We start from the raw sequence: 72089 nt of genomic DNA, 5'->3' as shown, positions 1-72089 counted from the left end.
GGTTCACTTATTTTAGCTTTCTAGGTTTTCTTGCTATGTATTTTCTTTGATCTACCTGTTGACCCTGTATATGTACTCGAGGAGTTTTATCAAGTTTTTGGTCTACTACACTTATTTTCCATTGCGTTGGTTTCTCTGTCGTGGTTTTGTGTTTTCCGTTGTGTAGTGGAGTAAGTTGTTTTCACATATAAACTGCGTGGTTGTGTCAGCCAGAGGCTGAGATTATATAAATTGCGTGGTTGTTTAGTTATTTTATTGTTATTATTCTGGTCGTGTTGGCTGAGGTATATGTGGCCTTGAGGGCAATGTAGAAATAGTTTCAGATTGTCACCCGTACAGGGGAGATGCTGTCGAAATTTCTTCGGGCAGGGACTACCTGGGGCGTGACAATATTTTTGGTATTAAAGCCAAGTTTGCGAGTCAAACTGGCCATTTTCGGATTTGTACGGATTTTAGTTATGTACGTGTTATGGAATTTCGTTTTGGATTTGTGTGGATTTCTGTTGATTTTTCTCATACGGAATTCCGAGGTTATAAAATGGGGACTGGATAGCGACGGAACATCTCCAGACGGCAAATAGGTATAAAGATAATTTTATAATTTTTATACTTGTAGTAATATCTGAGTTATAACTTAACAAATATGAGGAGATCTACACGAGTAGCTATGAGACGTGGTGCAGGACGACCACGCAAGAGGACGTTGGAGTCCCTGGCAGCAGAGTCGCCAGAGACGTCTGCTAGGGTCGAGCCTGCCGGTCAGGGATAGAATTCGCATGGTACTGCGGGCGCGTCGGGTTCTCAGACTCTTATGGTTTCAGAGGTACCTACCCCGATTGTACCCACTCCTACGGTATTCACAGTGCCACCAGCGGTGCCCCCTGCGGCATACCAGGCACCACCACCACCGTTCCCTACTGCACACCTGGCACCTGCACCAGCAGCAGCAGTTGCTCCACCTCCGGTACCACCACCCACCGTACCTCCAGCCGCGCCCACCTATGTTGTCCGTACAGTGACACCAGCGGCACCTGCCCCAGCCTATGCAGCAGCACCGGGGATACCTTCCCCGGCCTATCCAGTGGTACCACTTGTAGTACCAGCTCCAGTGGTTCCGCAAGTTCCCGCAGCAGTTCCTACTCACCTGATTGATATAGTTGTGGCACGAGCTCGATCCCAGCTTTGGCAGAGTCGATGAAAAGTCGATTCACCCTCTTTCGCGAAGAGACCGATCCGAGTGTGGCCCAGTCCTGGATAGAGACCATGGAGCGGACCTTCTTCTACATGGCTTGCTCCGAGTGGGAGAAAGCAGAGCTGGTTGCTTTCCATTTATGGGACGAGGCTGATATCTGGTAGGATATGCAACGCTCCATCCTAGGCGAGCAGAACATCACCTGGGCGAGATTCAGAGAGGCTTTTGAGAGCCGGTACTTGTCTCAGGCATATCAGACGACTCGCCGGCAGGATTTTTTGAGTTTGCGGCAGAACAACCACACGGTGATAGAGTATAATGCTGAGTTTAATCGGTTGGACAGGTTTTATCCAGAATTAGTTGCTGAGGACAAATCTCGCATTCTTCGATTTATGCAGGAACTGGATGGACATCTGCAAGTAAAGCTTGCCAGGTTTGGGAGTTCATCCTATTTAGAGACGTTGGACAGAGCCCTCATGATTGAGTCAGCTCAGCAGAGAGCGTTTCTGGATAGGAAAAGGAAGCAGATGGGTCAGACATCAGGACAGATCCAACAGGCACAGGCGACTGGACAGTAGCAGAGTGGTCGAAGTCGCCCAGGTCAGGGTACTTCTGGGGCTTCTGGGCATCCTCAGAAGTCAGGGTGATCATCATCAAGACGTTCCCGGTTTTCTCAGTAGAACCGGAAACAGTCCACCAGCGACACTCACTGCACTAGATGTGGGTCCAGAGACCACCTCACCACAGCCTGCTCCCTGGGACAGTCGGTTTGCTATTATTACAAACTGCTCGGGTACCTGAGCCGAGATTGTTCGCTGAAGGCTCAGCATATGGCTTCCGGAGTGTCTGGTCATGGAGGACAACCCAGTCAGACAGGGACTTATCGAGGAGGGCTGAGAGCCCAATCTTCGCATAGCCAGCAGAGGACAGCTCCCCCGGCAGTAGCTGCATATGGCATGCATGGACAGGAGCACTCCAGTGCCCTTATGGTACCACAGGGTTCTGATGTGGGACCTCAGTATCAGCTGGAGCCCCAGCCACTAGTTCAGTACCAGTCACAACCTCAGTCTCTAGTCTAGTATCAGTCGCAACCTACATATCCGTCTCTGGCTTAGTACCCGGCACCTCATAGTGGCAGGCTCAGACTCAGGCGCAGCAGCCTTTAGCAGCACTACCACCTCCACCACCATCAGAGACTGGACGTATTCATGCGGTTACCAGAGAGGATGCACAGCGGGCCGACGGATCCATTTCCCGCAGTATAGTTTTACTTTATGCATTATTCACTGATATGCTGATAGATACTGGTAGCTCGTATTCTTTTATTTCTCGTGCTTTCATGAGGGACATAGGTAGACTACCTACTCATAGACTGCAGCGATTGGTCGTCTCCCTACCGTTCGGTGATACATTGGACGTCACTCAGGAGGTCAGAGGTTGCCCGTTAAATTTTGGCAACATGATACTCATGGTTGATTTATTAGTGCTGAAAATGATCGAGTTCGATATTATCCTTGGCATGGATTGGTTGTTTGCATATCATGCTACGGTCGATTGCCAGATGAGGGTGGTCACATTCCAACCTCTGAACCAACCCTCGTGGGATTTCACTGGCATCAGGGATGATGGCATATCGATCTTTCAGCGATTCAGGCTCAGAAGTTGTTGTCACATGGCTGTCAAGGATTTCTTCTGTCCTTTATTAATACTGACGACAGCAGTAGTTTCCAGCTCTCAGACGTTCCAGTGGTCCGAGAGTATCCGGATGTATTTCCAGATGAGCTACCAGGCTTGCCTCCCCGAAGGCTAGTGGAGTTTGCTATTGAGCTGATTCTGGGAACCGCGCCAGTATCGAAAGCTCCTTACCGTATGACACCGAAAGAGTTGGACGAACTAAAGGTCCAACTCCAGGAGTTATTGGACAAGGGATTTATTCGCCCTAGTGTTTCTCCGTGGGATTCTCCGGTATTGTTCGTCAAGAAAAAGGATGGTACTCTGAGGTTGTGCATAGATTATAGACAGCTGAATGTAGTGACCGTCAGAAATAAGTACCCCTTACCACGGATTGAGGATTTGTTTGATCAGCTAAGAAGTACCTCAGTATATTCTAAGATTGATCTGCGATCTGGATATCATCAACTGAGAGTAAAGGAATCTGATATTTAGAAGACAACATTCTGTACCAGATACGGACATTATGAATTCTTGGTAATGTCATTTGGGCTTACCAATGCTCCAGCGGTATTTATGAATTTGATGAACCACATCTTTATGGAGTATTTGGATCAATTTGTTGTCGTTTTCATCGATGACATTTTGATCTACTCGCATTCCAAGGAGCATGCACAGCATCTTCGTATAGTCTTGGAGACTCTTCGACGACATCGGCTATATGCGAAGTTCAGCAAGTGTGTGTTTTAGCTACCCTCAGTTGGTTTTCTGGGGCACGTGGTGTCTAGCCGTGGTATTTCAGTAGACCCTTAGAAGATCGAGGTTGTCACCAGTTGGGAGCAGCCGAAATTAGTTCAGGAGATCCGCAGTTTTCAGGGACTGGCTGGATATTATAGACGGTTCATCGAGGGTTTCTCCCGGATTGCTATGCCGCTGACACGCCTGACCAGGAAAGGCATGAAGTTCACTTGGACAGAAGCATGCGAGACCAGCTTTCAGGAGCTGAAGCGGAGATTAGTGTCGGCACCAGTTTTTGTTTTGCCTTCTAGAGAGGACAGATTCGTACTCTATACCGACGCATCTCTTCAGGGTTTGGGTGCTGTTATGATGTAGCACGGCAGGGTAGTCTCCTATGCTTTTCGACAGTTGAAGGAGCATGAGAAGAACTACCCAGTTCATGATCTGGAGTTGACAGCCATTATATTTGCTTTGAAGATTTGGCGGCATCATCTGTATGGCATTACCTTTGAGAATCTTACTGATCATAAGAGTCTCAAATATCTGTTCACTCAGAAGGAGCTTAATCTCCGACAGAGGAGATGGATGGAGTTCCTAAAGGATTACGATTTTACCATTAGCTACTACCCGGGGAAAGCTAATGTGGTTGTTGATGCACTTAGTAGGAAGTCCAGATGGACTTTGGCTTGCCACCGGGCTTCAATCACGGACTTGATTCAGGGTTTTTCCGAGTTGGGACTTCAGGAGAAGGGACGGACAGAACAGGGTATGTTGGTTACCATGGTTGCTCAGTCGTCGATCAGGACGAGGATCCGAGAGGCCCAGGCTGGTGATCAACACTTATAGTCCATTGGCAACCAGATAGCTTCCGGGCAGCAGACCGAGTTCACACGAGATGAGGAGGGTATTATATATTTCTGAGGTAGATTATGCGTACCTCAGTCTCATCCAGTCTTGCAGGAGCTACTTCAGGAGGCTCATCGCTCTCGATTTACGATCCACCTAGGCGGGACCCGCATGTATCGAGATCTAAGGCGTTCTTATTGGTGGAATGGCAAGAAGAAAGATATCGCAGAATTTGTAGCTAGATGTCTAGTCTGTCAGCAGGTGAAGGCTGAGCACCAGAGACCTGCCGGATTACTTCAGCGGATTCCTATTCCTGAGTGGAAATGGGGGCATATTACCATGGATTTTGTGGTGGGTTTGCCTTGGACACGACGAGGCCATGACGCGATTTAGGTAATCGTTGATCAATTAACCAAATCGGCCCACTTATTAGCGATCCGGACGACTGATTCCCTGGATCGATTGGCAGATCTGTATTGCCGAGAGATCATCAGATTGCATGGTGTTCCATTGAGTATTATTTCGGATAAAGACCCTCAGTTCACATCCCGATTCTGGCAGAGTCTGCAGCATGCCTTGGGCACTAAGCTCCGTTTCAGTACAGCTTTCCATCCGCAGACAGATGGACAGTCAAAGTGAACCATTCAAACTCTAGAGGACTTACTGAGGTCTTGTGTTTTGGATTTCAGAGGCAGTTGGGAGGACCATTTGCCATTGATAGAGTTCGCCTACAATAACAACTTTCATTCAGCTATCCAGATGGCACCGTTTGAAGTGTTGTACAGGTAGACCTTGTCGGACACCCACCCTCTGGGAGGAGATTGGGGAGGCCCAGTTGCTAGGGCCTCATAGAGCTCAGCAGGAGGCAGAGTTGGTTCGTACTATCAGACGGAGAATGTCAGAGGCGCAGGACCGCCAGAAGAGTTATGTTGATCGGAGACTCAGACCCCTAGAGTTCTCTACTAGCGACCATGTTTTTCTACGTGTTTCACCCATGAAAGGGGTGAAGAGATTTGGCCTCAAAGGTAAACTAGCTCCGTGATACATTGGACCTTTCCAAATCTTGGAGAGGATTGGAGCGGTAGCTTATCATCTGGCACTACCACCATCCTTGGCAGGCGTTCACGACGTATTCCATGTGTCTATGTTGAGGAGATATACATCCGACCCGGCACATGTGCTGACAGATATCTCAGTTCCTATTCAGCCTGACGTTACCTACGAGGAGGTTCCGGTACGGATTCTGGACCAGAAAGAGCGTCAACTACGGAACAAGACTATCCAGCTGGTTAAAATCGGATGGCAACATCATTTTGACGAGGAGGCTACCTGGGAGCTCGAGGATACGATCTGAGCTCGATACCCCCATCTTTTTACTTGAGGTATGTGGGTTAATTTACCGTTCAACATTTATACTATCTGTATGTTGCTAGTACTTGCTGATAGTAGATAACAAAATTTGGGGACCAAATTTTTTATTAGTGGGGGAGAATGTAAAAGATCGGAAAAGGGCGAATAACCATAAGGGAATTTTTCAGAATTTTTAGAAATTTTCAGGGAATTTTTCGGAACTCGTATGACAAGTTTAAGGAGATCAAATATTGGGTCCCAAGAAAGCCTGTTTAGGCTACCCCATTTTATCGAAGAAATTTTTTATTTTTCTTATTATTCTTTTTCTATTTATGTTTCTTTCCTCTCCCCCACCGCGTGGCCTAAGCTCTCCCGACGTCATCTCCTTGTCGCAACGACGGCCGTTTTCGATTTCCCCAAAACCGTCGCCGCGACGCTTCCTCTTCCCCTCTAGTACAAAAGGGGTGGCCAAAGGAAGCCCTAGCCATCTCCTCCATTGCCGCTTCCTCTCTTCTGCTGATACCACCCAACCCAGTCGCCATCACCGGTTGACGTTCAACGTCGTCTTGTCGCCACCTCGGTCGGAGGTGACTAGCCCGCGGCCAAGCACAACCATTCTGCGGCCACCGTAGCCCGCCCTTGTGCGTTGCCTTGTTGATTGTCGCCGACTCCCTATTCTCGCTGCAACTGTGTCGACGCGATGAGGTCGAGCTCGCCGACGTCGCTCACTCCACACCAGCTGAGCCTACCTCTTCCCTCTCAACTCTGTGCCGCCCTGTTCCTTTCCTGCTCAGCATCAATGGTCACCAAATTTTGCTCGGGCAGCCAACTAGTGTTGGCCACTGTGAACCATCGTCTAGTTCACCGCCGGCAACCCCTCCCTATTCTGATCATCCATGGTGAGATTTCACAGCTTCGCCTATATTCCCTGTTACAAGTTCTTTTATTTCCATTGAAACTGAAGTGAGGCGTCCATAGCAGCTTGTTGCCGGAAATCTCGATGTGAGCAGATAGTCGACCTCTCCTGCTCACTATTGTCGTTGTTGTATACCGCTACTAGGGATCTATCGTGGAGAGGCAATGGCTGAATAGGGTAAGCTTTGACCTTGATTACCTGGATTGTAAAAACCTTATTGTTTCTATAAGAGGAGTAGGATCTGGATTAATCTTCAGATGTGATTGGATGTGGTAGAGGAGGGTAGATCCATTTTTATGTTAGTCAAAGATTGAGAATTTAGAAAGGAATTGTGGTCTTGTTATCGGACCGATTAAGGGTTGCTAAATTGGGGTTCTTTTAATCGGATTAAGATTTAGCTTTTCATTGTCTTATCTACGATCGATTAGAGTTTTCCCTAATTAGATTTGGGTATTTTATTTAGCTATTTAAATTCATAGGAACTTAGCTAAATAAAATACTTTGATGCAGGACTCTAATTGAGATGGCGTCACGACGTCGGATTTCTGGTCACGATCTTCTATTTGCGGTGGGTACCTTGATTTATCTTTTAGATAATGTCATGTTGATATGCTTAGTAGATTTTTAACAAGTAGTAATAATTATGTTTATATCTGCATCGGTATGTCCCTATTTGTTTCCGAGCATATTTTGTTTGTTACCTGTTTAGCATTCATACCCCTGTTATTTATTTATGTTATAGAGGTAGTGACATACCATGCCATGTGATATACCAAACTAGTCATTTACCATATCTGACCTGTGCACCTAGATAGGTTTATTTGATCCATTTATTTTTGGTACACATTTTATGGAGGTAGATATGGTCAGGATTTGTATGCTTAATGTCATGCACCATCTTGCATGATTGCATGTTGTGCGATAGTCGGCTCCATTATTGTTGAGCGCATCGCCAGTTACATGGATCTGCACACACAACCACTCATGCATTAGTGGTTTTATTCAGGCAGGGTGTGTTGCAGCAGGTTGCTTTGTTTGGCTCCATTGGTCCGCTCATGAGTAGTGTGACGTGGCATGGTAGTCGGCAGGGATCCCTCCTCTGGATTGTCTCAGGGAGATGAGAGCATTGCGCTCCCCCACTTATGATTTGGGGTAGGAGGATAGGTGTACTCCGACAGCATCCCATCCACTCGGTCACTCACCAGGAGCAGTGACGACAGAGTGCATGGTTGTCACAACCCTACCCACTCAGTCTCACCATCATGTGTGAGATGGCTGACTGACGTCGGGGGTGACCAGGACATATCATTGGCCTCATATGCATGATGCATTTATTGCTTGTGTTTGCTGCACTTTGTTTGCTACATATTGGATGAATGCATTTGATTGACATGCATACAGGATTAAAATACTCCTCGGTCTGACGACCTTGCTTTTCCTTATATTCAGGTCCTGGTTAGTACAAATACTCCTTTATCTTACAATTTTTCATTTTTCATATGATATTTATTCAGGAGACTGTACGCATATTTATTACTGCTGGTTATTATTTACTATGCATGTCAACTAGGTATCCGCTGAGTATTAGACTCACCCCCGTTAATATATTTCAGGCTGATGCTGTCAGGAGGTTCCAGTTGCTAGTCCCCACCACTTGTCGCGACGGATTCACTTATTTTGGCTTTCTGGGTTTTCTTGCTATGTATTTTCTTTGATCTACCTGTTGAACCTGTATATGTACTCGAGGAGTTTTATCGAGTTTTTGGTCTGCTACACTTATTTTCCGTTGCGTTGGTTTCTCTGTCGTGGTTTTGTGTTTTCCGTTGTGTAGTGGAGTAGGTTGTTTTCAAATATAAACTGCGTGGTTGTGTCAGCCAGAGGCTGAGATTATATAAACTGCGTGGTTGTTTAGTTATTTTATTGTTATTGTTCCGGTCGTATTGGCCAAGGTATATGTGGCCCTGAGGGCAATGTAGAAATAGTTACAGATTGTCACCCATACAGGGGAGATGCTGCCGAAATTTCTTTGGGCAGGGACTACCTAGGGCGTGACAATTATAATTGGTATATTATCATATCTCACTAATTGCACTCACCTAGATATTGCATTTTTCGGTTAACCTTCTAACGAGATATAGTTCTTCTCCAACCCAAAGGCATTTTAATAGTGTAAAACACATATTTTGTTACTTTCGTAGTACAACCGACATGGGGTTATTTTATTTGATAAGCTCAAATGCATCTTTCGTAAGATATGCAAATGCAGGTTATCTTTCAGATCCACATAAAGCTATATTCCAAACAAGTTATGTGTTTACACGAGGAGGCACTACTATAACATTGAAGTCAGCAAAATAAACTTTAACAGTGACATCATCAAATCGCTCTAAAATTATTGCAATACATGAAGCAAGTCGACAATATATTTGGTTGAAATCTATAACACTACATATTTAAGAATCATGCAAACTAACAACAACTAAAGATATCCCGATGACTATATTTGAAGATAACACTACCTACATTGCACAACTAATGGGAGCAGGGGCACATCCAGAAATTATAGTTGAAGGGAACTTGAACTTACTTATTGTTTGTTGGACTTAGGATGCACATCCAGAAATTATAGTTGAAGGGAACTTGAACTTACTTGTTGTTTGTTGGACTTAGGATGAAGAATAGAAAGGCTAGACAAAATAAAATTTGGGACTTCTTATTATAGATTGCAAAATTACTATGGTGATTTATTTTTCCTACTATTGGCATTTGGCCGAAGACGAGAAATAAGGTAAACTAAAAGATCATTAGATAAACCAAACAAAACTATGAGAACTACTATTGGTTTGCTTGAACGGGTAAGGGAATAAATAAATAAATAACAAAATAACTAAAAGGTAAAGAGAAGTAGAGAACGGAAGTCTTATCCTGGCTAGCTCCGATGATAAAAAAAGGAATAAAAAGGGGCTGCTCTCGTTGAAGAGGAATAAGAACTAAGGTCTAGGATCACTGTGGGTCGACTGAAAAACAATAAAAGGAATGGAAGAAGTGTTACTGCTCTTGAGAAAAGAAAGAAAAAAAGAGAGTTATTGTTGGAGAAAGAGAAGAGAAAAATAATTAAGTTATTATTGGAAAGAAAAATATAAACAAAAAGGAGAATATAAAAAGAAGAAGAAGTCACGCAAGGCAGTGGGAGTGAGGCTATGTGGAAAAAAAGAGAGAATATTATTTTTTTCAAAAATTTCTTAATTCGTTTAAAATCAATTGAACCGATTTAATCAAAATAAATTTGGTTTGGTAATAATTTGGCCAAATGAAATCTAAATCAATCTCAATTTCGACCAACATATTTCTTATCTCTGTGTCTACTCAATTGATTTTGTTCGATCTCAATTTAATTTTAATTTAGCACTTTCACTTCATATTTGATTATTCGATTTTGTTTATTTATTTATTTATTTTATTAAAAATAAATATTTAATAAAACTTTTATATATATATATATAACAAAACATAGGAGTTGCATGTACTTGATCAATTTTTCTAGCTTGTTCCCATAAACACCGCAAATGTTACCAAGGGATCCAATGTAGCTATGTTTGGATTTGGTGATGTGGGCCTCATGGTGAGAAGTTGGCAAACTCGCCATTTGCATTCCGTTGTCCTATTTTGTATCTAACAAAAATTTAATATTTAACCAAACTTAAAAAATTAGGGTGGGCTATAGTCTAGGATAGCTTAACTTGGCTCGTCCCTCAAAGAAAGGTTATATTAAAGGAGATAGAATAAAATATATTTTATTAAAAAAAAAAATTTACACGCATGAACTTCAAAAGAAAGATGATATTGATATCCAACAAATTCATTTTAGTTATAGTGTAACATCGACGTCAACATTTAAGAAATTCATGGTGGCAAAAGACGAATACGCTCGCCCCCAGCGCCCCCGCCAACACGTCCCAGGGCTAGTAAATCACGGGCGGCTACTAGCCTTGGAATAGTAACTAGCACATAAGGGAGACATTTACCAATATTCAAGAAATTCATGCACAAGATAGAGGTGTATCAATTAAAAGATTTTCGGTGATTGAAATCAAAGGGAGTATTTATAGTTGTACCCTTTTCCTTCATTCAAGTTTTTCCACTAGATTTTATTGACAAGGTTTTAATGAGACGCTGTTGGATTTAGAGTCGGCTTTAGGTATAGGTCATTAAGGTCTATGCCTAGAATCCCAATTTTTATTGGGGCACATTATTTTTAATATATTAAATATATTTTTATGTATTTTTTTTAAGAAAATGGAAAAGAATAGGCTCACATGATAAAAGATTTGCATGATCTCATTCTCTAATCAAAGTTTTGGATTTTACAAAGATTTCATTATGGCTCTAATGGATAGAGTCATAAAAGGGCTCTATTTTTAATATTTTAAATTTATTTTTAATTACATATTTTATTTTATAAGATCTAATATATTTTCCCTTCCATATCTCTCAACTCTAATCTTTTCTCGTTACATTTTTCCTTCATTGCTGATGCTTGCTCCTCTGATAGGAAAGAACGTGAATTAGAAAATTTTTTATTCATATAATGAAAAATAAAAATATCAATTTTTCTTAGTTCCCCCTCTTCCCCTTTTCCAATTCCCCCTCTGTGCTTCTCTCGCTCATTGAGATGGGGAAAGAGAAACCACATCTAACATTGTCACACTGTTTCAGTTGATGCTATTATGTTCCTTACTTGATTAAGTTCAAATGATAATGCATTCGTCTGTATTGTGTCTGATCAAAATGGAGGATTTTATTAATTTTAAGCAATAACAAGTTAGATATCTCTATCATTTCGTTTCCTTGATAGACAATAAATTTAGCTTTTATTTAGATGTACTTACCGTGATAAATTTTTTTATTTTCCCTTTGTCTCTATTATATCATTTACAATTGTTATAGTTTAGGTGATAAAAAATATGATTTGTTTTTTCTCTTGTTCGGTGCCTAAAAAGACTTATTAATTTTTGATGAATGACGATGGCTAGTTTGGTCTCGTTGTGATCTTTATTCTTTAAATATTGTATTAAATTTTGTCATTTTTTATATGTGTTTTTTATTTATTTACTTTTTATTTATATTTACTTTTTATATGAGTTAGGACAACAATGTGATTCTTTCTTTTCTTGTCTCATTTCATTATTATTATTTTCTCAATTTTATTTCTTTTTATAAGAGTTGTTCTATTCAGTTTTCATTTGAGTAATGAGACATATTTCTATTTTTCTTATTTTTAAATAATTTTGAATACATTGATTTTTGGCTAAGTCTGTTATCGATCCTAAGTCTAAATGAAAAAAAAAAATGATGACATTTTTTTTAAACAATATATTTAATTTTTTTCGCCTAAAGCCTCTAATAGGCTCAAGTCGATCCTAGTTGGACTCTCTATTAATCATCTAAGGAGAGTGTGATAATATATGATTAATTTAATTTTATTATTAATTAATAAATCATTATATTCTTTAATTTTTACATCACTCCACTTATCTTATAAATAAAAGTATTTGATAGGAATAATATGCAAGACAATTCTCTCTCCAAATGTCTCTTCCTCTATTTTTTTTCAAATTTATTTAATTGATACTAGGTATTTAACTTACAGCAACTAATCACAACTTCATCCATTAATTTCTCTATTAAATTATAACAAGAGGCATGGTGATCTATCTATGCCCATTTAATTTTTTTTTTAAATTAGTTGTTTTATCCAGAATGATTTGGCTAGAGTGGTGATTGGTGCAATTTTTTTTGGACCATTTAAAAAGTAATACGGGCGAAATAAAATTTTAAAGGGTACCATCTGATACTAAAAAATAGTTGGGATAAACTATAAAGTGTTGTAAAGGGAAGAATGCAAATTATGAAATAATAAGAGATAATTTATAACGTCACCATGAGGCATCCCGGTAGAAATATAAAATATAAAAGCTTAAAGAAGAATTTATACGCTCAGAAAAATAGTCCCTTGACAAAGAGATACGTGAAACAGAGAAGAGCTTACCCAAAGACAGGCAGTTTTAATTCCCTTTCCTGCATTTTGATTATCAAAAGCAATATACATCAATCATCATTTGTCCTAGCGCACACACTACTTGAAAAATTGTCCCTTCTTGACAAAGATCTATTTGAAGGTATTAAGTAGGGAGTGCTCCCCCTTACTAGACACAACAGAGTGAAGTGAATGCCCTTTCTTCTCGAATACACCGTGCACAATGCCAAAAAGAATATACATAAATCATGTGTCCTATCGCACTAGAAAAATATTCCCTTCTTCCTCCCTCTCCTCTTCTCACCAGCCTGCAGTGTGAGGATGAATCTCAATTATATTACCAGTATTGTTTTTAATGGGTTACAAGATACTTGAAATCTTATTAATCAGTTTTCTCTGGATGTATATAGTGTCAATAGGAATAAGATATATTTAACAAAACCCACATTGTTGGAAAAGACATAGCTAATGTAAACTAATCGAACGCATTGATGGTGAGACTGAGCTGCATTATGGTCCGTCTGTGAGATGTGTTTCGTCTGTACTGATTAATGTAAGCTAGTCAAATGCATAGTTACGACAATATACTTCCACACAAGGAAAAAATGTAGCCGAACCGAATAATGAACGGCTTATACACTCATGATCTTTCCTAATATGATGTGCCTACTCGTGCAATTCCAATGTCCAAGTTATTCTAGTTTTCTTGAATTAGCGCCCAAGTAAAAATGAAACATCTGGATTATCATGATGACAAAAACCCAAATGATGGTATATACCTATAGTGTATAGGTTGCCTAACATAAAGAAACATGGATAAGAAAGGGGCTAAAGAATAAAGGAATGTACCATCACTTTTTGGAATAATCTCAATGTAAGAACAATGGTGTCTCTCAACCTGAAAATTCAGCAATAAACGACATCATTAGAGTGGATATCATAATTTAATGAAGATTTGTTTTTTTCACAATATCAGATGGTGCTACCTATTGCTAAAAAATCATTTGTATAGCATAAAGCAATCATTAAATGGTGTATATTTAAACTTACACGCTGCTCTGTGTCCTTAATAGATACTCGTTGGCGTTGGCATCCTGAATAAAAAATTCTGTAGGGTGTCCATATGGAATGGAGACCTGGAGGAAGCAAAATGTTAGTAGCTGAACTCTTATTCAACAAGCTGACCACTAAGGCAAAGCAGTTGGTTCAGAAGAAAAAAAGGTAAAGAATAGAAACATTTAAAACCTCCTATATCTGAAAATCGATTATTGATTATTGATATTTGATATTATTATGAGAATGGATTTGAAATACAAAAAACACAAAATCGCCAAAAATGGTGTAGAGAGGAGTAGGAGATTGGTAGAGGGAAGGATATACTTGAAAATGGAGAGCATAAACAATTAAGAATCATACAGTAGTATTTGACTGAAACTTCTCTGCTAGAACAACACCGCCATTACATTTTATGCTGTAGCTTCCTCTCTTTATGGCCAAAATAGCAGTTTCCCATATATCAAGAAACCTAGTCTGGCATTGAGGAACATTTAAAGCAGTTAAATCTAAAGAACCGTTGCTAGTGTGCTTAAAAATATATCTAAAGAAAAATATAGATAGAAGTGGCTGTACTGATAATGACACTTCATATGATGCATTCCCACTAGAAAAAGTCCTTTCAATTTGATCTTGCATTTCAGGATCTGTTCTCACATAACAAGCACAAGTTTAAACTCAGCATTATCATAAAGATCTAAAATGAATCACTTAAGTTAGCAATACAAATTACAGGGCAGAATGGAAGTAACAGATCATAGAAGGTAGTGACACAGTGCTCAAAGTTATAGATGGAAGTAATATGCAAGTGGCATGACAGGATGGCCAGAGGAAAGAGGTAAGGATAAACATAAATTTACATGAAAGGTAATGAGCACAGTGTTTCACAAAGAAATTAGTATTTGATACATGTCCTATAGTGTCTGGAGAACTTGTGCTTCTATAAATATAAGTTGTCACTTCTACAAGCTAAATATTCTGCATAGCAAATTCCTCATGAGCTAGCCAGGTTATGCAATCTCAAAGAAACTCAACACAAAATATAACAGATGTGTACTTCAAACATATGTGAGGAAGCCAATATTATTAAACAGAACAAAAATAAAACTCTCTACTACATGTTACTCACCACAAGTTATCTTTCTTTGCTCGTTGGCAAAAACCTTTACAAGTTCACCCTAGAGTAAGAAACAAAATAAGGGTTCCGTCAGATTACAGAAATACTACTCAATTCAGAAAAGTGTAGTCTTACTAATGACAGTTATTCAGGAAATCCAGAAATAAGCAACCGGTATTCATTTAAAACTCTATCTCTGCTGAAAGATATCAGAAAAATTATTGCTCTTTTTGTACTTATATTGGCAATGAGAAGAACCTTTCTGAATCCATTTCATCCATAAAAACTTTCCTATTAAATGCTTAAACCGTGAAATGCAAGGAGAAAATTTTTCTTAGCCCATGTTACTAGAAATCATTAAAATGTTGCATGAACCACATGGATGTGACAATTCAAATGATAGTTCATACAAGGAAACCAAGGTTCAAAATCTCGAGCTATGTCGAAGTTTTGGTTGTTGACTAGAACGACACTGTTTTGGTATCGTGTCAATGTTTCGATGAATAGTGCCGCTAATGAATTAAAGCTGAAGGAAGGAGATGAAGCATAGGATGGAGTTTGCGCCGAGCATGGTTTTAAATCTTGTGTCATGACAAGCAAAACGGTTGAAATATATCATTCTGTTAAATTATCAAAACTCGATACTACTTGACAAAAGACAATGTCTCCTTTGATTTATCTCCTTCCTCCTTCAACCTCCAATCTGTCACTACCATCCTGCATCGGAGCGTTGGTACTATTTGACAATATTTGATAAAATGGCTTCGTGTCTCTTTCTTTGACGATATGTTCTTTAAATAAGAATTACAGTACAACCTATTTTAGACAAGAAATTATTTACAACAATTACATTAATTACTGTTAATCTACTTTAGGTAAGAATATATATAGTCATTAATGCTAATCTATTTTAGGTTAGAATATATACTGCTCATACACAAATTATGATAAATTAGATCTTGAAATATCAGCTATAATTTCTGCCATGAAATATCAGCCATAATCTTAGCCATTGATATCCATAATTTCTGCCATAATATTATCCATTGATATCCCCCCTCAAATTGATGTTGGATGATCAGAAAGCATCAATTTGGTAACTAGAAAATGATGTCATTGTCGTGAGAGAGTCTTAGTAAATATATCAGCAATCTGTTGAACAGTGGTGATATGAGGTAGAAAAATGACATGGGCATCATATGTTTCACGAATAGAGTGACAATCTACTTCTATGTGCTTGGTGCGCTCGTAAAACACTGAGATGTAATTTGGATAGCACTAGTATTATCCGCATGAAGCGGAGTAGGTTTCATTTGAGGAAATCCAAGCTCACCCAACAGCCCTCGAAACCAAACAATCTCAGAACATGCAGAGGACATAGCACGATATTCAGACTCAGTGGAGGATTTCGACACCGGATCTTGTTTCTTGCTTTTCCAAGAGACAAGAGAGTTCCCAATAAACATGCACCAGCCAGTAATGGAACGTCGAGTATTAGAACAACAAACCGAGTCAGCATCACTATATGCAACCAAGTGAATAGGAGAATCCATAAGAAAGAAAAGAGCTATGGTAGAAGTGCCTTGCAAATAGCGAATAATGCAACGAAAAGTAGCCAAGTGAAGATGTCGAGGGGCCTGCCTAACTTGTTGGATAGCAAAAAAAATGTCAGGCTGAGTAATAGTTAGATAATTCAAGCTCCCCACTAAACGTCTATATAAGGAGGGATCAGGAAGAAAATCACCCTCATCACAACGATATTTAGCATTCACTTCTAAGGGAGTATCAACAGATCGACCATCTCGAAGACCTGCCAATGTAATTATCTCCTGAATGTATTTATGCTGATTTAAGAAAATACCAGCTGTTGTAGAGTTTACTTCAAGGCCTAAAAAATAGCGTAAAGGATCCAGGTCCTTCATATGAAAAGAGCTTTGAAGGCGCTGTTGAAGCTGAGAAATCAAATCAGAATCAGTCCCTGTAATAATAATATCATCAACATATACTAGGAGCAAAATAATTCCTTTGGCAGTCTTGCAAAGAAACAAAGATGAATCATATTGACTCTGGACAAAAGAGAAGAGGGTGTAGAAAATAATCCTAGTGGTGGAGTCATATAAATCGCTTCCTTAAGATCCCTATGTAAAAAGGCATTCTTAACATCCATCTGTCGTAATGACCAGCCCTTAGAAGCAGCAATAGCTAGAACAAGTCGCACTCGACTGGTGCAAATGTCTCATTATAATCAACTCTATACTCTTGTCGATTTCCGAGTGCCGCTAACCTTGCTTTGTATCGATCAAGTGAGCCATTAGATCTTAGTTTAATAGAATATACCCATTTACAACCAATGAGTTTAAAACCAGTAGGACAGGGAACAATATCCCAAGTATGGTTCTCTTGAAGAGCTTGAAGTTCCTCTTGCATAGCTTTCTCCCAACATACATGTTTAGTGGCTTGAGAATAAGAGGTAGGAACTGTAATATCAGCTAAAATAGCAGAAAAATCATACCAATCAGGAGGGCGACTAATACGATTAGATCTTCGAGGAGCCACTGACGTGGGCACTGGATCAGGGTTAGGAAGGATTTGCGATGATGGGGTTTGTCGTCGCTGATAGACAAAACCAGGTTTAAAACGCTCAATGGAGGGAGATATACCATCAAAGCTATAAAGAAGAACGCCATTTGAAGGGAGATCTTGCTGTCGAAAATAGTACTCATTTTTAAAGAAAATCACATTTCTAGAAACACGCGGTCGATTAGTGGCAGCATCATAACACAAATCCTTTGTGAGTAGTGTTATATCTCATAAATGCACATCTTACTGATTGAGCTGTAAGCTTGTGGCGTTCATGTGGAGGTAAGTGAACAAAATAAACACATCCAAAATTGTGAAGCATATGATAATCAGTCTATATACCAAAAAGACGAAAGTAAGGAGAATCAAAATCTAATTGTTGAGATGATAACCGATCAATTAGATAAACTGCAGTCGACAGAGCTTCCACCCAAAATCTAGGCGTAACTGATGTCTCTAAGAGTAAAGTGTGAACCATATCCAGCAAGTGACGGTTCTACCGTTCGGCCACCCCATTCTGTTGAGGGGTATAAGGGTATGATAGTTGAGATATAATGCCTTTCTGTTGTAGGAAAGCTTGGAAATCATGTGACATATACTCACCACCATTATCAGACCGTAAAACTTTAATGGAGGTGGAAAATTGAGTCTCAATATAAGCCACAAAAATTTTAAAAACAGTCAACACTTCAGTTTTGGTACGCAGAAAATATATCCATGTGAAACGACTATAGTCATCAATGAATGTCACGAAATATTTATACTGCGCATGTGAAATGATAGGAGTAACACCCCAAACATCACTATGTATAATCTCAAAACATGTATTAGCACGAGTACCATAAGTAGGAAAAGGTAGCACTTTACTCTTTCCTAGTTTACAAACAAAGCAATTAAGAGAGAAATTATTAAAAGAACATTGATTTTTGTTGCCAAGAAAACCATGCTTCATCAAATGAGACAATATCACATTATTTGGATGGCCCAATCGTTTATGCCAAACGTCAGCCTTATTTTCAATAATAATAGAAGCCAAAGACAAAGTTCTAGGAATACTAAATTGCAATGAAAATAATCTGCCCACTTTAGGCCCCTCGTGATCACCTTCCCTGACCTCTGATCCTGCACAAGACAACCACGGCGAGAGAAATTTATATCACAGTTATTATCCACCAATTGCCCAATAGAAATTAAACTAGTAGACAATCTAGGAGAGACAAATACATGACGAAAGAAAGGTCCAATATCACCAATGGCTGTAATTGGAAGATTACTACCATTAGCAATCTAAATATTTTGTTTACCAGTATACTTCTGAAGATTATGCAACCAATCAGGTGATCCAGTCATATGATTTGATGCCCCAGAATCAACAAACCAAGGAGAAGAAACAATCTTACCCTGACCATAAAGTCCAAGAGTAGGAAATGCTGTGATGATCATCTGTTGAACCATTTCTAGAGTAGCAAAAGATTGATTTGTGCCAGCAATTGTGGCTGTAGAACTGATAGTGGTAAGATCTGAGATAGCAGCCTGAAAAGCTTGGCCTCGTCGATTTTCGGGGCGTGTAGGACATTGCTTGATAATGTGTCCATTCTGTTTATAATAATTGCAAAATTTCTTACAACAATTGCGAGCAATATGCCCGAACTCTTTGCAATTATAGCACTGCATTTGTCCCTTTCCTCGATTCTTCACTTGACCCACATAAGCAACATTAACAACCTCAGATATCTCCTTGGATGAACCTAGAACAGCTTGTGTCGTCATTCTTTGTTCTTCACGCAACAATTCTCCAAGACATATATCCAAGGAAGGGACAGGATTTCTATTCAGTAATCCAGCCCGTGCAACTTCAAATTCTGGCCTCAGTTTCATCAAAAACTGATCTCGTCTACTATCTTCATGAATTGCTTGAAGGCTGGCTAAAGCCTCTTTAGGTACCTTTGAATAGATAAGACCAGAATATTCGCTCCATAGATTAATAAATCCAGAGTAATACTACTCAATAGGGAGATTACCTTGACTAGTACCAATCTCAAGTTCTAGTTGAAATCGTCTTGTAGTGTTATTTTGATGATATATGCGTTGCAGATAATCCCACATCTCCTTAGCTGTACTGAAGGAACGTAAATTGTTCACCATATGAGGTTCAATAGAACCTAAAATCCAAGAGATAATTCGAGCATCCTTTGCATCCCATTGACTAAGTTCTGTACCTTCTTTAGAAGTAGGAACACACCCGTCAATGTGATTCCAAAGCTCCTTCCTTTTCAAAAACATTTTGAACTGAAATTCCCAAGCTGCATAATTCTTTCATGTGAATTTGATAGCCAAAGTCTCTGTAGACATTCTTCCAAGAAAATTCTCCACAGACATTCTTCCAAACAAAATAAAATCTCAAAGCCAAAGTTGTAGATCAGAAATTAATCAACTCGATAAAAATGACAGACAGAGATTCGAAGAATCAGTTATGAATTTCAGAACCTTGCTCTGATACCATGACAATATTTGATAAAATGGCTTTGTGCCTCTTTCTTTAACGATCTCTTCTTTAAATAAGAATTACAGTACAACCTATTTTAGACAAGAAATTATTTTCAACAATTACATTAATTACCGCTAATCTACTTTAGGTAAGAATATATATAATCATTACTGCTAATCTATTTTAGGTAAGAATATATACTGCTAATACATAAAAAGGGCAGCCCGGTGAATGAAGCTCCCGCCATGCAAGATCCGGGGAAAGGATCCATTGTACGCAGCCTTACCCTGCTTTTTGCAAGAGGATGTTTCCAAGATTCGAACCCGTGACCTTTTTGGTCACATGGCAACAACTTTACCGTTGCGCCAAGGCTCCCCTTCATACTGCTAATACACAGATTATGATAAATTAGATCTTGAAATATTAACCATAATTTCTATATCTTTATGGTCAAAGACCAAAACTAAGACACAACTCAAGATTTTGGACATTGGTATCGAGTTTTGCTATTTACCAAAATGATATGTTTTGACCGTATGAGATTTCAAACCATGAAGGAAACACTCTCAACAGCTAAAGGGAATCAAATCGAAGCACAGACAGACAAGAGATAGCTAGTATTTCACTTTTTTATTTTTGACTTATCACACTTTGAGCTAACCAACATACTTAACCATATGCATCACATATGTATGAAATCTAATTGCATCGAACCACACATTGGGTCACTCCATTTACCAAACTATGTAAAAGACATAAGACAAAAAGTTCACTATTTTTCCCACAACTTTGAACTAGTGAACAAACAATAAATTCAGGCAGTTAAGAGAATCCAAGTCCATGCAATATAGGTTATCTCCCCGGATGGGGATCAAGTAACCATGTGTTAGGAAAGAAGGCCTATGATCTTTCTTCAAGTTCATGCAAGTTATCCTATCAAGTTCAGACTCATTTTCTTGATGATTATTAGATCATAAGTTAATACTAAATTTGCAGGGGAAAAATTTGATAGAAGAAATAACCTTCCGCTTCCTGTCATCTAAGGGTTGGACTTCAATAGCAAGGTATGAGTCCACATCATCAGCAGTAACTAAATATTTGGGTTGTTTTGCACCTACCATGAGAGAAGTATAGAGAGACAAAGGTTTCCTGAGTTATAAATTCTTAGGGAAAATAAAGACAACCACACTTAACAAAGCTAGGAATACTACCTTCAATAAACTTTAGGGATCCATCTTCTAAATAACGTACCCACTACAAAATAAAAGAATCAATATCACTGATAGAACTAAATTTGTACTTAATTAATCCCAACATAAAATACTGCTACATGTTATGAGGGTAGTCAATGTGTACCCACTACAATATAAAAGAATCAGTGTACCTCGAAATTACAAGTAGTTGTTCCGTTGATTGAGTAACCACTTGCAAGAAGTTCATTTCCAGGATAGGCGTCACCTGAAATTTGAAGACCATCTATCGCCGGCAAGGGATCATCATCTGCTACAAATTTGCCAAATTTATAAGAAATTCCCTTGATCAACAATATCAATAATGAGTTACAACATCAACTAGAATCCCGAAAAGATAATCACATATATCAAATTAGTTTCTCACCCTCAGAGAATGAAGAACCAGGTTCCTCCAGGACTGTAGGAAGGTAAGGATACACATTTTGTTCATCCTGTCCTGTAGTTAAATAAGGTGAGCTTCTAGGAGCCCAATGAACAGAAGTCTCTTTTCCATGATTAGCAACTGTAGCTGGATCATCAGTTTGGGAACTTCCACCAGGAACCTTGGAAGATGGATTTTGACTTCTAGACTCAAAACTAAGACGTGAAGCATTTATTTGACCTGAAGCATCCTGAGCTCTGTGATCCCTGAAATACTCAAATAACACCTGAGCAAGTTGCAAGGCAGCAAACCAAGAATAATTCATGCATTTAATAAAATTAAAATATCCCCGATTAGGTAGGATAAAATGAAATTTCTCATCTAAAATGGATATCCATTGTATCATAACAAGATTTTAGGGAAACAGAAGTAGCAACCATCCTATATATTAAGTAAATATGGAGAAAAATGGGCAACAAGTGAATAAACCATTGTGTATCACAATACCCAACCAAATATTAGCTCTATTCATCAATATCGCAAATCGCTACCGCCTAGTACAACTCAACCACAAGAATCAGACTGTAGATGTTTCTTACAAAATTTATTGTACAAAGTGATAGTATTTTGTTTTCTCCAAATACTTTGTTGCATCATATCATGATAAAGTAGTTGCAATTGCAATCATAGATGTCATTTGTAACTCAACCACCATCATTCCAACAAAAATACAAATGGTGTCATACAATAATCTGCTAATATGCGTAGAATTAACAATATATTAGGGGGAAAATGAGAAGGATACCCTTATACAGATCTATAAAGGGCTTAGAGGCTACGAATTTAATACTTTGTTGGTTTCTCAAATCTCCACTCCATTCTCTTGCTTCCATTGTAATTTCTGTTTTGTTCTAAGTTTCTCAATTTGTATAGAAAGACTATTGCAAGAGGTTTCTCCACATTTGAAAGGTTTCCGAGAAGAAAAAATTAGTGGAATTTGAGGAGTGATCCGTTGAAGAGTCATAGGTCATGGCCAAAGGCTGCCAAACCATGTAAATCATCGGGTTTGAATTGTGTTTTAATTATTTTGTCATTCTCATTTTGGTTTCTTTTTGCTCTTTTTTGTTGTTGCAACCCGCACATTTCAATCTTTTAAAACTAAAAGCTGAGTGCAATCTTACGTTGTTACATCTTCAGAACTTTGCTAAGCATAAAATGATACTCCAAGATAACTACACTAACACTCTAGAAAACACTTTATGCAATCGACTGTTAAGTAGTGCATTTCAAAACAAACCAAAAATCAAATGAAGCAAATTTGACCAAGGCAAACTTTGGATTAAGTATCTAAAAGATGATATCAATTCTAACCTCATGAAAGGAGTGCTTATTTCATTCTTTGTAGGAATACTGCTTGGACCAACTTGCTGGTTTTGGTTCCCAACAGTCTCCCGATCAGGTCTTGTTTGTAAATTAGGAGAAGATATTGGAGACTTGGCATGTGGATTCAGCGGCTGAGACACAATCTCAAAATCATTCTTTTTCTTATAAGAAAGTAGATTTAGCAAACTAGACATGGATACAAATAAGGATTTTTTTTTTAAAAAAAAAAACTCAACATACTGAAACAACCACTTGTACACTCACTGGATGAGAAGGTGACTGTGCAGGAAAGTCTGCATTTGATGCATCCAAGTACCATGGAGCTATTTGATATTGTGATTCTTTTAGTTTTTCCTGCAGAGGCAATCTTATGTGAGGCTGGTTCAGACTTTGGAAACAATTCTTTTTTCCAAGTTAGACCTTCATTATAGATGGATTTAAGCAAAATCTCATCAGAGCAGCAATTCTTAAATGAAACAATTCCTAAAATTTCATTTTTAGTATTAAACCTGTTTGCACTTTATATTATGCGCCATCAGTCAAAAGCAATTCTTATGGGTCTGAAGGAAGCTGTAGTACTGGGCTATAACAGTGGAAAATATACTCTAATTCCATTGCATTAGTGGGTGTCTCAAATATTGCAAGAACTACATGGAAGCAGCGGCATTTGGAGGTTAAACTCAATCAATCTTAATTCTCCTCCTTGGAATTTGTTTTCCCAGTTGGAGAAATCAACAAAGCTGCTGATGCCTAGAACATATATACACAACTATCTACAGTCAGATTAACAAACAACGTGCAGCCCTCTGAAATAAAATAGCAGCTATAGCATCAGTGCTGACATCAGCAAATGCAATCAATTGATCCTTGAATGGGGAAAAAGTGAAGTATGCATGCCTTTGGTAACTAGATAGTTTTATCTCGATATACAGCAACATTTTATTGGAATTGTTTTGTATAGAAGAACAGGCTTTTAAGAACCATTTGAAGTTCTGAGATGGATAATGATATAGGTGGATGTAGTTTTTAGTTGTATATGGCCAGCGAACAAGCAAGCTACTTTTGTAAATATCTAAATCAATAACATTTTCTCTTTTGAGAAAAAAAACTTAATTGAGAGGGATCGAATTGCATTATACTATTCAAAAGTGGACCATTATGGCCAATTTACTATATGTACCCGGTACTGACTTAATAACATAATACCTCACTACGACAAAACCTAATAGCTCTAATGCACAACAAACTCTCTCAAATTAGGCTGCTAGGGTAGATCAATGTTAGCCTGTTAGACAATAAAATTTCACAAATATAATAACAAAATTTATAAGACACTTAATAAAGATGACGAAGATGCAATATTGATGCAGCATGGAGAATTTCTGACAATGAATAATCCAGTCCAAAATTGACACAATGATCTTCGAAGAATTAACTCCCCATTGACCGGAGATGCATTAGGATTTCAAAATTTGCATATATGATGTGACAAATTGGAAAGATTGCAAATCGGAGAGCTAGATTAAGGCTTGAATATCTACTCATGTGATGAGGAGTTAATCCTGGAAAGAGATTGAGTAAATTACAATCTTAGTAGGAGAGATAAAAACACATCAGATAGAAGTTGACACCAACTTGAGAGAAAGAGGATGTTGGAAGTGAAATCGATTAACTTATCCTTTTGTAATTAAATGAAAAGCATCATAGACAAAAGTGAGGTTAGGGTTTCAACATCTATTCTAAGAGGGGAGAAATGAAGAGAGAAGAGGGAATTGGAAATCATTTTAACTCCAAGAGAGAACTTATGCAAATGGAGGAAAGGATGAACTTGAATCCTTTTCATTCCCCTACCTGTGAAATGGCTTTTCAATTGCGTAAATACACAAAGAACCTACAGTCTCTCCTGAGGTGGATTAAAAAACTCTTTAATACTAATGTTACTTGTAGTGTTACCAAGATATAATTGGATCATTATGATGGATGGCATAATAACCATGTGGATATAAATATATGAATTCTTAACACATGAAACTTTTATGACTAAGCACTTAGTTTATAACAATACAAAAGTAAGAAAGAACATCCAGAGAAGTCAATATCTACTTTCAAGAAGAATGCACAAACATCTGTAAACCGTATAGAGTACCTCAGCAATGATGAGTTTCTGCTGCATGTGTGTAAACAAAACCTACAATAGATGAATCATAGGATACAGAAAGTCAGAAAATTGTAAGGGAAAAAGGTAAAATGTCTATTTGCTCCATTGATAAGTGACAAAATTGTGGGATTCCGTTATGAAGGGAAAAAAAGGACCATGCAAGTAAGGACAGTGAAACTATTTCCTACAGGGAAAACACTGAAGAAAAAAAAGGAGAGAAACTGGAAAAGGATGTCAAATTAAGAACATGAGGCAGGCACAACATAAGTTTACACTATATGCAAACTTAGAGGTATTAGTAATGACAACTGATAGATCATTAATAGCACTGGCATATTATCTGGAATACAAATATACCAACCTTAAGTGTACTGATGATCGAATGAGCATCAACCACAGAAGGCTGAAGATCATGTTCTGAGAGAAGGGGCACTAAAGAAGCAATAAATGTTGATTTCTCTGTCTTAGCTGCCTATAGAGAGAATACAAAAGAAAACATGAAGTCATGATGCATGATAAAAATAGATAACTGTAACAAATTAGTCCAAGAGAAAAAAAAAAGTCATTCATTTGAAAATGTTATAGCATCTAAGAAAAGGTAGTGTTGATGGGTCAAACTAGGAGCAGATGATATTGACTAGTCCTCTCAAAAAAACTGGACATTCTTATCTAGAATGGTAGGGTGAACAGTAAATCTGCTTGGCGGTGATGGAATGGATTGCTCTTCTAGCAAGTTATCTGGTGTCGGCTAATCCAATTTGATTTGAATTCAGGTCAAGTAAACATGGTAAAATCCTAAATCCAATCACACTGATCCAACTAAAACTCAAGATATTTGACCAAAGGAATGGTGGGTCAATGGAAAACCACTTCCTATTTATTTATAAATTAGCAAAAATATAGTAGCCAGTCAAACCTGTGCATAAATTCAAATTTTTAAATTCCACATATCACATATTAAGGAGGGAGCTCAAGGATAAACAAAGAATAGTACTTTCAATGCATATGTCAGACGGATATTTTCCTCTATAATATCTTGTCTATAAGAAATAGCTTTTGATGCAGCATCAACCAAGTCCTGCTGTTGCTGATCAAATGCCTGCAAAATTCATTTTGAGATGCCTTGCATGATTAGTAGTCAGAAACTTTTACAAAGGCGAAGCTTGCAAGTAAACTGATGAGCTTGCTCACCATTCGCATATAAGCAATCCTTTTGTCTAGGACATATTTTTCATTGCATATTTGTGCTTCCTATTACAGTTTAGAAATTATGGTTTAGTTCAACAGATGGACAACCAAAAGGAAGTTCGAAGATTCTTGACGAGCTCTTCTAACCTTAACTGAATAATCCGCAAGGTGCTGTCTTAACTGTGCTATCTCTTCTTCATGTTCTCTAACTTTGACCATAAGTTCCTTGAAATATAGATTTTACTATTTAGAAACAACTGGAAATCTGAATTGCTAGAAAATTGACAATTTAAAGCAAATGAAAGTACCTGCTTCCAGAGAATATTTGAATTGAGATCAGACACTGGTACTAGACCATTTCCAGGTGAACCCAATCTCTGATCTTGTTCTCCCTCTTTTTTATGCCTATCAGGAGCATTAAATGACTACTTATGGCATATGGCTTCATGTTAAGCTGATTCTAGATAAATATGACATCAGAAGTTCATGTTTTACCTACCTGCTTGGAGACAAGGATTGGGAGGATGGAATTGAGTATTGTGATGAGCTAGCACAATAACTAGAATTTACTCCTGGAATTTTTCTCAGGTCACCTTTAACCTTGTTTTCAAAATACTGCTGACTAGCTGTGCCAGATTCTCCATGATGTTCCTCCCTTCCAGCAACTCCATTCTGATGAAGCACAAGCATGTCTTGAGGATTCAAAGGTGAATGATTTTCTACCCATCTCCTCTCTGCTTCATGCTCCACTGAAGAATTAGAATAACTAGTTTTGTACGCATCCAAATGGTCATTTGCAGACATCTCAGAAGACCTTAAAGATTTAATTTCTGACCTCTGACAAAAAAAAGGAAATAGGTCATAGCCGTACAGACTACTCAAATTAGATCCAAATGGCATCAATTGTATAGAAGTGATTTTTACAAGGTTATATAAAAATTACAGTAACAAGCACAAGTGAAATGGTAAAAAAAATTCATGAAGTGTGAACATTCACTCTACAAAGATACAATATATCTAACTGGAACAAGAACAAATGATATCAACCAAATGTCATCTCCATTCCTACATTTCCAGAAAATTCTTCATTTCTTAACAGAAGATCACACAGCATATGCAGAAATGTACATAAATATGACAACAATAGAAGAGGGACCATAATTATTTGCATCTTAATATAATATGGCTACAACTATTTTATAATAACATAAGCAACACAATTTGGTTTAGCCTGAAACTTCAGTAAAACAATGAGGTTAATTATTTGGACAGCTATTTAGATAGTAGTTGTCACCACTGATGTTCTGGACCTTCTGGTTGCATCTAAACATGATAATTTTTCAACATCTTCTCTTATGAACAAAGACATTTCATAAATTATTTCCTTGTTATGATGATTGTTGCCTTTGACAAATAGAAGTTTGTTTCTTGATTGCATGAGGTTCATGAACAGCAACCAAAGTAGCAAGGAAATGTGCTTATCTTTGTTAAAATGAGACCAAATGTCCGCCATTGTCATATCACACTTGTTCCATTCAGACAGTTCCATAGACTTTCACCTAGTTAGTGCAGTGCCGCTAATAAGATCAACATCAATGTGGAAGATGCCATTTCTGTGTAGCTTAACCTTAGAGATGAATTGCTTTGGTCTTTAGATAACAATAAATAAACTCTCTTTTAGATTAACGTTTTAGATTTCAATCCCCTCATGCATACCGAGATTGGGCATGATTTAAGAAAAAATCACCTTACTAATTTATGGTTAATGGTTCAAATTAAAGTCAACACCTGTATTCACTATCACAAACCCACAATTCTCAAGCACTAAAATTGATCCCAGATTCATAGCAAGCAAATACTAAAGCTTGAACTCTTCAAAAGAACTATAAACCAAGAAACAATTGGCATGATAAACTTGGATAGCATAGTAATTTAGACTTTAGAGTGCTTACATATTTTTCCAATTCTTGTGTTTTTTGCAAGAGCTCATTCTTTAATAGGTTGTTCGCTTCCAGCTGCACGATACAATACCACTTAGTCAAAGAAGTTTTTTATTGCTCTTTGCTAACAATATCTTAACAATCAATAAATAATAGACAAATTTACAAAGGTGCCACAAGGTTAGTAGAACATGCTAAATGATTTTTGTGTTTCTCTATTTAGGAGTTGAAATGCCACCATTTGTGTGTATGAGAGACTAACACACAAAAAATGATCAGCATGCACAATTATGCCACATGAATAGGATGGTCTAATTTAATCCCAAATGAAGACTAGAGGCTAATGAAATTAGTGTTTATGGACTTAGATGAGTCTATTATTATTAACTTGAATTTAAGCATTCTGGACCAAAGAACTCCATTTGGAATGACATGACTAAATAGTAATATGATATTTGGGCTGCACAAATGTTTTGATGGGAACGACATGAAACCATGTTAGTATTTAAATGCAACTGGTTCGAATAATTGGGTTGGAATGAAAGGGAACCATGTTAACATAAGTTGTTGGAATGTTCAATGATTTGCTAATAGCTGCGGAATATTTATTTACTCACAAGTTTGCAAAATTTTACCAAGACGCCATCATGTCTCCAATCAAACATATATAAAAAAAATCAAAGCTACTGAAATGATCAAATTGAACCTTATCAGCCATCCATAAATAAGGTTCTCAAAAGTTGTTTGATCTTAACCTAAGTAAAGATCTTACACTGATGAAATGTAAAAACTACCCAACATTTCAATTGTCAATCCTAGACAAATTCAATGAAGCAAAGTTAGGTAAGTAGAACTCAGAGCATGCAATCCTTTTAGCAGATAAAAAGGTTCACAATACTCTTCCGCTTAGAAGTGGCTGCCAGTAATGTAGAAGAACAGCAAGTTTACATCAATTTAAGTAAGTTATTTCTAAAATTCAATTTTGGAAGGAGAGCCTTGGCGCAACGGTAAAGTTGTTGCTTTGTGACCAAAAGTCACAAATCCTGGAAACAGCCTCTTGCAAAAAGCAGGGTAAGGCTGCGTACAAGAGATCCTTCCCAGGGACCCCGCATAGCGAGAGCTTCGTGCATCGGACTGTCTTTTTTTTTTATTTCTAAAATTCAGTTTCAATTGATTGAGACTAGCTTAAATCATAAGTTAAATGGCTAGTATGATATAAAAATGGATTCAGTCAATTCAGATCTTACTCAGAATTGTGAAGATCAGGAAAGCTGCAAAAAGAAGATAGTACCTTACATGCAACAATATTTACTCTTTGCTAGTAATTGATGACTTATAGATAATCAATATATTTATATCATAAGAATGGTTAATATTATGAATTGAGAAGGAGATCTAAGATTGATTCCGAGAACAAGATAAAGGCTTAGTCCTTTGTCCCATGTCCAACACGTTGCCAGAGCAAAGCATTAGCAGAATTTACCAAAAGGCCTATTGGTTAAGAAAGAAGGTGAGTCCTTGGCCTCCTTCAATAGACTTGAGCAATTCCTCATACAAATTCAAGGTAATCTGCACGAGATTTCTTCAACTGAGATTTTGTTTTTCAGAGGTGAGAGATGTCAGCCAAAACACAATTGTGGCAAATGTATTGTCGCTGATCCTGTCTGAAACCAGAAGAGATGGTGCACTAGGCAGGTAGCGATGTGGTTGACCGACAGAAGACTTTGAACGGGAGGAAAACGATGCTGAGCTGGAGCAGAAAAAGAGCTCCAAGTATCTTCCTCCTCTCTGCGCACACTCAAACGAGCTAACAGAACATTAGGCGAAAACCAGGGAAGGGGTCCATCGTGTAGGTCCTCCGACACTAAGTCAGTAGAGCAAAAAGTGGAGAATGACTACAATAAAATTAAGTGAGCATAATAGAGAGAAAGCTGGTGCTCTTGTAAGTAAAGCGTGTAAACAACGTACCTCTAGTAGAGAGATCCCCTTTTATATCACCTCTGATAACCTCGCAATGATGAGTGATAAGGAATATTCAGTGTCAGAAGATGTCGGATAATGGAAGGTGTAGCATTTGTACAGTTAGCCTTCTAGGAATCTTCTGTTATATGTATAGAAATTGTATAGTCACCTCGTGAAAAGGTTCCATTGAATGCATAGCTGTAATTCTGACAATCTGTTGGGATTTCCCGACAATGTTGTCTCGTGGAATATAACCCGGATGGATACTTGGACGAACGGGATATCCCAGCTCTCTTTATGTCTAATCGGCTTTGTAATAGGCATAACCTTATGTATTTTTCCCTTTGAAGTGGGAGTTAAACTCCATAAGTCCGACCTGTCATAAGTTTGGTCGACAATATACTCGTAAGCTCATTTTGGAGATCTGATAAATAACAAGGAGCCAGCTCTCGCAGATTCGGTCAGTGCTAGGACCAACCAACCGTATGATGGGAAACTGAATGTTGGATATCAAGGTGCTCGGAGTCGTAGGTACGACTGACATTGTGACGGTCTGATTTATACTAAAGGTTATATTGCACGGTAGGACGATATCTGGAAGTTGAAAGTAATATTGAAGAAGTAGAAAACTGAACCTCATATGCTCAATCGACTTTAGGGTCGTTCGGATTTAGTTTGTATGTTCTAGCACTGAATGGAGAGAAAGGTCTATTAAGACCGCCCAGATATGGAGACATTCAGCCATATATTGAGAGCGAACACTATGCTTAGCTACGCCAGGCCGACCTTTGGGTCGGCCGAGTATATAATAGAGTTCAGTGGTGTGGGTCATGATTTCGACCAGACTTTACGTCGGCCGGTTGTTCACAAGTGGAGCACTGGATCCTTCAAGCATGACCGACCTTTAAGTCGGTCGTCCTTATATCGAAGGCCTTAGCGTCGAGTAAGGGGCTAAGCCCTAATGAGGGTGACACGCTGATTGCCACCTCACCTTGACTTTGACTGCCGCCTCACCTTGACTTTAAAAGGCTCACTAATTGATGTCTGGACAAATGTGAAAAGATGACCGAGCACGCGAACGAATATGCTCAAAACGCCATCATAGTAAGTTTTCAAGTTTACCCCCCTAAACAGGTAAAATTTCTCAATGTTATTCTTTCTCTTTCAATTTTACACTGCAGGGCTAAACTTGAGCCACCTAGTAGTGGATTTGGAGTGGGATAACAAGATCCTAAGAGAACGTGTAGAGGAACTAGAGCTCTCCATGTCCAATCCAAACACTAAGTTGGTCAATCTATAAAAAGAAGTGAACGTCCAAGTCGGGCTACTCTTGGATATAGAGCAAACTATGAGAGAGTCCCAACAACTGATGGCTTCTCAACAGGCGAATAGAAGGAAATTGAAAATTCTGCTAAGTACTAGTGAATCCCGACTCCGAGCAGAAACTTCAATAAAAGCCAAAGTACTAGAAGACCTGACACAAAAAACCACCCTGAAGAACTGAAGATTTCTCATATCTCAAGATTAGCTGAGCGAACCAAGGAATTATCAACAAAGGATATGTCGATCCTGGAGCAACAATGTAGGCTGAATTAGAGTACGCTAAGTCCAAACTGGCAGCCTACAAAGCTGGAGAGGACAATCATTTTGAGATTAGACAGTAAACCTATCTCGAATTTCACGAATTCGGCCAAAAATTTATTGCATGCACTATAAGGATGCTCACCCTTGGAGCTGAAGGGGTGGTCCAACAACTTCGTGAGGGTGGCTACCTGTCAACAGAACCATCAAAATGCTTTGTCGATCACCAACGACTTTTAAAAGAGCTTCCCAAAGACTCTTGAGTAAACTTGATTAAATGTATAACATGCTTATCTTGATGTCTTGTGATTAATGGGAGGGAATGGAATTTTAAATGAAAAAATATATAGTGACCTTTTTTAAAATCATACCTGTTTGGTGCATTTTCATAATTTGTTGATACCTTCTTAGTAAGATGAAATCCGCAAGAATGCTTCCCCGTAAGAAAGGTCCAATAACTCGGAGATCCGGAGATTTGGAGCACAAGGACTCGTATGCATAGTGAGGTCGGGCTGAATAATAAAATGGGTGAGATAATTACACTGAGTGGAATAATCAGGCCAGAAGTAATAATAAGACCGCGGAATAATTACACCGAGTGGAATAATCAAGCCGGAAGTAATAATACGATCGGGCGGAATAATTACACCAAACGAAATAATCAGGGCGAAAGTAATAATAAGACTGGGCGGAATAATTACACCGAGCGGAATAATCAGACTGGAAGTAATAATAAGACCGAGCGAAATAATTACACCGAGCGGAATAATCAAGTCAGATGTAATAAGACAGGGAGGAATAATTACACTGAATGTAGCAGGAGTTCAGTCTTTAGACTCGTGAACCAGCCTACTCATAATTTAATCAATTGATGTAATTAAGCTGAACAAAACAATTTCTCCACTTTACAAACGATCCAACTGACGTGAGCAGGAAGTTAAGTCGGATGGAGTAGGAATAAGATATACACAGTTAAGTCGAATGGAATATAAATAAGATATACGCAAGAGCGAACTCGCTTATAATCCAGTCAAACAACTCAGGAGTTTGGAATATACAGGTGCGAGAGCATGATCGCTTATAACCCAGCCGACTGCACTGGAGTCTGGGACATGCCACGAGAGCATGCTCGCTTATAACCCGGCCGGCTCCATAGGAGTCTGGGACATGGCGTGAGAGTATGATCGCTTATAACCCGGCCAAACGGCTCGGGAGTATGGGACATGACGCAAGAACATGCTCACTTATAACTCGGTCGGATGCTCGAGAGTCTGGGACATGGCGCGAGAGCATGCTCGCTTATAACCCGATCGGATGCTCGGAGTTTGGGACATGGCGCGAGAGCATGCTCGCTTATAACCCGATTGGATGCTCGGAGTTTGGGACATGGCGCGAGAGCATGCTCGCTTATAACCCGGCCGGATAGCTGGGGAATCTGGGACATAACGTGAGAGCATGCTCGCTTATAACACGACCGGATGCTCGAGAGTCTAGGACATGGTGCGAGAGCATGTTCACTTATAACTCGACCGAATGCTCAGGAGTCTGGGAGTGCGAGAGTATACTTGCTTATAACTTGGCCAGATGCCTCAAGAGTCTGGGACATGGCACGAGAGCATGCTCGCTTATAATCCGGCCAGATGCTCGTGAGTATGGGGCATGGCACGAGAGCATGCTCACTTATAACCTGGCTGGATGCTCAAGAGCCTAGGACATGGGGCTTTTTGAGATAAAATCACCTGCATTTTCATTAAGTGCAAATATTCAACATGATATATTAATGCATTGCAAGCGTACTCTCAAGCCCTACAGGTTGCAGATGATTTGTGCTCCACAGCCACTCTTAAGTTCTTTCCATATGTATCCTGGAGATAATAGAAGCCCAAGGCGAGCTTTTGTACCACCTTGTATTGTCCGCCCCATTGTGGCTCTAATTTGTGGGCTTCCCCAACCGACTTGATTTGCTTCCAGACCAGGTCTCCCACCTGAAAGAATCTCGGAATAACTCTTCTATTATAGTTTTGCTTCATCCTTTGACAATATGCCATTAGCCAGGCTGTTGCCTTGTCTCTAATCTTCTCTATTAGATTGAGCTTCATAAGGTGTCAGCCGTCATTATCTTCGTCATATAGCGATCGGACTCAACTCCCACTTCTACCGGGACAACTACTTCACTACCATAAACAAGGTGAAAAGGAATTATACCTGTCGCTTCTCGTGGGGTGGTACGATAAGCCCACAGCACGCTAGGTCACTCATCCACCCAGCTTCCTCCAACATAATCAAGCTTAGTTTTAAGTCCTCTAATGATCTCCCTATTGGTGACTTCAACTTAATCGTTGCTTTGCGGATATGCTACAAATGTGAAGGTCTGTGTGATACCATAACCTGAACATCATTCTTGAATTCTTTGCCCCTAGAAGGCTAGAATTGCCTTTCATTGTCGAAGAAGAACTTGACTGGAATTCCGAACCGGCAAACAATGTTTTGCCAAAAGAACTTTATAACCATCCGCTCTGTTATTTTGGCCAATGGCTCAGCCTCCACCCACTTAGAGAAATAGTCACAACTACCGGTAAGAATTTGCTCTGAGCGGGGCCATAGGAAAGGGTCCAACAATGTTCATCCCCCATTAATTGAATGGGCAAGAGACAATCGAGGTCTTCAATAACTCTGTAGGTGGTGAGGGATGTTTTGATGTTTATGACAGAGTAAGCAAGTTGATACCAATCAGGCGGAGTCTGCTTGCAGAGTGGGCTAAAAATACCCATCCAACACGACTTTCTGAGCGAGTGATCGCGCGCCTGAATGACTTCCACAGAAACCTTGATGTATGTCTTGCAAAATATATTGCACGTCGTCTAGTCGAATACATTTAAGTAAAGCACGGGAAAAAGCCCTTTTGTATAGATTATTCCCAATCAAGGTGAACTATCCAGCTCTTTTCTTGATCACGTGCGCTTGTTCCCAGTCGGAGGGTAAGACACCCTACTGGAGGAATGAAATTAATGGTGTCCTCCAATCAGTTTATAATTCTAGGTCGGCTTGTCTCTCGATGTGAGCTACCAAGAGTGTTTGTTTGAATTCCACGGAGCTATAGAGGAGGCTAATTTAGCTAAATCATCTGCTTTTTGATTTTTCGACCGGGGAATTTTCTATATAATTACCTCCTAAAATTTGTCTTCCAACTTGTTAAATGTCTCTGCATATAGTTTGAGCCGCTCATTATTGATCTCAAAATTATCCGATAGTTGTTGAATAGCTAACTTGGAATATGAAAAAATTAAGACCCGGGCAGCTCTCACATGTCTTGCAGCCTGCATGCGAGCTATCAATGCTTCATATTCTGTTTCGTTATTGGTAGACCAGTAATTTAGCTAGATAGACAATTGCATTTTGTCCTCACCGAGCGAGATCATAAGAATTCCCACTTTACTACCTTGTCGGGTGGATGATCCGTCTACATATATCTTCCAGGTTTCTTCTAGCTCTGAGCTTTGGATCTCCGTTATAAAATCAACTAGGGCTTGAGCCTTGATGGTCGCTCGGGGCTGATACTGTATATTATACTTACTAAGCTCCATAGTTCATTTGATCAACCTCCCTGAAGTCTCTGGATTGATAAGCACTCGGCCCAGAGTGATATTAGTTAGTATGATGATTGGATGACAAAAAATAAGGACGTAGTCTCCAAGCGGCCAAGACCAGCCTGTATGCCAACTTTTCAAGCATGGTGTAGCAGCATTTAGCATTCTTCAATAAATGACTTAGAAAATATACAGATTGTTGTTTCTTTCCCTCTTGTCATACTAACACTGACCCGACGACATTTCATTAGCAGACAAATACACCCACAAAGGCTAGCCCGCTATTGGTTTAGCAAGTATGGGCAGGGCGAACAAATAATTTTTTAACTCTTAGAATGCCTTGTCGCAGTCAGCATCCCATTAGAATTTTGTAACCCGGCAGAGTATTTTGAAGAAAGGCAGGCTTCGGTCGGCTTATCTTGATATAAAGCAAGATAACGTCGTAATACACCCGGTCAGTCGTTGTGCTTCCTTGAGATTGTGTGAGGGAGTCATATCTTGTAGCGTCCGCACTTTGCTTGAATTAGTTTCGATTCCCCGCTCGGTCACTATATAGCCCAGGAAATGCCCGCTCTTTGCTCTGAATATACATTTACTGGGATTGAGCTTAAGTCCATACTCCCTTAAAGTCTAGCAGGTTTCCCCTATATCAACGCATAGATCGACCACTTGGAGAGATTTGATGAGAATTTCATCCACATAAACCTCCATATTTCATCCAATCTACTTCCAGAACACTTTATTCATAAGTCGCTGGTAAGTTGATCCTGCATTCTTTAGCCCGAAACGCATAACATTGTAATAGTAAGTTCTCTCAGCAATTATGAAGCTAATATTTTCTTGATCCTCTTTGGCGAGCGGGACTTCGTGATATTTTGGTACGCATCCAGCATGCATATTAGTTCGCAGCTGAGAGGTCGAGTCCACCACTTGATTGATCCGCGGCAAAGGATAATAATCTTTGGGGCATGCCCTTTTGAGATCTATGAAATCGATTCAAACCCGCCATTTAGGACAATATTTGCTAGCCAGCTCGGGAATTGGATTTCCCGGATATAGCCGGCCTCCAGTAATTTGTCCACCTCTGCCCGGATGATTTTATTCTGGTCGCCTCGAAGTCTCGCTTTCTCTGTTTGACTAGCCAGACATCCGGGTGAACGTGGAGCGCATGCTCCATAACAGTTGGTGACACACCCATTATTTTTGTGGGCGTCCAGATGAATACATCATGATTGCGTGTTAAACACACAATTAGCTCTGTTTTAAGATCCGGGGATAGGTCGGCTGCTATTTGTGTGGTAGCCTCTGGTCGGCCGGCCCGAATTTGCACTTCTTCCTTCTCTTCATAGATTAAAGTCGAGGGTGCCTCCTGAATAGTATTGACTTCCAAGCTTTTCCGAGTGGCGCTAGCTTCACTCCGGACAATCTCAACGTAACACCTACGTGCTGCTAGTTGGTTTCCTCTTACTTCCCCCACCTGGTCGTCTACGAGGAATTTTATTTTCTCGCAGAAAGTTGAAACAACAACCCTGAATTCATTTAGGGTCGGCCGACCCAAAATGACATTGTAGGCTGAGGATACGTCCACCACAATGAAATTCGATCGACGCGTCCTCATAAAGGGCTCCTCCCCTAAAGATATGACCAGCTTAATCTGGCCGAGCAGCTATACTTCATTGCTTGTGAACCCATATAGAAGAGTCACCATAGGCTAAAGCTCGCTCAACTCTATCTATAGCTGCTCATATGCCTTCTTGAAGATGATGTTGACAGAGTTGTCAACAAAGGTACGATGTATGTTATAGTTGGCTATAGTAGCCTTAATAATCAAAGCATCATCGTGGGGTACTTCGACCCCTTCCAAATCCTTGGCCCGAAACTAATCTCAGGCCCTTGTGTCTTCTCATGACTATAGCCGACTGTGTGAATCTCCACTCGGCGAGCGTCGACCTTCCTCGTCCGATTGTAGTCTCCGTCAATTGGGCTTCCAGCGATCATGCCAATATCCCGCCAATATCCCTCAAGCAGCATTATTACGATTTTCCTCCCGCCGTGTCAGGGGATTATCCTATTGCGTTCGGACGAGGGCCTGGGTCGGTACTAATCGCTGGGGCGTTCTTTGATGTCACTCGGCACCTTGGTATTCTCTTTAGGGTGGTCCGTCCAGCCTCCAATAGCGATGACGATTGGGAGACGGCGACCGATGGCAGAACTCTTAGTTGGTCGCCTGATGTGCATCCCGATTGTAATGATAATAATTTTAGTGTTATGCATCCCGGATTGATGATATGTACAGAATTTTGGAGGAGCCTATCTAGGAGGCTCAAGGAATCTTCTCCGCTCGGCCTCCATGTGTCGTATAGCTTGAGGCCACGACTCTTGGTGACGAGGCTAAGGACCCGCTCGGGGCCCTTTATGAGGGAGAGGCGGAGGAGCTTGGCACTCAGCTGCAGGTGATGGAGTGGATGCAGTGACCTCCTTCCGAACGGATTGGACTTCCTCTACATCAATATACTTGGTCGCCCGGCCAAGTAACTGATCGAAGTCCCTTAGGGGCTTCTTAATCAAGGAGCGAAAAAACTCGTTATCCGCAAGCCCTTAAGAAAAAGCGCTTATTAAAATCCCAGGGGTGGCCGAGGGAACATCCATAGTCACCTGGTTGAACTTCTTGTAGGCCTGAGTGTCTCCTTGGACCCCTACTTGAGCGAAAAGAGGCTTAGGGTGGTTTTGTGGTAATGGTGGCTGCGAGCAAAATGGTGGAGGAAAGCCTTGTGGAAATCCTTAAAACAACAGATGGATTCAGTCGACAAACTTTTGAACCACCTCTGTGCCGAGTCAAAGAGCGTGGTGAGGAGCACTCGACACTTCACGCCACCCGAGTACTGATTAAGGACGGCGTTCTTGAACTTAAGGAGGTGGTCTTATAGATCAATTGATCCTTCATATTCCCCTATCGTCAGGGTCAATAATGTTTTGGTAGCTTGTATCTCAATATTTCCTGGGAGAACGACATGCTTACCCACTCGGGAGAGCCGTTGACTCTCAGGGCTTTCCCCTTGCGCACACCCCCGCATGGGTACGTCTCCATAAGACGATATTTGGGTTCTTTCTTCTCGGCCCATCTCCTTAAAAGGAGTGTGGAATAGTGTCCAGTGATGTGCTATCAGGGATAGTGGCACAGGTGGCAGGTTGGCTAGTTGGATAGGAGGTTGTGCGAACCCAGCCGTTGGTGGAGGAACCGGCTGAAACCTAGTCGGGCCTTCTATTCGGGTCCCCCTTTCAGTATGAGGACTCGTTCAGGACGCGGCCGGATCATGCGGCAACTGCTTGTTGCTGTTGCATTATTTTTTATGCTCGAGCAGTCACCAGCAGTTCGAAATCTTCTTGAGACAAGGTGAGTGGGAAATCGTCCAGCTTTTTCCATCTCTACGTTCCAGATTCAGGATGGTGTCAAATTTGATCATGTCTAAAATCGAAAAAAGGAAGCAAATGTATCGTCGCTGATCCTGTCTAAAATCGGAAGAGAAGGCGATTGGGCAGGTGGCGATGTGATGGACCGACAGAAGACTTTGAACTGGAGAAAAAGATGCTGAGCTGGAGTAGGAAAAGAGCTCTGAGTATCTTCCTCCTCTCTGCGCACACTCAAACGAGCCAACAAAACGTTAGGGAAAAAATCAGGAAAGGGGTCCTGGCATAGACCCTCCGACACTCAAATCAGTAGATGACCGGGGGAAATGTGGAGGACTATGCTCAAATTGAGTGAGCGTAATAGAGAGAAAGTTGGTGCTCTCGTAAGTAAACCGTGTAAACAACGTACCTCTAGCGGAGAGACCCCCTCTTTGATATCACCTCTGATAACCTCGCAATGATGAGGTGACAAGGAATATTCGATGTCAGAAGATGTCGAACAATGAAAGGTGTACAGTTTGGCATTTGCACAGTTATCCTCCGAGGAATCCTCTGTTATATGTATATGAACGGTCTTGTATAACCTCTGCAATAATGATAGAAATTATATAATCATCCTCGTGAGAAGGTTCCATTGAATGCATATGTTGTAATTGAAGGATATTCTGTTATGGATAGCTATTATTCTGACAATCTGGTAGATTCCTTACAATGTTGTCTCCCGGAATATAACCCGGATGGATACTTGGACGAAAAAGATATTGCGGCCGTCTTTATGTCCAATCGGCTTTGTAATGGCCATAACCTTATGTATTTTTCCCTTTGAAGAGGGAGTTAAACCCCATAAGTCCCACCGGCCATAAGTCTGGCTGGTAATATGCTCGTAGGCTCATTTTGGAGAGCAGATAAGTAATGACGAGCTAAGTCTCACGGGTCCGATCAGCTCTAGGACTGATCGACCGTATGATGGGAGACTAACTGTTGGATACGACTGACCTTGTGACAGTATGATTTATACTGAAGGTTGTACTACACTGTAGGACGACATCTAGAAGCTGAAAGTAATATTAAAAAAGTGGAGAACTGAAACCCATACGCTCAACTGACTTCAGGGCCGTTCGGGTTTAGTCTGTATGTCCTGGCGCAGAATGGAGAGAAAGGTCTATTGAGACCGCTCAAATATGGAGACGTTCATCCATATATTGAGAGAGAATACTATGTTTGGCTACGCCCGGCTGGCCAAAAGTCGGGTATATAATAGAGTTATGCGGTGCGGGTCATGATTTCGACCTGCTTTTATGCCGATCAATTGTTCACAAGTGAAGCACTGGATCCTTCAAGCACGACCAGCCTTTAAGTCGGTCGTCTTTATACCGAAAGTCTTAGCGTCGAGTGAGGGACTAAGCCCTGATGAGGGTGGCGCACTTGCTGCCACCTCACATTGACTTTGACTGCCTCCTCACCTCGACTTTGACTTCCAGATCATTTTTGGGCCTTCTCATAACACCTTGTATCAATCGCAGTCTAAAAATTTCCATGTATCAGTAGTTCGTTCTACATAGGATTAAACCTATCCTCACATGATTTTCCAGATATGCATGGTGCCTAGATAAATAAGCTTTGTGTACACGATGAAATGATGAATTGGAGGATCTAAAACAATCACACCCAGCCACCTGAAGAATAACAAAATGGTATAGCATCAAGTTACGTGATCAGATTAAAGAATTAAGCAATCACAAATATCTACGGTAGTCACTTCCTCTTAACTCCGACCATGGCAAATTGTCCGTCATAGCTGGTCCATGGATAAAGGTTTCCGGCCAACGTTAAAACATGGGAAAACTAATTACTCACTTCCTCTTAAGCTAAGCCTAAATAAAAATCGTGATTCCAGTGAAATCAGAAAGCTAGCAGCTGACCTGCTGCTTGATGGTGCTCTCTGCGTCCTCCACCGCCTTTTTGATTTGATGCACAGCCTCATTCTGACCGTCGCCCAAGACCAACCCAGAAAACCCATCCACCAGGTTCCTGGCTCTGCCGCCGCCCTCCAGAGCAGGGATACACGGCGGCGGAGTATCGCCCCTTCCACCATATAGATACCTCCTCGGGTCCGAATCGTAGGCTCCCATGCCTGGGAGATCCCGAAACGCCCCTCCCCGCGCCGAACCGGGGTCGGAGACGCCGAAGGACCTCAAATCACGCATCGAACAAGGTCAAACCGGGGAAGATAACCGTAAAGGCACGTCCAAACGCGAAGCGGATCGAAAGGTCGAGATCGAGACGACAGAGGACACCAGCGGCAGATAGATGGACGCGGGAGGCGAGAGTTCCTTCCTGTGAGCAAGTGGGGTTTGAGCAGGAGAGAGACTTTAATGAAACGCATAGCACTATTTTTGTGCGTTTTAAAATAATGAACCCGGAGACGGGACATTAGAATCACGGAAATGCCACTACCGGCGCGTTACGGGTCCACCCACGGACCCATCCGCTGCCGCTGGAGCGCGAAGCTTCCAGCGAAGCAGTCGCGGAGGTCGACGCCTCCTCGGAATCGACTTGTTTTACGGGACTCCAGAGTCAAGTCAACTGACTCCACTATATCGATAAAAATGATACAAAAAATGTAATTAACAGAATATTTGTCTCCTAACCAGCTCAATAAAAAAATTTTATGGAACTTAACTGGTCATCCATATTACTTAGTTTATTATGTTTTTGAGAAAAACTACCGGCCGTCGTTGACAAGCTCAAATTAGAGTAAAAAGGAAAGCAGAGTACCGGCGTAAATAATTTGTTTCTGTTGTTTATGAATGGTTGGTTAGCAAACATCACTGATTCCAAATCGACGCTACTTTCGTTTTTTGGGTGAACTCTTCCATGTTTTGTAGGTGAACATCGATGCGACTTTCGTGGCCAGCATTGTTTGCTATTATCTGCTTAAATTTCACGCACATGTATGCTTTCGTCGTGAGCCGTGGGCACGCACATAATTGATCGCCTTCCATTTTATATTCTATTTTTCAGAGTAGAGGAATCGTTTACGGTTTCAACTAAGACTCTTGGCTACGTGGTCAACTAAAAGGGGTTTTCCTTTGAACAATTCAACCGATTTTGTAAAAGAAAATTACTCACTCGGGTTGGTCAGATCAGTCAGCCTGCCCCGGTTTATTGAGGGGAACATTCTCCTGGGCTTGTCAGACAAACTCTTTCGGTCAGACGCTAGCACACACTATAAAAAAATCATGTTCTAGTGATATAAATAACGATAGATTATTGTATCCGTCGTTAGACAACTTATTATTATAGCTATTAGCAACGGAATATTTAATTCATTGTTAATTATATAATAAAATTTTAAAAATCAATTAATCATTGGCGACGGAATTAAAAATTCTGTCGCTAATAGCGATAGATTAACTATTAGTCATTGCTAATAACGACGGAGTAAATATTCTATCACTACAATTGAGAAAATATAGGATTTTCGGCCCTAATATCGTATTCACGTGACCGATCTCCTCTCCCCTCTCTCATCCTCTGATGATCTTGTCTGATGACTGTCCGCGGCATCTCCAGCGACTTTCCTCTTCGACCTGTCCTCTCTAGCACGTCCTCTCTGGTGTTACAGTGGCCTCAGCCTCGTGTCTTGTCGGCTCAGCGACCCACTCCGGCCTCAGCACTTTCTCTGGCATCCACAAGTTAGTGTGCTTAAGCTCTTTCTCCTCTCCGAAATCCAACTCCTCTCCAACATCACTATGCCCTAGATCTCCGCCATTCACGAGCACTCCTTCAAGTGTCGTCTATCTACTCTTTGTCACAAGGTAAAACTTTGGTGCTCTAAGTTCATGTATTCTTGTGAGGCTGAATCCGGCCTCGCATTGTACTCAGGAGGTTAGATTTGCTCTTGAGGTTGTCGTGCTTGCAAGCTCGCTATATTAGTTTGCTGATATTATATGTATATTCCATGTATGTTTAGATTTTTAGAACAATATTGTTGCGCTAAGTTCTCATATATATATATATATATATATATATATATATATATATATGTTATTTTGATTACTCAATTATAGTTTTTCATTATTATATATGTTAATTGTGATACTTGATAATTAGACTAAGTTAGAGATACAACAATTCCTCTTCAATTGTAGTTAATTTCATGAGACCTAAAAAGGAGCACGTTCTTCTAATCTAATCATAAGAGAAACTCTTGCAAAATACTAAGATTTTTGACATTTACCTTAGAAAAACATATATAGTTTTATGAGACATAAATGATTTAAATATAATCATGTTTAGTTTAACATGGTTAACCATGTTGGAAATTTTATTCCTATTAGGATACAATATATATGAATAAAGTTTGGATGTACAATAGGTTATATAATGGATTTATTAGTCAAGAATTTTTTACTGGGTTGAAAAGTTTATGAACTTCTTTAAGTCTCATACAGAATGCTTGAATGGTGTCGAGTTGAAGTGTCTATGTAATCAGCGCAAATGTAGAAATATAACTGTTTGTGATAAGGATACAGTAAAAACACGTATATGTATGTATGAGTTTATTCTAAATTATTACTATTGGTATAGTTAACACCAACAGTCAAACTCAGATTTTGATAAATAACAAATGGTTTAAAGTTAGATATTGTGTTCTAATCCACTTATCAAGTGTGCAGGACTAAAAGACTTAATAGGGATCAGACACCAGGTTGAAGTCTAGTCGAGTTAGGGAAGGACTAGACGATTAGCAAGAAGTCTAATTGAGTTAGAGAGGACCAGACAGTTGGCAGGAAACCCAGTCGGGTCAGGGAGGACCAGACGATTGGCTGAAGTCCATATAGGGCATCTAGTGGGATGACTTAGTGGGTCAAGAGATCAAGGTCAACTAAGTCTACAAATGGTAAGTAAAGGTAAGCAACTAGAGGAGAGATTCAGTGAAGATGCATTCCTAACTAAGGGAACAGTAAGTATCGGTCCAACCTAGAGTTTCAGCGAAACTCAAAGTCAGGATCGAACAATCCAGAGACTGTCAAATATATTACTACTTTTCTTTCCATGTTATTGCTTGTTGTACTAATCTTGTGATGTAGTAAATCAAAAAACTAGAAAAAGGGATCCAGGCGCTCGAACACAATCTAGGTGCCCGGAGTTGGTCCAGGCACCCAGTAAGCAACCGAACCACGTAAGCGACTAGCTAAGATTGCAAACTCTAATAAGCCAGCACACGTCAGGGGCAAGGCGCCTAGACCGGTACAAGTGACCGGAGATGGATAAATTTTCAGAGATAGAGATTCATTGAGGTGCAGCTACATCAGCACTCCAAGTGTCGGGTGATCTGAGTGTCCGGAGGTGGATAAGTCAATGAAGTCCTAGACCTCATTAGAGGCATTCAGTGGTGGTCTGGGTGCCCGGAAAGGGCCTATAAAAAGGACTTCGACCATAAGCTTTAATAGATCATTCGTTCTGATTTTTATACTCACATGCTGCTCCGAGGAGACTCTTATGACATCGAAAGGCTGCTCTGACAACCAACATGCTCAAGCAATTATTCTTCTTGTTGTCGGTATCATTAGTTAATTGTTCTTGTACTTAAATTTTGTAAACTTATTCGAGCTTATAGTGATTTCCCAACGAAAGTACTAAATGAGTGTGAGCTTTGGAGTAGGAATCGTCGAACGCTCCGAACCAAGTAAAATGAACTTGTGTTAATGTTTGATTCTTTCTTTCTTTTTTTCACCGTGCATTCTCGTGGTTTTTGAAAACGTGAAAAGACTCGTGCTAATCACCCCCCCTCTCCCTCTAGCGCTTTATGATCCTATAATTACAACTGTTATTGTCATGGAGAGTCGTATGTATTTGACCAAATTAGACTTTTGTTACTTCATCATCCTGCTCGATGGCTCTAGAGGAATCATCAAGGTCTGTGAATACAATATAATCAATGGTTTACGATACAATGAATGCATATGATCAATCGAATATAGAGAAAGCACCTACGCCCGAAGTTTAGAAAATGTAAAACATGTCAAAGGCTAGTGAAAGAGAGTTGTGGGAAGACATTTCTTCTGGTCATTCTCAACTATTAGCTACTACAAAATTACTAAACATGAAGGCAAAATATTATTTCTCTGAATGATGTTACAATGACATGTGTCAATTGATGTTAGAGTTATTCCTTGTTAATAAATGCATGACTGATAACTTCTATAATACAAAGAAATTGATTAAATATTTAAATTTGCCAGTAGAGAAGATTCATTGTTATATAAATAACTGTATGATCTTTTAGAATGAAGATAGCGAACTGATAGAATGCAGAATATATAATCACCCTCATTATAAGCAAAGTAGTCGCACACCTAAGAAAAAGAAGAAAAAATATTCCCTTGAAAGTCATGTATTATTTTCCATTAACTGTTAGGCTCCAACGCTTGTATGCATCTGCCATAATAGCAAGCCAAATGAGGGTGAATCATATGCTCAACCGGGCAAAGTCTGCCCAAGCATAAAGGCATCTAGCCTTATATATGATTGACAGCATATTGCCGACCGATCGCAGGCTGAGCAAGCATTCACATGCTTATATATGCTCAGTCGGGCAAAGTTCGCCTGAACATAAAGGCATTTAGCCTTATGAATGATTGTCATCATATTACCGGCCGACCGCAGGCCGAGCGAGTACCCACGTGCTCACATTTGCTCGGCCGGGCAAAGTCCGTCTGAACATAAAGACATCTATCCTTATGTATGATTGACAACATATTATCGGCCGATCGCAGGCTGAGCGAGCCTTCATATGCATATATATGATCAGCCAGGCAAAGCCCGCTTAAACATAAAGGGATTTAGCCTTACGAATGATTGTCAGCATATTACCGGCCGATCGCAGGCCGAACAAGTACCCACATGCTCACATATACTCGGTCGGACAAAGCTCGCCCGAGCATAAAGGCATCTAGCCTTATGTATGATTGTTAGCATGTTACCGGCCGACCGCAGGTCAAGCGAGTGCTAGCGTGCTCATATATGCTCGGTCGGGTAAAGCTCGCCCGAGCATAAAGATATCTAGCCTTATATATGATTGTTAGCATGTTACTGATAGACCGCAGGTCGAGCGAGTGCTAGCGTGCTCATATATGCTTGACCGGGTAAAGTCCACCCGAGCATAAAGGCATCTAGCTTTATGTATGATTGCTAGCATATTACCGGCCGATCGCAGACCGAGCGAGCATTCACATGCTCATATAAGCTCGGTTGGGCATAGCCCACCCGAGCATAAAGGCATCTAGCCTTATGTATGATCGTCATCATATATTACCGGTCGATCGCAGGCCGAGTGAGCAGCCACGTGCTCATATATGCTCGGCCAGACAAACCCCGCCCGAGTATAAAGTCACTTAGCCTTATAAGGATATGTAGGTAGATATGTGTACGTGATATTATTCCAATCAAGAGACACAATCATCAAATCTACATCATCTCTAATTCTTAGAATATTCAAAACAATTGGGTCCATATAACATGTACATACAATCTTTCTATTGACAAGAATATCAAATCTAGATTTATGATCTTCATTTCTAAAAATAATATTGTATTCATTGTCGTTACCTTCGTCGCGTGAAATCCTCTTTCCCTTGCCCTTTGTGACCTTTTCCTTTACTTTTTCCTTTGTTGGCTCCCTTCCTCCGCTCGATCTACCGCTTCCTTTACGAAGTTTCTTCAAAAGATTAGACATGATGTGAAGTTCAAAGCAAGGAAAGGCTTTGTGATTTGAGAAGTAAGATCTCAAGAGAATAGATCTCGAGAAATGAGATCTTAGGAATGGAGGTAATTAGATCTTGAAGATAAGAGAAGAAAATTGCTATTTAGATCTAGATCTGAAATAGTTTGTAGAGAAAAATAAGGTAGACAGCTAGATCTGAGAGCTTGAAGAAGATAGGTTAAAGATTAGAAGGAGTTGAGAGAGGGGGGTGTGTAGCCGACACGGCCTGGGCACGGTCGTGTCTTATAGACACGACCAAGGTAGGGTTGCTCCGCACGACCGTGTAGGTCTACACGACCCAAGGTGCTTCCTTCTCGGGTATATCCACACGGTCGTGCCAAATGACACGGGAAATGTAGGCTTCCTCTTGGCTTCTTTTGCATAGTCGTGTGTGATGCACGACCGAGTTCTTTTCCTTCTTGATTTAGCCTCACATGGCCGTGTCTGAGACACAGCCAAATCCTTCTTCTTCACAAGAATTCTTACACGGTCGTGTATGAGACACTGGCAGTGCAGCTTTCTTCACTAGAACCTTCACACGACCGTGTCTGGTACACGACCGAGCATGACTCCTCCTTGGGTAAGTTCAAACGGCTCGTGTATGGTACACGGTTGTGTACTCCTCCTCTTATGTAGACTTAACACGGTCGTGTCTGATACACGTCCGAGCTCTGTTTAGCTTAACTTAGATGATTTTCTCCATTTTCTGACTTCTCCCATGCTTCCATGTCCATGAAGTAATCATGGCTAGCTCATGGAAGCAAAATACAACTTGAAAACAAACAACAACAATGAAATAAAAACATTAACTGATGAAAAGAAAACTTGAATTGAAACTAACTAAAGAAACCCTTGGGGTGCCTCCCAAGAAGCGCTTGTTTAAGGTCTTTAGCTCGATCGATCCCCGTTCTCTTTTCATTTTCTTGCCCTTGGAGGGCAGATGTATTTTTCATTTTTATTGGGAGGTCTTCTCCCAACATCACTTGCTGGATCATGTACCTTGTCTGGCGGCCTCCCGTGAGGATGAAAATTCCAATCCTCTAGCTCGTAGGCGTCCGCCCCGCTGCAAACACTTACTAAAAGAGAAAAGACATGGTTAGAAGAATTAGACAATTCATACTCCAACATTTCCTTACCAATTACCAATGAAAGCTTATGGTTTTTGACATCAATTATTGCTCCAGCTGTAGCAAGGAATGATTTTCCTAATATGATCATAATCTTCGGGTCTTCAACCATGTCAAGTACCACAAAATCTGTGGGAATTATGATCCCACCAACTGTTGGTTTCTACTCGGAATATCGCACCGGTTCTCCTGTATAAAAATTTTGTACAAGTCTTGAATCATTCCTAACAACCTATTGTGTTCTTTAAGAATTAAATTTAGAATCACAAAAAGAACTTAACATTATTGATTCCAAATTCAATTTATCTGTTCTTAGAGGTCCAGAGTTGGATCGCAAACGATGCTTAACATTATTGATCCAAATCCACCCATGTTACAAAATCAATTAAATATTAATTTCAGAGATCGGCTTCCAGGTTAAACATGGCGAGGCACTAGGCCTTCTTGGGTATGGGAGCATCCACCACTTCCTAGACAAAGTCTTTCAACGAAATTTAATATTTAATTTCCTTATAGTAACCCTAGGTTTAACCAAAAAGAACAATTAAATCACAAGTTCGAAAAACAAAAGAAACACAAAATCGAAAACATAAATTCGATTAGCCTCTTGTGTTTGGTATTTCAAGATCTAAATAAAAGGATGAACTAGTTATGATACAGAAACTAATAACTAGTTATACCTTTTATAGCTTATAGACCTCACGATCTTCTATCGTATTCCTCTTCTTATCTCGGACGTTGTGTGGGTGACGATCTATCGAGACGAGAATCCACCCAAGCCTCCTTCTTCTCCTTGCAAGTTTCGGCCACCAAGAATCTCCTAGAGATGAAGGTCTTCGGCCACCAACCAAGCTCCAAGGGATACAAAGAAACAAAGTCTCCTTTCTCTACTTTTTCTTTAAGCAAAATCTGGCCACCAATGGTCTCCTAGAGAGTTGATGCCGCCGGCCAAGGAAGAAGAAAATGTTGGATCGAGAAGCGCTAGAGGGGGGGGGGTGAATAGCGCTTGTGACTTTCACTCGTTTCAGATTCGTAAAAACAACGAGTGACGCATCGGGAATGAGAAACAAACACAAAAGACCCAAGTGGTTTTACTTGGTTTGGAGCCTTGGGCGACTCCTACTCCAAGGCCCATGCTCGTTGTCCATTATTTTGGGCAATCACTAAAATATCATGAATGAGTACAAGTAGGAATAAGTACAACTGAAATTTAAACAATACCGACAACAGAGTAATAGTAAATGAAGCTTCGGGTCGTCGGGGACTGCAACAACACTTTAGCATCGACTCTTGAGCAGCAGATTAGTGAGAGATAGATTCTGAATTGTTGAAAACAAGTGCTGCTCGAATCCCTCTTTTATATAGTGCTGGAGGCGCCTCCAAGCTTGTCCAAGGCGCCTCCAGGCCACCGAGTCGCACGGGTGGATCAACACAAGCCTGGTCGCACCTTATCTGCTTTAAGGCATCTTTAAGCCTCTTCAAGGCGCCTTCAAGCCTTGGTCCAAGGCGCCTCCAGCTTCATCCGAGGTGCCTCCAACTCCTTTGGACAGCTGGCTTCGACTTGCACCCGAGGTGCCTCCAAGCTCCATGGAGATGCCTTGGGCACTGTTCCTCCGAGGATATACTCTAGTTTTTGGCCCTGCAAAACATGTTAGTCTACAAACACATCCTGCAAAACCAAGTTAGCACAGGTATTAATCAATATAATATTCTGATAGTCTTCGGACTGTCCGGGTCTGACTTCGGATTTCCGACCGGAAGTCCTAGGTCGACCCCACGCCTACTGTTCCCTCTGCAGGGAACGCGTCCTCACCTACTCCACTTAGGAGATTTACCTATTGCCAGTACGATCCTCCAGATCAACTGGACTTTTGCTCAGTGCTCGATGCTTCCGGACTTTCTGCTGGACTCCCGCTTCCCGGCTCGTCCAATCTTCCACCTGGTTCGCAACACCAGGACTTTCCACCTAGGGTTACCACCCCCTAGGACTTTTGCTTGAAGCCCTCGACCCGCCAAGACTTTCCGCATAGGGTTACCGCCCCCTATGACCTAGGGTTACCACCCCCTAGGATTTTCCACCTGCCTAACCGCAGCTAGGACTTTTGCCTAAGTACCACTTAGGACTTTCCTGCAAGTTCCATGAACCTTGTTAAATAACAACATAACCTTAACTTTGAATTCCTTTGCCATTATCAAAACAACGGTTCGATCGTCGGATGCTTCCCGTACTAAAAATCTCCCCCTTTTGATTATGACAATTGAAATTCAAGGTTAAGTAAAATAGATGCATGAATATTTTTCAAAGTTTAAGCAAGTTAAGGAGTTTAAATGCAAGCATAGTTAAGCTTTAAACTTTGTAAGGCTCCCCCTTAATAAAGGCTCTCTTTATAAAGTTGATTTTTTCTACTTTGAATTTTCCTATTCTTCCCCTTTGTCATTTATCAAAAATAAGCAAGTTTGAATAATTCTAACTTTTTAAACTGATTTTACAGTTAGAAAAATAGAGAATTAAATAAACATTAGGCTTTAAAGAGGGATAATGATACTTTGATAACACTTAGCTTTTTGAAATTAATTGTAGAATTTTTAGCTAAGTGAAATAAGGGTCTAAAGAGATATATTTCTTCAACTGAGTTTAAAAAACTAATAATACATTGACTTAGCTAAATTTTGAAAATCTGTTAGAGGAAAAAAATACTTAGCTAAATTTTAAAAATCTGTTAGAGGAAAATACTTAGCTAAATTTTTAAAATAAATTCGAAAGGTTTTGTTTGGTAAATGTTTTCTTAATTTTGAAAAAGCTTTTTGAACAATAATTTAGAGAGAGAGAAAATATTTAACCGAATAAAGAGTTCCAAGATACTTAAAGGCAAAGGAGGATTAATAAGCTTTAAACCCTAATGTCCAAGCATGAGCTGAGTTATAGAGATTACAAATTAATTAATTTCTTTTATTAAGGTATCAGAGCCCTAATGTCTAAGCATAAAACAATTTAAACTCAAGCACTTAAGTTCTTGGCCACATGTCTAACCATCTAGCTACTAGCTGATTGCCTAGAGGACAACAACCTTCACTTGGTTAGTCAAGTTAAGTCAATAGATCTAGTTAGATTTGACTAGGACTGGATGATTTAACTTGATTAATGTAAAGTTAGTTTTTAACACCCAGACTCACTATGATGCACAGAAATAAGCATTCTGGAGTCCAGGCTGAACCCTATGCATCTCACATCGTTCTAAGGTTTGCAAACACAAACAAGTTATGCTTAGTGTGCTTGTGAGATGCTCTAGCTGAAACTAGGAGAACATGATTTCTAGGAGGAGGATCCTAGGCTAAGTCCAGATTTAAAAAACTAAGAAAACTGGGACTTTGAAAACATTATTTTTCCTAGTTTTTTTAAAATAATTTCTGAACGAAGCATTTTTTAGAATAGATGTAAGAAATTTGAAAGTAAAGATTTATTCTACCCAACACATTCCTATTTGGAAGAATTAAGCAAATAAAAATAGTAAGCAAAAATAGGTAGAGTAAATGAGTTCTACTAGTACAACCAGACTAGAAAATGGAAATGTCCGTGTAATATCCAAGGTACATGAAATGATAGTGTCAGAAAGCAGGATCATCAGTTAGGGGGTCATCAGCTGGAGGTGGTGCAAGGGGCTGCTCGGCTGCAGGCTATCCCTGGCGATGTATCTCACCCCGTAGATAAGCGAATCCTGTAGCTATCTCAGATCGTAGGGATCGGAGGAAGCAATGGCTATCTATAACAGCGCGTCACATCTGAATGGACTGAATCTCGAGCCAAGCGAGTCTGCCCTCGATGGAAGGTGGTACCGAAGTCGAAGGTCTGGCTGATGTGGAGGGCCCGCCAGAGGTGGAAGGTACTGGATCTACGAAAAACTCCTCGGATAAGAAATCGGGCCACTCCTCTCCCTCGCCCGGTGCATCCTCGGCCTCAGGAGCAATAGGAGCAGCGACTGGCTGTGGTCGGCCCTTCCAGGCTAGAATCCCCTCAGCGGTGCCCTCTATACTGGCTAATCGAAGACTACGTTGTCCTAACTCATCGTATAGTGTAAGGGGGATAAGTGTCCCTACGGTCGTGTCTATCCTAAGGGAGGAAAAGATCTCAGTCAAGATATGGCAGTAGGGCATGTGGACTACTCCTGATGTGACCGTACTAGATGTATGTATGATGTTGTGGAACATATACAGTGCAATATCTATATCTAGACGCTGACTCAAGGTGTATAGAAAGAATGAGTGAGAGGATTGCATCTTCGTGACGTCACGAGATGTGATCGGCAAAATGCATGCTGTCAGGACTCTGTACATAATGTAGTCCTGAACCCTCAGAAGAGTTGACCTGAACTCAGTCGGGCCAAATGGTCTCTCCTCCCCCAAAAAATGCATATAGATGGTGTCTAATGTGATATGGGAATAGGGATCACTGAATGGTAGATCCCTACCCAGGTAACATAGGAATGTACATGTGGACTCCCTAAGCTCTAAACTAGTATGAATCAAGGAGGGAGTAAACTGGAGGTATGTTCCACCAACTCTGGTGGAATATGTACTATCATCAACCTTCTCGAGATTGTGATAGAACTGTGCACACAAATCCTGGTTTACTGTATTGTTGTAGTAAACCAGTTTCTCTAACTGATAGTATTCTATCATCTGAACTGCGGGGTGACAGAACTAGGCAAAAGATGACCTACCTACGTACCTAGGTTTAATGTATTCAAATGTAAACCTAGCAAAGTCTATCCTATGCCGCTCAGAGGGGAATCCAGGATCTGTAGAAGGAGTCCTAGCCGGTTTAGGATCAGCATGTCGGCGTTTTCTGATTTATGCAACATATAACAAAAGAATGCATAAAAATAACATAGAAGGACAATAGGATGGTTGAAAATATACCTAGGAGGCATGGTAGGAGGATTTGATGGGTTGAAGGCGCCTTAGAGGAAAGAAATCGTCGGAGTTGTGAGAAAAACCGCGTGGAATATGTGCCGTGAATGAATAGAAAGTGTTCTGTTCGTTTCTGAAATTCGAGATTTAAGGCGCCTTAGACGATGCTTAAGGCGCCTTGAGTAGGCTGTTGGAGGCGCCTCGGAGAGCATTCGAGGCGCCTTTAGTTAAGGCAGCAGGAAATTTCCCGCCTCTGTTTAGGGCACCTCCCTTGAGTGGGAGGCGCCTCCGAGAGACGCCACGTGTATTTTTTTTTTTAATTTAATTTTGAAAAAGTTAAAAATCTTTAGATTAATTTAATTGAGAATAGGATTTTTTTTTTAAGTTAATTTTATTTTGTAAAAAATATTAACTTGATTTTATGCTTTTAAATTTTAATTTTGAAGAAATTATTTAAGTTAATTAACCTTTTGAAAAAGATTAATTAAATTTTGAAAAGTTATTAATTTTTGAAAAGTATTTAATTAAATTCAAAAAATATTTAAGTTAAAAAAAATGTTTAAGTTAATTAAATTTGGAAAATATTTAAGTTAATTAATTTTTGAAAGAATATTAAATTAATTAAATTTTGAAAAAGTATTAAGTTTAAATTAAAGTTTGAAAATATTAAATTAATTAAATTTCGAAAGTAATTAAGTTAATTAGATTTTGTTTAAGTGTTTAAGTTAATTAAATTTTGAAAAAGTATTAAATTAATTAAATTTTTTATTTTTATTTTAATTTAATTTTGATTTTGATTTAAATTTTGATTTTAATTTAATTTTAATTTTGATTTTAATTTAATTTTAATTTTAATTTAGTTTTAATTTTAATTTATAATTTAATTTTGATTTAATTATAATTTTATTTTATTTTAGTTTTAATTTTAATTTTGATTTATTCTTAGTCATCTCGCCCGATCTAAATTTTCAATCAGAGAATCCTATAATTTATTGTGAGATAAATTAGATTCAATTTTTGGGGTTTGGTTTAACTCTGTGTTAGATTCAGGTTTAGCTTTGGGTTCAACAAATAGGCATTTTAGGATAAACTTCTGGGCTATGGTGAGTCACTTGGACATCATTAAAGTAACCATGCCTTCGAGGTTTTCCAAATAGTCCTACCCATTGAACTTAGTACAAAATCTTGGTCTAACTGGTTAGGATCTATAAAGGGTAGCTTCGGTCAGTTCCACTTAGCCAAATGCACCAGGTCGAAGTCATATCTTCCTAGACATGCGATGACTAAGCTTCCCCAACATACTATCATCCAATACTTCACCAGTACCGTGAGTCAAGTTAAACCTAACCCTTTTTATTCTAACCTTAATTACCCTGCCGGGTAGTCTACTCTTGATTACCTTTGTTGGGTGGATTAAGTTTTGGATATGCCAACTATTCTGGAGCCTTCCCTTGGATTTTTAAGATTTTGTAAGAATTTAATTTATAAATTTGATTTAAATTTTGAATTAATCTAAATTTTTAATTTGAATTTGAATTTGAATTTTAAATTTAATTAAATTCTTTTTATTAATATAGTTTTTCTACTAGCTCCCCCTGGATCATAGCCTCGATATGGTCTATCGAGGTAATGTATTTGATCCTTGGGGATCCAATATTGATCAAGTTCAGCTAGATTGATCAGGTTGGACTTGGGTACCCATGTTTGGACTGATTTACTATTTGGCATATTTACTAAGGATAGATAAGATCTATATTTCCTTTTGGTTTTATATCCTAGCCCAGTTTTGTTAAACGACTCTTTGTGTCCCAAGAATTAGGTTAAGGTTCTTAGAGCCTAAAGAAAATCGTTCTAAAGTTTTCTCTAAATCCTTGACCTGAGTTTTCAGACTAGAATTTTCTTCCTCAAGTTTTTGGACTTGAGTCGAACTTCCAGTCTGAACTGGGTCAGGCAAGGTCTTGGAGTTAGTCACTTCTTTAAGGACTGCTACTTCCTTTAGAAGTAACTTGACCCTGATATTCAATTTTTCTAATTTACGTAATAAATAATTAACTAAATTATTTAGTCGAGGAATACTTACAGTGGGGTCTGACCCTTCGGAAACGGATACGGATCCGTCGCTTCTTTCTGATTCTGCTTCTGACTCGCTTTCACTCTCGGACACATCGATCTGGTCTTGAGCCATCAGTGCGAGGAGACTCGTCTGATCGAGTTCGTCGTCGGTATCTTCTGAGGACGATTCATCCCATATCACCTTGAGGGTCTTCTTCCTTCGCATCTTTGCGTCCTTCTGATTAGGGCAGTTGGCCTTGATATGCCCCTTCTGGTTGCACCTGTAGCAGATCACCTCGAACTTAGCTTTTGAATTGGGTTAAATCTCCTTGGATTGTACTGCCTTCTTTAGGTCTCTTTTGTTGAAGTCTTTCTTCTTCTTGTAGAGCTTCTTCACGAGGTTTATGAGCTCAGTTGTCAGTTCATCATCTTCATCGTCAGAGTCGAGTTCTTCTTCCAACTCGGGTTCAGTTCTTTGTCGTGATCTTGGTTCGCGAGTTCTGCTGGTACCTGCAAGCAAAGCTACACCTTTCTCGATTGGCTGTGCATTAGTTTGCTCGTGTAGTTCAAACTCAGAAAATAGTTCATCTAGTTTTATACAAGATAAATCTTTGGAGACTTTGTAGGCATCTACCATTGATGCCCACAATATACTCCTTGGAAAAGCATTAAGAGCATACCTGATGATATCCCTATTTTCGACTGTTTGCCCGATTCCGTGGAGGGAGTTGAGGATGTCTTGAATACGTGCATGGAGTGAACTCCCCGTTTCACCTTCCTGCAATTTTAGATTATATAGTTTATTAAACAATAAATCACGTTTACTTACTTTGGTGTCTGAGGTGCCCTCGTGCAGTCCTATCAGTTTATCCCACAGCTCCTTTGCGGTTGAAAACGGACCAACTCTGTTGAGCTCCTCTTTAGTCAGGCCACATTGGAGGGTGCAGGTCGCTTTGGCATCGACTTCCACCTTCTTGATTTGGGTGGGTTCCCAATTTTCGTAGGGTGTAGGCTTGCCGTCTTCATCGGTTGGTAGTTTTAATCTAGTATTGACGATCATCCATGTCTCGAATTGGATTTTGAGAAAAGTTTCCATTCATCCCTTCCAGTACCCGAAATATTCTCCGGTGAAGAGCGGGGGATGAACGGTGCTGAAACCCTCTTGTTGGGCTATTGATAGTATGCAAAAATAAAAAATAGAAGAAATGTCCCAAGACTAGGTCTTGGATTAGCAGTGCGGGAAATAAAGTTAAGATTATGAGCTCGAGTGGTGTTGCACCAACTTCGAGCAAAAAACCGATTCATAAAAAAAATTGGAATGTAGCTATTAAGCTAGATTCTAATTGACTCCGTAAAATCGAAAACACCACGAAAAAAATTGCGTGATTGGTGGTTGCACCAGATCAATGCGACCCCGCTCTGATACCAATTGTTGGATCGAGAAGCGCTAGAGGGGGGGGGGGGGGGAATAGCGCTCGCGGCTTTCACTCGTTTCGGATTCGTAAAAACAACGAGTAACGCAGCGGAAATGAGAAACAAACACAGAAGACCCAAGTAGTTTTACTTGGTTCGGAGCCTTAGGCGACTCCTACTCCAAGGCCCACGCTCGTTGAGCGTTTACTTTGGGCAATCACTAAAATATCGTGAATGAGTTGAAATAGGAATAAGTACAACTGAAATTTAAACAATACTGACAACAGAGTAATAGTAAATGAAGCTTCAGGTCGTCAAGGACTGCAACAACATTTTAGCGTCGACTCTTGAGCAGCAGATTAGTGAGAGATAGCTTCTAAATTGTTGAAAACAAATGCTGCTCGAATCCCTCTTTTATATAGTGCTGGAGGCGCCTCCAAGCTTGTCCAAGGCGCCTCCAGGCCGCCGAGTCACACGGGTGGATCAGCAGAAGCCTGGTCGCACCTTATCTGCTTTAAGGCACCTTTAAGCCTCTTCAAGGCGCCTTTAAGCCTTGGTCCAAGGCGCCTCCAGCTTCATCTGAGGTGCCTCCAGCTCCTCTGGACAGCTGGCTTCGGCTTGCACCCGAGGCGCCTCCAAGCTCCATGGAGGCGCCTCAGACACTGTTCCTCCGAGGCTAAACTCTAGTTTTTGGCCCTGCAAAACATGTTAGTCTACAAACACATCCTGCAAAACCAAGTTAGCACAGATATTAATCAATATAATATTCTGACAGTCTTCAGACTATCCAGGTTTGACTTCAGATTTTCTACCGGAAGTCCTAGGTCGACCCCACGCCTACTATTCCCTCTGCGGGGAACGCACCCTCACCTACTCCACTTAGGAGATTTACCTGTTGCCAGTACGATCCTCCAGATCGACTGAACTTTTGCTCAGTGCTTGGTGCTCGATGCTTCCGGACTTTCTGCTAGACTCCCGCTTCCCGACTCCAGTCTTCCACCTAGTTCGCGACACCAGGACTTTCCACCTAGGGTTATCACCCCCTAGGACTTTTGCTTGAAGCCCTCGACCCGCCAAGACTTTCCGCATAGGGTTACCGCCCCCTATGACCTAGGGTTACCACCCCCTAGGGTTTTCCACCTGCCTAACCGCAGCTAGAACTTTTTCCTAAGTACCACTTAGGACTTTCCTGCAAGCTCCATGAACCTTGTTAGATAACAATATAACCTTAACTTTGAATTCCTTTGTCATTATCAAAACAACGGTTCGATCGTCGGATGCTTCCCGCACCAACAGAAAAGGGGAAGAGAAAGAAGAGAGGGAGGGTCGGCCACCATAAGGAAGAGAAGAGTGGAATACTAGATGTATATCGTTATGAGTTGAGGCACCTCTACCCTCTCTTTTATATTCCTTGACCTTGGCAAATAAGGAAAGTTTTAATAAAAACTTCCTTATTTCCTTTGCCATAGAAAGGAAAATTTAATTGATTAAAAAAAATTTCCTTTTCTCTATCAATGTGGTCGGCCACCTCAATTCCTCCAAAAAAGGAAAGTTTTAAACACAAAATTAAAACTTTCTAATTTGTTTCCGGAAATTTTTAAAATAAAAATTTCTCTTTAAAAATTCCCTTCATGGTTGGTTATAAAAGAAAACTTTTATAAATTAAAATCTCTCTATTAAAACATGTGGATGATTTACAAAAAGGAAAGTTTTCTCAAAATTAAAATCTTTTTTTCAATCTACAAATAAGGAAAGATATCAAATCTTTTCTCTTAATCTTTTGTAAAAACTATAAAAGGATAGATTTAATTTTAAAACTCTCTTTTTAAAATCATGAGGATGGTTAAAAAAAGGAAAGTTTTATAAAAAATTAAAATCTTCCTTTTAACTGCAAATAAGGAAAGATATCAAACCTTTCTCTCAATCTTTTGTAGAAAACTATAAAAGGAAAGATTTAAATTTTAAACTCTCTTTTAAAATCATGGCTTCCACATAAGAAAAGATTTTTTTAAAAATAAAATCCTTTTATTTTAATGTGTCCGACCAATTAAGCTTGGATTCAAGCTAGGGCCGACCACCAACTCACCTTGGTTTGGCCGACCCTAGCTTGGGCTCCAAGCTAGGCTTGGCCGGCCACCTTAAGGTGGGTAAGAAGGTGGGTATGGGTGGATATAACATTTTATAAATAGGAGGCTACGACAGGGACCAAGAGGAAAAATTGGTTTTGGTCTCCCGATGAACTTGAGCTTCCCGTGTTCGCCCCGAACACCCAACTCGAGTTCATCAATAATATCTCATTCCACTAAAGAGTTATTATTGAACTACCGCACCAATCCCATATTACTATATGGGCTCCTTCTTATCATGAGTGTGTTAGTCTCCCTGTGTTTAAGATATAGAATGCTCACTAATTAAATGAGTTACTAACAACTCACTTAATTAATATCTAGCTCTAAGAGTAGTACCACTCAACTTCATTGTCATGTCGGACTAAGTCTACCTGCAGGGTTTACATGACAATCCTTATGAGTTCCTCTTAGGGACATCATCAACCTAGATTACTAGGACACAGTTTCATTCTATAATCAACAACACACCATATAAATAATATAATTTCCTAACTTATCGGGTCTATTGATTTATCAAACTAAATCACACCCTTTGATAAATTAAAGAAATGAATATTGAGTATATGTGCTTGTTATTATATCATGATTAAGAGCACACACTTCTATAATAACAAAAGTCTTATTCTTTTATGCAGTCAGTATAAAAAGAACTTACCTTAAACGGTCCTACTCAATACACTTAGAGTGTACTAGTGTAATTTTATAGTTAAGATAAACTAATATCAAATTACACTATGACTATTCCAATGGTTTGTTCCTTTCCATCTTAGTCGTGAGCTACTATTTATAATTTATAAGGAATTGATAACATGATCTTCTGTATGTGACACCACACATCATGTTATCTACAATATAAATTAATTGAACAACTACACTTAGCATATAAATATAGATATTTGACCAATATGATTCTTTATTTCAAAATAAATGTTTACAAAAAACTAGGCTTTTAGTATACACTCTAACATCAACTTCTACTAGCACATCCTCTATAATATCCATAGGATACCTGCAAGAGTGGTAAGCTAATTGTAGTGTCATGGTAGTAAGTTTAAAGTTTTTGAGACCTAATTTATTACAAATTGAATATGGAATGAGGCTAACACTTGCCCCCAAATCACAAAAAGGTTTTTCTATAAATTCAGCTCTCATATTGCAAGGAATATAAAAGCTCCCTGGATCTTTAAGCTTTGGAGAAGTGTTCTTTTCAAACAAAGCACTGCATTCCTCGGTTAGAGCAATGGTCTCAATGTCTCCTCTTCTTCTTTTATTTGACATGATGTCCTTCAGGAATTTGGCAAACTTTGACATTTGTAAAATTACATCAATTAAAGGAACTTCAACAAAAATCTCCTTAATTTTTTTTTCAAAAATATGCCAAACTCTTCATCTTTTTTTAACATAACTAATCTTTGAGGAAAAGGGACTACTTGATTTTGTGAGTTAAGTGGAAGAGTCTCTTCAACCTTATTGGTACTCTCCTCTTCATCCTGAATTTGAATAGGTTCAAGTGCTAGAGGAGAGAACTCTTCTTCAGTTTTCATCCCTTTTGGAGTAGTCACTTGAGGACCCCCCAAAGTCCGCTCGCTCCTAAGTTCAATTCAATTGCAATGCTCCATTGGATTAACATCAGGTTTTCCAGGAAATTGTCCTGGTGCTATTGAAGATGATAAAGCTAACTAGGCAATTTGGCTATCTAAAATCTTTTGATGCTTGTCAGAATTATCCATTCTCTGAGTTAACTTCAAGATATCTTGCTTCATTTCATTTTGACTGGAAATAATTTCCTCAAGTATTTTCTCAAATTTAGAAGATTGATAGCCTTAAGAAGGTAGTTGTTGTTGGAAATTTTATTGCACTGGTTGGAAACTTAGCCTTGCCCCCATAGATGGTCCTTATTCTTGATTGTTTCTATAGGAAAAATTAGGATGATTCTTCCATCCAGGATTGTATGTGTTTGAATATGGATTGTTCTGTCTCCAATTATAGCTCATGATAACATCACATTGTTCTATTTGATTGATTTGTGTTAAGATAGCTCCTAGAGGACATGAGTCTTGAGCATGATCAGAACTCCCACATGTTTCACAACAACATACAATGGCATTGACTGTACTAGTACTTGTTCCCATATTTTCTAGCTTCTTTGTAAGAGCATCTAGTTTTGCAGATATCATAGTGATTACATCTACATTAAATTTCCTTGATGCCTTTGTTGGTTTTGAATAAGAATAGCCTCCACTTCTTTCAGTTGCCCATTGATGATGATGTTGTGCTACAGTTTCAATGATATCTTCGGCTTCATCTAGACTCTTATTCATAAGTGCCCCTCCAGCAGCTAAATCTAGAGACACCTTAGTATGGTAGTTGATGCCATTATAAAATGTGTGCAACACTAACCACTTCTTTAATTCGTGATGTGGGTATTGCCTGAGCATATTATTGTATATATCTCATGCTTCAAATAAGGATTCTGAATCTGACTATCTGAAACTTGCAATAAGATTTCTCATATGAGCTGTCTTGCTTGGAGGATAAACTTGTCTAAGAATTGATGCTCACATTGCTCCCAAGTGGTAATGCTATTTGGAGATAAAGAATTTCACCATTGTTTAACTCTATCTCGTAAAGAAAACCCAAATAATAATAGTCTCACTGCTTCTGAAAGTACACCATTCATTTTCATGGTAACGCAGGTTTCATAGAAAACTTCCAAGTATTGATTATGATCTTCATACGGTCCTCCACCAAATTGATTTTGTTGCACCATAGTGATTATTGCAGGCTTTATCTCAAAATTATTGGCTTCAATAGATGGTCTAATAATACTTGAACGAAACCCTCTAGTATATGGTGTTGCATAATCTTTAAGTGGTTTGTTTGTCATATTTAAGTGTTCTTGTTCTTCTTGTTGTCTTTGCGAGGTTTTTCTTCTATGAAAGGTTCTATCAATTTTAGGATCAAGAGGAAATAAATCTCCTGCAAAGTTAGATCTTCGTATATACAAGAACAAGATTGCAAAATTTGATTTACAAAGAAAAGAATAAAGAACCAAAGAATTTGATTTACAAACAAAAAGAATGAAAGAATGCAATAAAAGAATGCAAAGAAAATTTAAAGAACAGAATTAGAAACTAGTTATAAGTTAGATGTAAGAAAAAATAAAGAAAGGTTTAGTCTAACTCAAATGATAATCTCTAATGTTATAGACGCAGTCCCCGGCAATGGCGCCAAAAACTTGTTACGTCTCCACAAGTGTACGGATACGTCGTCAGTAATATAAAAAGATATCGTATCCACAGGGACTGGTTATAATCACTAAAGATGTATCAAAATGAATTAGCTAAACAACCAAACAAGAATTACATGAACTAAAACAAAACTAGAAAATAGAAATAGAAAGGTAATGCAGGAAACTAGGTCTTATGGAAGTTCTAGGAGATTTGGTTTCTTTGTGATACTTATCAATGTAAAATGGTCTACCAACCCTATCCTCAATTGCCATTCATTTGCAAGAAGTTGTCAGTTATCTTCTACAGAAAACACCGGCTAGGGACATTAATCTACACCTTAAGAAACTAAATAGAAACGATCCCTATGAAGTTCGTTAACGAGGCAGCCCTGTCATGACGCCCCTCGACCATACAATATAGAAACTCATCACTCATCAATTCACATCAAGATATAGGGTAAAGCGCATTCATCATTTTTGAATCATTTTTTCTGAATCATTTTTTTCCTCCAAGCAGAACAATCTACATGAGGAGTTGCATCATAAATTTTGCTCAGGCACATGGAGAATCAATATTTGAAGCATGAGACAGATTCAAGAGTCTACAAAGACAATGCCCTCATCATGGTTTAGAGGAATGGCTGATTCTACATATACCTACCGATCATACTAAATCTTGGGCGTATTAGCCAAAGCTAACTCAAGGGTTAGTATGATGTGGATCGTGTCCCACATGAATTATAGAATTCAGTGGGAGCATCATTTAGTTAAAGGCCTAATTAAATGATTTAAAAGAATATGATATTTATTTTCTACATTTTTCTGTTGTAGATAACCATGACGTCGAATATGAACACCTTCTCTCTGCGTTCTGTCCTTGAGAAGGACAAGCTCAACGGAGCAAATTTCCTAGACTGGTACAGGAATCTGAGAATAGTTCTCACCCAAGAACGTAAACTGTACGTTCTGGAGTAGCCCATTCCGGAGGCTCCTCCTGCCAATGCCCCGCGAGCTGACAAAGATGCTTACAAGAAGCATCAAGATGACGCATTAGATGTGTCCTGTCTAATGCTCGCGACTATGAACTCTGAGCTTCAGAAGCAACACGAGTTGATGGGCGCTTACGATATGGTTGAACATCTTCGTCAACTGTATCAAGGGCAAGCGCGACATGAGAGATTTGAGATCTCAAGGGCACTATTTTAGTGCAAGATGTCAGATGGGGCTCTCGTAGGCCCATATGTACTCAAAATGATTGGGTACATAGAAAACCTACAGAGGTTGGGATTCCCGCTTGGCCAAGAGCTGGCCACTGACCTGATCTTGCAATCCTTGCCGGATAGCTATAGTCAGTTCGTTCTAAACTATAATATGAACGAAATTGACAAGTCACTGCCCGAGCTGCTTAGCATGTTAAGAACTGCTGAGCTGAACCTTAAGAAGGCAAAGCCCCACTCTGTTTTGATGGTTTAGAAACACAAGGGCAAGGGCAAGCCCAAAGGCAAAGGAAAGTCCCAAGCCAAGGGCAAAGGCAAGGCACTGAAGCCTAAAGGAAGGGTCGCCAAGGACACTGCGGTCAGACTGGGCACTGGAAGAGGAATTGCAAGGTGTACCTGGAAGATCTTAAGAAGAAGCGAAGTGAGACTTCCACTTCAGGTATATATGTTATAGAAGTCAATCTATCTATTTCTTCATCATGGGTATTAGATACCGGATGTGCATCTCACATTTGTACTAATGTGTAGGCGCTGAGAAATAGCAGGGCATTGGCGAAGGGCGAAGTGGACCTATGCGTAGGCAATGGAGCACGGGTTGCTGCTGTTTCTATAGGGACTTATTTTCTATCTCTGCCCTCTAGGCTTGTATTAGAGTTGGATGATTGTTGTTATGTGCCTGCATTAACTAAGAACATAATTTCAGTTTCTTGTTTGGACAAGAAAAGTTTCTCTTTTATTATAAAGGACAAATGTTGTTCTGTTTATTTAAAATATATGTTCTATTGTAGTGCACCTCTGATGAACGGACTCTACATTATAGACCTTGAAAGCCTTATCTATAACATAAATACCAAGAGGTTCAGGTCAAATGACCTGAACCAAACATATCTCTGGCACTATCGCTTAGGTCATATAAATGACAAGCGCTTATCACAGCTCCATAAGGATGGTTTGCTGGACTCATTTGATTTTGAATCTTATGAGACGTGCGAGCCATGCCTACTAGGCAAGATGACCAAGACTCCCTTTAGTGGGCACAGCGAAAGAGCGACTGATTTGTTAGGACTTATCCATAGTTATGTATGTGGCCCTTTCAATGTCGCGGCTAGAGGCGGTTATAGGTACTTCATCACATTTACTGATGACTTCAGTAGATATGGTTATGTGTACTTGATGACACATAAGTCTGAATCCTTTGAAAAGTTCAAAGAATTCAAGAATGAAGTACAGAACCAGCTTGACAAGAGTTTTAAGATACTTCGATCAGATCGAGGTGGTGAATACCTTAGCCATGAGTTTCGTGACTACCTAGCTGAGTATGGGATTCTATCCCAACTCACTTCTCCTGGAACACCACAGTGGAATGGTGTATCCGAAAGGAGGAATCGTACCCTATTAGATATGGTACGATCTATGATGAGTCACACAGATCTTCCGACATACCTTTGGGGCTATGCTCTAGACACGGCAACTTTTATACTCAACAAAGTTCCATCCAAGGCCTTGATAAAGACACCATATAGGATATGGACTGGGAGAGATGCCTAGGTGTCTTTCATGAGGATTTGGGGTTGTGAGGCTTACGTTCGACGTCAAGTCTCAAACAAGTTGGGACCCAAATCCGACAAGTGCTACTTTATTGGATATCCCAAGGAAACGAAGGGATACTACTTCTACATTCTCAGTCAGCACAAGGTAGTTGTGGCAAAGACTGGGGTCTTTCTAAAAAGGGACTTTGTTTCTAGAAAGACTAGTGGGAGTACGTTCGATCTTGAAGAAGTTCAAGATGCGGACCATAGCACTGAAGCCTCGATGGAAGTTGAACTAGAACCACAAAGTGTTGTGGATGATGTTGTTCCACAAGGAGTTGAGGAACAACAACCAGTTCAAGTAGACATACCTCTTCGCAGGTCTGATAGGGTACGTCGTCAGCCTGAGAGATACTCATTTCTCTTGTCTGACCATGATGACGTTGTGCTCATAGAAGATGAGCCTACCACCTATTAGGAAGTTGTGATGAGACCAGATTTCGAGAAATGGCTAGAGGCCATGAGATCCGAAATGGAATCCATGTACACCAACCAAGTATGGACTTTGGTTGATCCACCTGAAGGGATAAAACCCATTAGGTGTAAGTGGATCTTTAAGAGAAAGATTGACATGGATGGACTTATCTATAAGGGTCGCTTGGTAGCTAAAGGTTTCAAGCAGATTCATGGTATTGACTATGATGAAACATTTTCTCCAGTGGCCCATTCAGATCATGCTTGCTATTGCAGCATACCATGACTATGAGATATGGCAGATGGATGTCAAAACCGCGTTTCTGAATGGAAACCTGCTTGAGGATGTGTGCATGACACAACCTGAGGGTTTTGTAGATCCACAGCATACTAGCAGAGTATGCAAGCTGCATAGGTCCATTTATGGACTAAAGCAAGCTTCTCGGAGTTGGAATCTTCGATTCGATGATGCAATCAAATAGTTTGGTTTCATCAAGAACGAAGATGAGCCCTTTGCTTCAGTCTATCAAGACCTTTGTATGTGGATGACATACTACTCATTAGGAAGGACATCCCTTTGCATCAGTCTGTCAAGACCTGGCTATTGGTTGCTACTCGGAAAGCCTAGAGGTTCCACTATACAAAAATTTTGTACAAAGGTCTGAACCTTTTCCTAGCTACCATGTGTTATTTTAAATTAAATTTTGGATCACCTGCGGAACTTAACACGTTTGATCTAAAACTTAATCTATTTGTTCTTTTAGGTTTTGACTTGGATCTCCTGCGAAACTTAACACGTTCGACCCAAATCACCTTAAGTTATTAATTCCATTAAATATTAATTTCCATAATCGGTTCCCAGTACTGACGTGGCGAGGCACATGGCCTTCTTGGATATGGGAGCAACCACCACCAACTAGACAAAACCTTTTATAGAAAGCTAATATTTAATTTCCTAAAATAACTTTAGGTTAACCGAAAAGAACAATCAAATCACAAGGAAAAGAAATAACAAAAGAACACAACATCGAAAAACATATTCGAAATTCTAGAATCGTAAGCCTCTTGTATTTGGTATTATTTCCATAAATAACTAGCATGATGCGGAAAGGAAAAATTACTAGTTATACCTTCTAGAAAGACCTCTTGATCTTCTACTGTATTCCTCTTCTAACCTCGGACATTGTGTGGGCAACGATCTTCCGTGATGAGAAACCACCAACCACCTTCTTCTCCTCCTAGCTAGGTTCGGCCACAACAAGGAAGCTTCACCAAGGAAGAAAATCAAAACACCAACCAAGCTCCAAGAGATGCTAACTTTCTCTCCTTCTTCTTCTTCTACTTCTCCAAGTAGTATCCGGCCGCCACAAGAGCTCCAAGCCTTTGAGAGATTCGGCCACCACAAAGAGGGAGAGAGGAAGAGGATGGTCGGCCACTCCAAGGAAGAAAAGAGGGAGAGAAATAATAGAGGTTGTATCTCATGAAGGCACCCTCACCCCTTCTTTTATATTCCTTGGCCTAGGCAAATTAGGAAATTTAATTACAATAAAATTTCCTTAATTTCCTTGACATGATTTAATTGAAAAAAATAAAATAAAATTTCCCAATTTAATCTATATTGGCCGGCCACATCAAGGGGAAACAATTTAGACAAGTTTTAATCAACAAATTAAAACTTCCTAATTTGTTTCCGGAAATTTTAAAAAATAAAATTTCTCTTCAAAAATCTCTTCATGGTTGATAAAAGGAAATTTCTATAATTTTAATTTTACAACATGTGAATAATTTTTAAAGAGAAAATAAAATATCTCACCAATCTACAAATAAGGAAAGAGATCTAATCTCTTTCTTTAATCTTTTGTAGATCTTTTATAAGAGAGATATTTTAATTTTAATTCTCTTTAATAAATTATTTCTTCCACATAATAAAAATTAAAATTAAAATTCCTTTTTAATTTAATTTGGCCGGCCCCCACTAGCTTGGGTTCAAGCTAGGGCCGGCCACCCCAATTTATACCTAGGCCGGCCCTAGCTTGGTTCCCAAGCTAGCTTGGTCGGCCCCCTTTGGGTAGGTATAGAAGGTGGGTATAGGTGGGTATAGTACTCTATAAATAAGAGGCTACGATAGGGACCGAGAGGAGGAATTGGTTTTGGTCTCCCGATAAAATTAAGCATCCCGTGTTCGCCCCGAACACACAACTTAATTTTATCAATAATAATTTATTCCACTAGAGAACTATTATTGAACCACCGCACCAATCCCAAATTACATTTTTGGGCTCCTTCTTATTATGAGTATGTTAGTCTCCCTGTGTTTAAGATATCGAATACCCACTAATTAAGTGAGTTACTGACAACTCATTTAATTAATATCTAAATCCAAGAGTAGTACCACTCAACCTTATTGTCATGTCGGACTAGGTCCACCTGCAGGGTTTAACATGACAATCCTTATGAGCTCCTCTTGAGGACATTATCAACCTAGTATCTCTAGGACACAGTTTCCTTCTATAATCAACAACACACACTATAAGTGATACCATTTCCCAACTTATCGGGCTTATTGATTCATCGAACTAAATCTCACCCATTGATAAATTAAAGAAATAAATATCAAATATATATGCTTGTTATTATATTAGGATTAAGAGCACACACTTCCATAATAACCGAGGTCTTTGTTCCTTTATAAAGTCAGTATAAAAGAAACGACCTCAAATGGTCCTACTCAATACACTCTGAGTGTACTAGTGTAATTATATAGTCAAGATAAACTAATACCTAATTACACTACGACCTTCTAATGGTTTGTTCCTTTCCATTTTGGTCGTGAGCTACTGTTTATAATTTATAAGGTACTGATAACATCATCTTCTGCATGTGACACCACATACTATGTTATCTACAATATAAATTAAATGAACAACTACAAATAAATGTAGACAATTTGACCAAATGTGATTTTTTATACATAATGAATGTTTACAAAGCTTAGGCTTTCAGTATACACTCCAACACTGGCTAGGGAGTTGCTTCTCAATGAAGGACTTAGGTGAGGCATCCCGCATTCTAGGGATACAGATCTATAGAGATAGATCTAAGAGATTGCTTGGCCTAAGTCAGAGTACATATATTGACAAGGTACTCCTCCGGTTTGCCATGCAGAACTCCAAGAAGGGGTTTCTGTCGATGTCACATGGTGTGAGTCTTTCGAAGACTCAAGGTCCCTCTTCTAGAGAGGAGAGAGACCGCATGGATCAGATCCCTTATGCCTCAGCCATAGGATCTATCATGTACACCATGCTATGTACTCGACCTGATGTCTCGTATGCTTTGAGCATAACGAGCAGATACCATTCAGATCCAGGTGAAAGTCACTGGATAGCGATCTAGAATATTCTTAAGTACTTAAGAAGAACTAAAGAATATTTCTTGATATATGGAGGCGATGACAAGATAGCTGTAAAGGGTTACAGTGATGCCAACTTCCAGACCGATTAGGATGATTATCGATCACAGTCAGGGTTTATATTTTGCATAAATGGTGGTGCTGTAAGCTGGAAGAGTTCGAAGCAGGACACAGTCGCTGATTCTACGACAGAGGCCGAGTACATTGCTGCAACAAAGGCAACAAAGGAGGCAGTTTGGATCCGTAAGTTCATCACTGAACTTGGGGTGGTTCCCAGTATCGCTGACCCTATTGAGCTCTATTGTGACAACAATAGAGCTATAGCACAGGCGAAGGAACCTCACTCACACCAGCGGACCAAACACATACTACGGCGCTTCCATCCCATTCGAGAGATTATCGAGAGAGGAGATGTGAAGATATGCAGAGTACCTACAGAGGCTAACATCGCAGATCCCTTGACCAAGGCTTTGGCACAGAGGAAGCATGATGGTCACACTAGGTCATTGGGGCTTAGAGCCTACACTGATTGGCACTAGTGCTAGTGGGAGATTGTTAGTTAAAGCCCTAGAGCCAATCATTTGATGATTGTATTATGGACTTGTTGTATCATATTCTTATATAAATTATGGCATTTGTTTTTGGTTATTATACTTACTTGTATTTGTGCCAAATAAACTAAGTATAATAGCGTCCTTGAGTAGAAGGTTCTCACCTATATCAATCGGTTAGTTGAACCGATAGTGAGATGATATAGGGAACACTACTCTTAATCATTCATAGTCGAGTATTAACATTCAGGGACAATGTTAATGCAATAAGACTAGCATGTAGGTCAACTCGATGACTTGATCTCACAAGTCATGGATATAGAGATATCAAGTTGACACATGGGTATGCATTGGAGAATGTATACTGAATGACCCGCCATGAAAAAGTATCATGGATCGTTATATGAGTGTCATATACTTTCTCATGTGACTATTAGTATGACTACTAGTCCTTAGACCTGAAGTCACCATGGATCCCTATATAAGGAGTTATGTACTTTGGTTTCATTAAACGTCACCCATAACTGGGTGGACTATAAAGGCGATTACTGGGTATATAACGAATTATGCAGAGGGATGTGAGTGATGTAGATGGGATCTGTCCCTCCTATATGACGGGAGCGACATCGATATTCTTGATAGAATGAGACCACGAAGTGCATGGCCATGCCCAAATGAGTCAATATGAGATATTGAGCTCATTTGATTTAATGAGTCTACTTGAAGATCAAGATTTAGATTGGTCAGAGGATGACACGGTCTATGCCTCACATTGATCAATCCAAATATCTAGGATAGAAGGACACTTGTCATATATTGTGAGGAGTCACAATTAGTAGTCACAAGGTGATGTTGGATCTCAACATTCTTGTAACTTGGGTAGTAATGATGTGTTGCTAGATACCTCTCATTACTTATGCTCCTAAATGGGTTTAGGGGCATTGCCAACGTTACAAGAACCTATAGGTTCACACACTAAGGACAATTAGATGGAGATTAGGTTCATATGATGAACCAAGAGAATTAGATTCATGTGATGAATCAAATTGGATTAAGAGTAATCCTAATTAGGCTAATTGAGTTAGACTCAAGTTGATTCATGTGTTCAATGAGTCTGTTTTAGATTATGACTCATTGAATTAATTTAATTAAATGAATTAGATTCATTATATTAAATTGGCTTGAATTAAATGGTTGGATTAGATCAACTGTGAGAGAGATTAAGTCAAGTTTGACTTGACTTGAGAGGAAGAGGAAGAGTCAAGTTTGACTTGACTTTATGCCACATCATTTGTGACTTGGCATTAAGTGGCCAATGATGATATGTCGCATCATCATATCTAGCACATGTGTGTGCCACATTATGGAGGTTACAAGCCTCCTTTCCATTTAATGTGGCCGGCCACATTAATTGTAAAGGAGTTACAATTGTGGCCGGCCACACAAAATGAAGGAGAATGAAATTATTTTCATTCAAGGCTCATTCTATCATCTTCTTCCTCAAGCTCTCCCTCTCCTCTCTTGGCCGAACACCCTAGGTGCTAGCACACCTTTGTTTGGCCCCCTCCACCTAATTTTGTTCGTGTGGATACTTCTAGAGGGTTGTCTACTTTGACAATCTTGAGATCCGACAAACCGTTGGACTAGCGGGATAACGAAGGGCATCGCATCGAGGGTAACACTCTTATCTAGTGTAGATCTTGACTTTAGAAACTCGTACTCGTATTTTGTTTTATTTTTCTTCGCACGGATCTGGTGGCGGGGGTTTTCGGGGTTTCCGCGACGCGAAAAAGTGATTTTCGTGGCCCGAAAAACCCAACAGTGGTATCGTTGTTAGTGATGTAGATGGGATCATAAGCATCGAAATAGATGGGTTTTCTTTATTAGTATTATCTTTACTTAACTTTGAATTTCGGTTGTCATAATTAAAAAGGGGGAGATTGTTGGTGCGAGAAGCATCTGACGATCGAACCTGAGTTTTGATAATGGCAAAAGATTTAAAGTTAAGATGTCTTGTTATCTAATATGGTTGAATGAGATTGTAGGAAAAGCCCTAAGATTTCTTAGGCAAAGTCCTAGCAGCGGTTAGGCAGGTGAAAACTCCTAGGGGGCGGTAACGCTAGGTTCTTGGGGGTGGTAACCCTACGCAGAAAGTCTTGGCGGGTCGAAGTTTCGGGCAAAAGTCCTAGGGGGCGATAACCCTAGGTGAAAAGTCTTGGTGTCGCGAGCCAGGTGAAAAGTCTGGGCGGGTCGTGGAGCGGACGTCCAGCGGAAAGACTTGAAGAGTTGGGCACTGAGCAAAAGTCCAGTCGGTCTGGAGGACCAGACTGACAAACAGGTATACTCTCCTGAGTGGAGTAGGTGAGGACGCGTTCCCCGCTGAGGGAACTGTCGGCGTCGGTTTGACCTAGGGTTTCCGATCGGAAATCTGAAGTTAGAATCGGACAGTCTGGTGACTGTCGAACATCCTCTTATATTCATTATTATGTGCTAACTTTGTATTGCAGGGTATTTTTGGGACTATCATATCTTGCAGGGACAAAGGAGCATGTTGTTAGAATGTATACTAAAAGCCTAGATTTTTGTATGAACATTTATATTTTGAAATGAGAATCACTTTGGTCAAATGTTACATGTTAATACAGTTGTCCATTTAATTTATATTGTAGATAACATGGTGTGTGGTGCCACACAGAAGATCATGTTATTAGTTCCTTATAAATTATAAATAGTTGCTCACGATCGAGATGGATAGGGACAAACCATTGGAACGGTTGTAGTGTAATTTGGAATTAGTTTGTCTTGACTATATAATTACACTAGTACACTATGTGTGTATTGAGCAAAACCATTTGAGGTTGTTCTTTTTATACTGACTGCATAAAAGAACAAGACCTCTGCTATTATGGATGTGCGTACTCTTAATCCCGATATAATAACAAACACATATACTTAGTATTTATTTCTTTAATTTATCAAATGGTGAGATTTATTCAATTAAATCAATAGGCCCGATAAGTTGGAAAATAATATTATTTAATGGTGTGTTGTTGAGTATAAAAAGAAACTGTGTCCTAGTAATCTAGGTTGATGATGTCCCCTTGAGGAGCTCATAAGTATTATTATATAAACCTTGCAAGTGGACTTAGTCCGACATGATAATAAGGTTGAGTGGTACTACTCTTGGAGCTAGATGTTAATTAAGTGAGTTGTTAGTAACTCATTTAATTAATGGACATACAATATCTTAAACACAGGGAGACTAACACGCTCATAATAAAAAGGAGCTCATATTGTAATATGGGATTGGTGCAGTAGTTCAATAATAACTCTTTAGTGGTATAAGTTATTATTGATGAACTTGAGTTGGGTGTTCTAGTCGAACACAGGAAGCTCAAGTCTATCAGGAGTTTAAAACCAATTCCTCCTCTCGGTCCCTATTGTAGCCTCTATAAAGCCTCGCATTCA

General features: G+C 39.6%; 1 protein-coding gene and 2 non-coding genes across 13 annotated transcripts; 1 reads left to right on the top strand and 2 right to left on the bottom strand.

The window, feature by feature from the left end:
- Positions 1–12767: 12767 nt before the first annotated feature.
- On the bottom strand, positions 12768–41180 carry LOC122035366. 11 transcript variants are annotated; one of them, XM_042594770.1, is made up of 22 exons: positions 40732–41179; positions 32218–32326; positions 28284–28346; positions 26831–27168; positions 26640–26736; positions 26479–26556; positions 26335–26394; positions 26138–26242; positions 25505–25615; positions 25132–25173; positions 23250–23339; positions 22974–23116; positions 21606–21868; positions 21373–21488; positions 21200–21242; positions 21011–21102; positions 14933–14981; positions 14380–14450; positions 14167–14280; positions 13801–13886; positions 13600–13648; positions 12768–13058 (listed from the first exon to the last, which is right to left on the bottom strand). In XM_042594770.1, exons 1-22 carry the CDS (start codon positions 40902–40904, stop codon positions 13014–13016), a joined length of 2337 nt encoding a protein of 778 aa, XP_042450704.1. In that variant the 5' UTR covers positions 40905–41179; the 3' UTR covers positions 12768–13013. The 11 variants fall into 11 exon arrangements, 9 of the variants coding, with proteins under 9 accessions (XP_042450704.1, XP_042450710.1, XP_042450709.1 ...); XM_042594776.1 differs by lacking the exons at positions 32218–32326; positions 40732–41179 and adding exons at positions 29755–30135; positions 30240–32141; XM_042594775.1 differs by lacking the exons at positions 32218–32326; positions 40732–41179 and adding exons at positions 30240–30271; positions 30403–32141.
- A 19438-nt stretch (positions 41181–60618) lies between these two features.
- Positions 60619–60724, top strand: LOC122035584. Its single transcript, XR_006127122.1, has one exon. It is a non-coding gene; the product is annotated as a small nucleolar RNA R71 (small nucleolar RNA).
- Positions 60725–61966: 1242 nt separating this feature from the next.
- Positions 61967–62072, bottom strand: LOC122035547. Its single transcript, XR_006127093.1, has one exon. It is a non-coding gene; the product is annotated as a small nucleolar RNA R71 (small nucleolar RNA).
- Between the last annotated feature and the right edge of the window lie 10017 nt (positions 62073–72089).

This window comes from Zingiber officinale, chromosome 11B, assembly GCF_018446385.1.
Source record: "Zingiber officinale cultivar Zhangliang chromosome 11B, Zo_v1.1, whole genome shotgun sequence".
NCBI classification, from domain to species: domain Eukaryota; kingdom Viridiplantae; phylum Streptophyta; class Magnoliopsida; order Zingiberales; family Zingiberaceae; genus Zingiber; species Zingiber officinale.
The sequence above is the reverse complement of the archived record's forward strand: the minus strand, read 5'-3'. Positions and strand labels throughout refer to the sequence as shown.

Coding starts and splice junctions, on each gene's coding strand:
- LOC122035366 (XM_042594769.1), bottom strand. CDS start 41,016: ATGCGTGATTTGAGGTCCTTCGGCGTCTCCGACCCCGGTTCGGCGCGG. Junction 21,489..21,605: donor TGGTTCTTCATTCTCTGAGG/GTGAGAAACTAA, acceptor AATTTGTAGCAG/ATGATGATCCCTTGCCGGCG. Junction 13,649..13,800: donor TTAAGGACACAGAGCAGCGT/GTAAGTTTAAAT, acceptor CTGAATTTTCAG/GTTGAGAGACACCATTGTTC.